The sequence below is a fragment of the Heptranchias perlo genome, chromosome 13, assembly GCF_035084215.1.
Source record: "Heptranchias perlo isolate sHepPer1 chromosome 13, sHepPer1.hap1, whole genome shotgun sequence".
NCBI classification, from domain to species: domain Eukaryota; kingdom Metazoa; phylum Chordata; class Chondrichthyes; order Hexanchiformes; family Hexanchidae; genus Heptranchias; species Heptranchias perlo.
Genome location: NC_090337.1, coordinates 42,311,861 through 42,383,949, shown reverse-complemented (window position 1 = coordinate 42,383,949; position 72,089 = coordinate 42,311,861). Strand labels below are relative to the sequence as shown.

The following is a 72,089-nucleotide window of genomic DNA, read 5'->3' as shown; positions in this document are numbered from 1 at the left end:
TAACCCCCTAAGTGTGTAAAAGGCTTAGAGGGTACAAAATTCTTAACGTGCATCCAGGAGAGCTTTTTGAGCCAGCATGTAGAAAGTCCTACAAGAGAGGGGGCGGTACTGGACCTAATTCTAGGGAATGTGACCGGCCAAGTGGAAGAAGTGCTAGTAGGTGAGCACTTTGGTGACAGTGACCATAATTCAGTGAGATTTAAGGTGGTCATGGAAAAGGACAGGGAGGGGCCGGAAATAAAGGTTCTAAATTGGGGGAAGGCCGATTTTAATTGGATAAGGCAGGATCTGGCCAAAATGGACTGGGATCAGCTGCTTGTAGGAAAATCCGCATCGGAGCAATGGGAGTCTTTCAGAAGGGAGATTGAGACCATACAATGGCAACATGTTCCCGTAAAGGTCAAGGGTGGTTCCAAGAACTCCAGGGAACCTTGGATGTCAGGGGATATACGAGAATGGATTAGGAAAAAAAGGAGGGCTTTTGGCAGATACAAAAGACTAAGGACGGAGGAAGCCCTAGAGGAGTACAAAAAGTACAGGGGGATACTTAAAAAAGAAATTAGGAGATCAAGGAGGGGCCATGAAATAACACTGGCGAGCAAAATAAAGGAAAATCCTAAGATGTTTTATAAGTATATTAAGGGTAAGAGGATGACTAGGGAAAAAATAGGGCCCATTAGGGACAAAAATGGCAATCTGTGTGTGGAGCCGGCAGATGTAGGAGGGGTTCTAAATGAATTTTTTGCATCTGTTTTCACTATGGAGAAGGACGATGTAGACAGAGAAATATGGCAGGGGGACTGTGATATACTCGAACATATTAACATCGAGCGGGAGGAGGTATTGGCGGTTTTAGCAGGCCTAAAAATGGATAAATCCCCAGGCCCGGACGAAATGTATCCCAGGCTACTGTGTGAGGCAAAGGAGGAGATTGCGGGGGCTCTAACACATATATTCAGAACCTCTCTGGCCACAGGGGATGTGCCAGAGGACTGGAGAACCGCTAATGTAATACCATTATTCAAGAAGGGGAGTAGGGAAAAACCGGGGAACTACAGGCCAGTGAGCCTAACATCAGTGGTAGGAAAATTATTCTCCACTTGGAGAAGCAAGGATTAATCAGGGATAGTCAACATGGCTTTGTCAAGGGAAGATCATGTCTGACTAATTTGATTGAATTTTTTGAGGGGGTGACTAGGCGTGTGGATGAGGGTAACGCAGTGGATGTGGTATACATGGATTTCAGTAAGGCCTTCGATAAAGTCCCCCACAGGAGACTGGTCAAGAAGGTACGAGCCCATGGAATCCAGGGTGCCTTGGCACTTTGGATACAAAACTGGCTTAGTGGCAGAAGGCAGAGGGTGATGGTCGAAGGTTGTTTTTGTGACTGGAAGCCTGTGGCCAGTGGGGTACCACAGGGATCGGTGCTGGGTCCCTTGCTGTTTGTGGTCCACATTAATGACTTGGATATGAATGTAAAAGGTATGATCAGTAAGTTCGCTGATGATACAAAAATTGGTAGGGTGGTAAATAGCGAGGAGGATGGCCTCAGTCTGCATGACGATATAGATGGGTTGGTCAGATGGGCGGAACAGTGGCAAATGGAATTTAACCCGGAAAAGTGCGAGGTGATGTACTTTGGAGGGACTAACAAGGCAAGGGAATACACAATGAATGGGAGGACCCTAGGCAAGACAGAGGGTCAGAGGGATCTTGGTGTGCAAGTTCACAGATCCCTGAAGGCGGCGGAACAGGTAGATAAGGTGGTAAAGAAGGCATATGGGATACTTGCCTTTATTAGCCGAGGCATAGAATATAAGAGCAAGGAGGTTATGATGGAGCTGTATAAAACACTGGTTAGGCCACAGCTGGAGTACTGTGTGCAGTTCTGGTCGCCACACGACAGGAAGGATGTGATCGCTTTGGAGAGGGTGCAGAGGAGATTCGCCAGGATGTTACCAGGGCTGAAGCGCTTCAGCTATGAGGAGAGACTGGGAAGATTGGGTTTGTTTTCCTTGGAGCAGAGGAGGCTGAGGGGGGACATGATTGAGGTGTACAAAATTATGAGGGGCACAGATAGGATGGATACTAAGGAGCTTTTTCCCTTCGTTGAGGGTTCTATAACAAGGGGACATAGATTCAAGGTAAAAGGCGGGAGGTTTAGAGGGGATTTGAGAAAGAACTTTTTCACCCAGAGGGTGGTTGGAGTCTCGAACTCACTGCCTGAAAGGGTTGTGGAGGCAGGAACCCTCACAACATTCAAGAAGCATTTGGATGAGCACTTGAAATGCCATAGCATACAAGGCTACGGACCAAATGCTGGAATATGGGATTAGAGTAGACAGGGCTTGATGCCCGCCGCGGACACGATGGGCCGAAGGGCCTCTATCCGTGCTGTATAACTCTATGACTCTATGACTCTAAAACGGGTGCTGGAATCGCAGTACATCATTAACCTGCACCCGTTGGTTGCGATGCAGGCAGCACGTAACATTCATGCTGCCAGCTGTTTTAAATGATTGCTGCATGCAGCCAGTGCTACCTGCGCTGTTGATTGGCTCCGCACATCAGCAGGGAGCCCTGATATCGCGAGTGGCTTGCGCTTCTTAAAGGCAGCCTGCCCCTCTCAAAGAATTGGTGGAAATCAATTGTGAAGTCAATCTGTGCTGCAATATATTGAAGAATGGCTGGGCCTGCGAGAGACTGTGCACCAAGGTTCTCTGATGATGCACTAGAGGCCTTGGTGGAAGAGGTGGAGAGAAGGAGGGACATCCTATATCCACAGGAGGGGCAAGAGGCCTTCCAGACATTTGCTCAAGAGGTAGTGGGAGGAAGTAGCAGAGGAGGTTAATGCCAGGAGCATAGCACCAGGAACATGGATGCAGTGCAGGAAGAAGTTCAATGAATTAACACGAGTTGCCAAGCTGAGTGAGTTCAAGTTTCAAGACGCATATCATACTAACTGCACTACTAGTGTCATCCACTGCTCAATGCACTATACCCCCATCACCCACCTACCAACAAACTCTTTCAATCAGTACTCAACCATTCAAATCATATGCTTTATCTCATCCTCACACATTACCACTGTTGCAAGCCACACACCCACAACTAACAGGTCACACACACTGGCAGCTATTCAACCATGACAGCCACATCACTCAAACATCTTGCAGGACACTCACGGACACACTTCCCTCTTTCTTGCAAGAGAAGTTGGCGCATGACAGGAGGCAGCAAGAAACAACTGGAGGAGGACAAGTGCGCCTACATATCTTAACTCTCATGGAGGAGACAGTGTGGGACATCGCTAAGGCCATGGCCACTGGCGGTGCTGGAGGTATCGATGATGAGGGTCTCTGCATACCTCATCCTCCTTCTCTCTTCCCACTTCTCCCTCATCCCACAATCTTTTCTGACTCACGTGCTGCAGATGGTGTGAGCACACACTTCTTACTTTCTCCTCGCCCCTCACCACAACTCAACCTGTGTCCCTTTGTCATTTCAGTTACCCAAGAACTGGAACCTGCTCAGTCAGAGGAGGCAGAGGAAGAAGACAGTGATGATGAAGAGACACCATCATTCAACCTTACACTCGCAGCCACCAGATCAGATATTGACACTGCGCGTACTTTAGAGGCTAGGATAGAGGAGGGATCTACATGAGGTGAGACACTGGGCACAAGTGCACAGGAGCCAGGGCGGGGGGGGGAAACGGATATCGCAGGTGCCAGCTCGCCAGTGGGCGAGGTCGCACAATAGTTCTGCTGCAGAGGAGTGAGATGATGACTTCAATTGGCCAGGCTACAGAAGTAGGCTGATGGGCGTACACAGCCAAATGCTCAGGGCACTGGAAAGCCTGCCAGAAAGCCTGCGCACAATGTTAAGGAGCATGGAGGAGTCCAGCTCCATTTTGGCACAGGGCTCTGCGCAGAGCTTGGAGCCCATCATTTCCCACATGGAACGTGTGGTCACCTCCATCAGCACACCTGTGGAACCCACTGTGATACAGCATCTGATGACCGATGTCACAGCTTCCATTGCAGCACAAACGTCTTTCATCAAAGCTCAGACTGCTGCTTTGGAAGCTCAGACTGCTGCTATCTGGGTACCACTGTTGAAAGGGGCTTCCATGGCACCACAGCAGTCCAGCAATCTGTTTTCCAACAGATCACCAGGATTGATGAGGCCAGACTGCTGCAGCCCAGGCCGAGATGGTGCAGTCTGAAGCAGGGCCTTCTCAGCCCAGAGTTGCTCGAGGTCATCCTCCAAGGCCATCTACAGTCTCCTCAATTGAAGGTCAGCAGCCTTCCACCTCCCATGCTCCAGCCACTGGGGATGCACCTCGTAGGAGCACTAGGAAAGGTAAAGGCACATGAACGACAGGCACTAAGGAAATGCTCAAGGGGGAATAGCATCAGTTTGTTTACATAATTTCATGTATTAATTTATGAATGTGCATTTGAATTTGCATTTGTTGTTGGTTTTTATTTCTGCGATGAGCTGAGGGAGGAAGCAATGTGCAATCATAAGGAGGATGATTTGATGGTCATGTGAGAGAGGAAAGGTAAGGAGTGTGAGACTGTTGGTGAATAGGGAGGTATTGTTGAGGTTACTGGTATCTTTTGTTAATTATCTGATCACTCACAGCCCTGGCAGAAAGGGCCTGTCTACCTCTGCCTCTTCCTCCACTTCCTCTTCTGCTTCTTCTTCCTCCTCATCCTCTGTCTCTTCCTCTACCTTTTCCTTTGCTCAGGTTCTTGCCTGATTTGGGGTGGCAAGGGCTGGTGCCTCATAATGGCCAGGTTGTGCAGCATGCAGCATAATGAGAAATCTTGATACCCGCTTCAGCTGAGTACTGCAGGGCTCCTCCAGAGCGGTCCAGGCAGCGGAAGCTTTTCTTGAAATTGCCTATGGTGTGCTCTATGATGTTCCTTGTGGCAGTCTGGCTCTCGTTGTAGGCCTGCTGCGCACATGTGCGTGCGTTTCTGACCAGTCATGAGCCATTTCATGAGGGGTAACCCTTGTCGCCCAGTAGCCAGCCTTTGACTTGCCGTGCTGGTTGAAATACAAGTGGAACAGAGGACTGCTGCAGGATGAAGGAATCATGACTGCTGCCAGGATAGCGGGCATTGACCTGCATGATGCGCTGCCTGTGGTCACACACACTAGCTGCACATTGAGGGAGTGGAATCCCTTTCTGTTAATAAATATGGCCGAGTTCAGATGAGCAGCACGCATGGCAACATTTGTCTCTGGCAAGAGGAAACGATATGAATCTTTTTCCCATTCCATACAGAGCCTCACTAATCTCCCTTATACTGCAGTGCACTGCAAACTGTGAGATGTTGCATATATCTTCAGCAGCAGCCTGAAAGGAGGCAGAGCCATAAAAATTAAGAGCTATGCTCACCTTGTCAGCCATAGGCAATGCTGTCCTTTCCCTGCTTTGAGGCTGTAGTTGTGTCTGAAGCAGTTGACAAATTTCAATCTGACCGGATGCATTGGTCGTCACTGGAGTTGAGGTAAGAGAATTGCTCCCTAAAGACCCTTATGCGATATGGCCTCCTGCTGAGTGCCCTGCTCCTCCTCCCTCTTCTGGTGGCTGGTCCTGCACTGCATGGCCTCTCTTCATTCTCCCAGTAATGTTCAATTCCCAGAGGAAGCCTTACCAGGCCGCCCATGTCTGGAAGCAACTTTTCTCAGCGCTATATTTTAAATGACACAAAGAGTACTTCAAAACCAGCCAGACCACTCTATATAGAATATTGCAACTTTAGCCAAGTATCGGAAACTTCCAAAAACATGTACAGTTGCATCAGTAGCCAGAAGAAATAATCCAGCAACTAACCTGTAATACTTCATGATCCCTTTAAATAGCACTGGTCCTTCATGCTGTTTATGTCCTTTTCAGCTGTGCGAGGTTAAGACAGGGCGTTGGCTGGATGCGGCATTCCAAAATTTCATCGGTTGCTTCAAATCAGTGTTGTATGCTGATCCGCATCATCATCTTCCTACTCTACATGCTGCCGACGGTCCTTAGGTGCGCGCACGCAAACCCCTTTACCAAGATGGCGTCCTGCAGACTTTCCGTTGGAAGTGTGCATGTACATCTCGGACGTCATTTTCGGGACTCAGGTGAACGCGAAGCGCCTACAAAATGGGTGCTTAATGGCCCAATTTCACCCCCATACAAATTAATAGATTGGGCAGATCAATGTCAGATAAAAATTAATTTGGAGAAATATGTGGTGATATATTTTTTGGGAGGATAAATAAGGAGAGTTATGTTACAGTGTTGAATAGCTTTCTGATTGTGGCCTTTGAGTACAGAGTACTCGCACCATAATGGTACAGTAACATTAGAGGAGTCAAAACAGAAAATGCTGGAAACACTGAACAGGTCAAGCAGCATCTGCGCTGAGTGTAACAGTTAACATTTCAGGTCGACGAGTGCCTGCTCCCTCTCTGCCTCGTAGGTTTTACCTCTAAAAGGACTCTATGTTTAGGAAAAGTGCTTGTATTTACTAGTGTGGTAACTACTATATCACTGCATTAACAGATGTTGAGTACATTAAGTTGAAGCAACAGTCAGTGTTTCATTTAATTTAAATGAAGTTAACAAACATTACGACCCTTTTTTAATGAGTGTTTAACTGCTCGTTAGCTTTTGCATAAATTAATTTGGCATTTCGGCTAACATAATTGAATAGGTTTTACACAAACTCCTGCTGTTGCTCTGTAGTACTGTAGAGTTTATTGTGAACTTTTATACTTTTTACTACTTAAAGCGGCACAGGTTGCAAGGAAAAAAGTTTCAATCCTTTATTTGATTGTGGAGGGAAAAGTTACAAAAATCATGCCACATTGTTACTACAATGTTGCATTTTTATGCTGGTTATGTTATTGTATTGTGTGCTTTCTTACAAACACTTTTTACTGGATGTAAACTTGTTAAAATGGGTAATGCATTAGATCTTAAAAAGCACCTTATTATTCGCTTGGATCAGTATGTATACCTTAAATAATACATTCTTTTCCAAATTTATTTCTACTTTTCATTGTATTTTATTACTGTTTTGATAATATTTGTTTATAGAGGTGTGTATGGACAAACACAGATGTGGTATTGCGTAAAGTGCTAGTCAGCTTTTGGCTTGCGATCAAAGTGCAGTTTGGTTTGGCTGTGTAGATAAGCACAGGGCTATGATTTTGGTGTTTTAGCTAAGTCATTCTCTGTCCTTTGACCTACATAAAACAGGCGCGCAGTGGGTGGGTGCGCACTGCATGCATCTGTTAGCATTGTTTCATGCAGCACGTAATATTCATGCTGCCTGCTGATTAGCATGAGTCAGACATGGAGTCAGCGCTACCCGTGCTATTCATTGGCTGCACACCTATTTGGGGGGCATAGCATTATATCCATCTGCCATTATTCTGCCGACTTATGTATCTTGCCCAACTTTTCTTTCTCTTCTAATTCCCAATTTGGTGTCATTTTCAAATTTGACCACTTTGCATTGAGTTTCTGTAGCCAGTTCATTTATACAAATTGGAAACAGTAGTGGTCCCAGCACCATGCCCCAAGATACCCCATTCAGTACTTCCCTCCCCTAGACATAACTCCTCTAATGGATACTCATTGCTTCCTGCCCTTCAGCCAGTGACTTATCCATTCCCGGGGTTTACCCTGAATCCCCACAATTTTGAGTTTAATTAATAATCTTTCATATTGAACTTTATCAAAAGCCTTTTGAAAATCAAGGTGAAGAAATAAGTTGCATTTATATAGCACCTCTCGGATGTCCCAAAGTGTTTCACAGCCAATGAAGAATTTTGAAATGTAGTCACTGATGTAATGTAGGGAAACATAGCAGCCAATTTGCACACAGCAAGGTCCCACAAACAGTATTGAGATAAATGACCAGATAATGTGTTTTAGTGTGTTGGTTGAGAGATAAATATTGATCAGGACACCAGGAGAACTCCCCTGCTCTTCTTTGAATATTGTCATGGGATCTTTTATATCCTGGAGTGGGGCGTAAACCCACAACCTTCTAATTCAGAGGCAAAAGTGCAACCGCTGTACCAGGATACACCATATCATAGAGCTTACCATTGTCCAATTGGGTTATCATTGTCACAAAGAAGAAAAGAAGGTTGGTTAGGCAGGATCTTCCCCATCTGAACCCATGCTAACTGCTGTTATCTAGTTATTGATGTATGGATGATCCTCAAGTTTAATCCTGATAATCAATTCCACTATTTTACATGGAATGGAAGTAAGATTAATGGACCTGTAGTTGTCTGTGTCTGTTTTGCCACCCATTTTGAATATGTGTATCATATATAAGCCTGTTTCTAATCTACTGGTATCTCCCCAGTGTCCACTGATGCTCTCATATTGATTGTCAGTGGCTCACAAATCTTCTCCCTCATCTCTCTCAGCACTCTGGGATAAATACTATCTATCTCTGGGGATTTATTTGTTTTGAGCCAATTTAGCCTGGGTAGGGCTTCTATCTCATTTATAACAACATCATTGATTTTAACTGAAGGACATTTGAGGCAAGTTTAGTTGCTGAAACACTTTCATCCATTTAGGCCACTGGGATAAATTGGTGCTGCTTTTTATCTGATACAGAGGAAATTCTTGAAATGTCCTTAAGACTTTAATGTTTTATGTTGTCTGAAATGTTGTATCACTAGAGGTAATAAACAACATATTGTCATTGCACTTCTCTGTTTAGAAACCCTGTAACACAATTTGTCTGGCCAGACACCTTTATTGGTGATAAAGACCCATTAATACTGTAACTGACAAAGTCTATTTTTATTTGCTTGCTGCAAGAAGCAACAAGAATAATTGTATCCGAAGTATCATTCACAGTTCTTGTAGCTGGGGCATGATGCATTAATCAAAAAGCTCTCCATTAAAAGTTTAGTTTGCTCTATGGACTGTCAGCAATGATTTTGGTATTACTAGGCCTAGTCATTGCACTAGACCACAATTTTTATGAAGTAATAAAGGCAAGAAATCAAAGTCAGTAAGAAAGAAATAAAGCTAAAAAAGTATAATAAGTAGAAAAGGTTTTGTTTAGTGTGTTCTTAAAGAATGACTGAGAAAAGTTTCAAAATTCACTCTCAGTATCTTAGGTGGAACTGTCATTTCTGTGGTAACATTACCAGCTGGTGGAAAGGTTATTTTGTTGTTAATGCAACTTTTGGCACAATTCCTGCAAACTTACATTTTGTGCAATTAACTACGTGTGTGATGCACACACATTGTGAGTTATGAGCAAAACCAATTGTTAAGTGAAGACGTGACTAAAATAAAGTAACCAACAATTTTGCATCTAGAATAACAGAGCTGGATATGTGGACTGTAAATCACAAGTGATCAATTTTTTTTTCCCCCTCAAAATCGGTTAAAAAGTATTTTAAAAGAAATGTCCTTTGACTATAGTCTGGGTGATATGCTCCTGTAACTACTTTAAATGTAGCTGCATAGGCTGCTGGGTCATCAATATATACAGGTATGATTTTGCAGGCATAATCCTGTACACGGCTGCATAAAGAAAATCATCTATGCAATGCCAATGAAGGCTTTTTACTGTTACTTATCGCCAGAGAAGCAGCTGGTGGTCACTCAACAAAGATTTTATGACACAGCAGGTTTTGCAAGGTTATTTAGTGGTGTTCACTGTACACCTGTCAAGTTATGTGTACCTGTCAGAAAGACTTTGCTTACATGAATAGGGAAAGATCCAATTCCATCAATGTTCAGATAGGTTATCAGCTCAGAATATCATCATTTGTGTATGTGTCAGTTACCCAGGTACAAAACAATGTCCACCCATTCTGCCTAGAATTTTTCAGACTATAGGGGTAATTTTACAGAATCATACTCCCAGTGCAGTGGGACTAAATACAAGAATTCAAGTGCATGCTTCTCACAATTTTTCATCCATGATGAATGTAAAATCATGGGGAGCACATGCTCAAATTCCTGATATGTACTCCTGCTGGGTGAAGCTCTACACTGGGAGTGTGATTTCATAAAATTACCTATTATCGGTACAGCTACTGATAGAGCATGAATTATGTTTTAAAGACAATGAAGCACGTGAATTTGGATGGTTAGTTATTGAAAGAACAATTGGAATTCTTAAAATAAGCTTCTATTGTCTGGACAGACTAAAAGGAACTCTTTATTATGCCCCTAAATGTTCATGGGAATCATTCACTGATGAGTTTGAATGTACACTGTGGATCTGCCACAGAAACTGTGGAGGGTGCTGAGGTATAACAGTCTACCCATCCAAGCAATAAAATTGCAGTAGCCAGGAAAGTAAGGCCAAACCTTGTGCAAGCACATTTTTGTAAAAGCATTTGCATAAATCTATGAGAAAAATCATGCCTGCTGGTATCTTCCCTCATGGGAGCCATTACTGAAAAAAAAACTACACCCTATCAACCAATGCTGCTACAAATCTCATAGCCACTACATCCTGCCACAGATTCCAGGCCTTAAAAAAAAAAGTTCTGTTTTTCTCCCCTGTTGTATAAGGAGGCTTCTCCCATGTCCCTGTAGTTCAATGCAAACCTCCTCGCTGACATCATTACTAAAGATAATTATTGAAAGGACATAATGCTTTAAAAACATGAAAATACATAAATGTTCTTTTATTGATGAGGAGGTAAATACAGGTGGTTATCCTACTTTTACAGATAGTCTTAACAGTTGCATATAGGATGATCCTGCTGCCTAGGCATTGAGGGAATAAAGAACAAGCAGTAGCTTGTAGTAAGTTGCAAAACTGAAAATGCCCTAGGAGTTTATATTAGATCAAAGCACAAAAGTTAAACTGAACTGGTTTACAGTCATCCAAACTCCTATTACATAACAAAAGAAATAGGAACAGGAGTAGGCCAAATGGCCCCTCAAGCCTGCTGTGCCATTCATTAAGATCATGGTTGATCTTCGACCTCAACTCCACTTACCTGCCCGATCCCCATATCCCTTGGTTCCCATAGAGTCCAAAAATCTATCAATCTCAGCCTTGAATATACTCGACAACTGAGCATCCACAGCCCTCTGGGGTAGAGAATTCCAATATTCACGACCCCAAGTGAAGAAATTCCTCCTCATCTCAGTCCTAAATGTATGACCCCTTATCTTGAGACTATGTCCCCTCGTTCTAGACTCTCCAACCAGGGGATACATCCTCTCAGCATCTTCCTTGTCAAGCCCTCTTAGAATCTTATATGTTTCAATGAAATCACCTCTCATTCTTCTGAACTCCAGACTGTCTAGGCCCTTTCTACTCAATCTTTCCTCATAGGACAACCCTCTCATCCCAGGAATCAATCTTGTGAACCTTAGTTGCACTGCCTCTAAGGCAAGTATATCCTTCCTTAGGTATGGAGACCAAAACTGCACACAGTACTCTAGATGTGGTCTCACCAAAGCCTGCACAGTTGCAGCAAGACTTCCTTACTCTTGTACTCCAACCCCCTTGCAATAAAAGCCAACATACCATTTGCCTTCCTAATTGCTTGCTGTACTGCATGTTAACTTTCTGTGTTTTGTGTACTAGGACACCCAAATCCCTCTGAATACCAACATTTAAAAGAAATTCATTTTTTTCTATTTTTCCTACCAAAGTGAATAACCTCACATGTCCCACATTATACTCCATCTGCCCACTCACTTAACCTGTCGATATCCCTTTGCAGATTCTTTGCATCCTCCTCACAGCTTACTTTTCTACCTAGCTTTATATCATCAGCAAACTTGGATATATTAAACTCAGTCCCTTCATCTAAGTCATTAACATAGATTGTAAATAGCTGAGGCCCAAGCACCAATCCCTGCGGCACCCCACTAGTTATAACCTGCCAATCCGAAAATGACCCGTTTATTCCTACTCTCTGCTTTCTGTCCGTTAACCAATTCTCAATCCATACTAATATATTACCCCCCCCAACCCCATGAGCCCTTATCTTGTGTAACAAACTCTTACGTGGCACCTTATCAAATGCCTTTTGAAAATCCAAATATACTACATCTTGTGATTCCCCCTTATCTACCCTGCTAGTTACACCCTCAAAAAACTCTAATAGATTTGTCAAACACGATTTCCCTTTCATAAAACTGTGTTGAATCTGCCTAATCATGTTAAGATTTTCTAAGTGACCTGTTACTATGTCCTTAATAATAGATTCTAGCATTTTCCCTACTACTGATGTCAGGCTAACTGGCCTCTAGTTCCTTGTTTTCTCTTTCCCTCCTTTCTTGAATAGCGGGGTTACATTTGTTATCTTCCAATCCACAGGAACCATTCTAGAATCTAGGGAATTCTGGAAGATCAAAACCAATGCATCCACTATATCTGCAGCCACCTCTTTTAAAATCCTAGGATGTAGGCCATCAGGTCCAGGATATTTGTTGGCTTTTAGTCCCATTAATTTTTCTAAAACTTTTTCTTTACTAATCTTAATTACCTTAAATTCCTCCCTCTGATTAGACCCTTAGTTCCCCACTATTTCCAGTATGTTTTTTGTGTCTTCTACTGTGAAGACAAATATAAAATATTTGTTTAATGTCTCTGCCATTTCCTTATTCCCCATTATAATTTCTCCTGTCTCTGCCTCTAAGGGGCCCACATTTACTTTCGCTAATCTCTTCCTTTTTATATACTTGTTGAAGCTCTTACAATCTGTTCATATATTTCTTGCTAGTTTACTCTCATATTCAATATTCTCCCTCTTTATCAAGTTCTTGGTCATCCTTTGCTGATTTCTAAAACTTTCCCAATCCTCAGGCTTACTATTCTTTTTGGCAACATTGTAAGCCTCTTCTTTTAATCTAATACTATCCTTAACTTCTCGAGTTAGCGACGGTCGGATCACTTTTCCTGTGGAGTTTTTATTTCTCAAGGGTATGTATATTCGTTGGGAATTATGCATTATTTCTTTAAGTGTTTGCCATTGCTTATCTATCATTATATCTTTTAATCTAATTTCCCAATCTACCTTAGTCAACTCGCCCTTCATAATTGCCCTTGTTTAAATTTAAGACCCTAGTTTCGGACTTAACTATATCACCCTCAAACTCAATATGAAGTTCTATCATGTTATGATCACTCTTCCCCAGAGGATCCTTTATCATAAGATTACTAATTAATCCTGTCTCATTACACAATACTAGATCTGAAATAGCCTGTTCTCTAGTTGGTTCCTTGACATATTGTTCTAGAAAACTGTCTCAGATGTATTCCAGGAACTCGTCCTCCAAACTACTTTTGCCAATTTGGTTTGCCCAGTCTATATGAAGATTAAAGTCCCCCATGATCATTGCATAACCTTTGTTACATGCTCCTCGAATTTCCTGATTTATACTTTGTACAACACTATAACTACTGTTAGGGGACCTGTAAACTACTCCCACCAGTGTTTTCTACTCCTTGTTATTTCTGATCTCCACCCATACCGATTCTACATCCTGATTTTTTGAGCTAAGATCCTTTCTCACTACTGTCTTTATCTCGTCCTTTATTAACTGGGCTACCCCCACCCCCCTCCTTTTCTGTTATAAGTATACATAAGCTTTGAACTCACTTGTTAACATTACTTTTATCTTTGGTATTATTTACAGTCTGCTCTTGTTTATCATTTCAGGATTACCACCTCTACCTGCAGCCAATGTATCCAGCATGTTTTTCTGAGTGCCTAAGTATCACAGGGGTAATGTTCACTTTTAGCGGTGGCAGTAAACCAGCGGTAGCGGATCAGCCGCTCGTTACAAATCCCACCCGAAATGGGGCAGGGTGTATAATGGGCAGCTGATCTGCTATTGCCAGTTTTCCATCCCCACTAAAAGTGAAAATCGGCAACCACCTGACAAAAGGCTTGGGGATAGAATTTCCACAGGGGTTCTCCCGATCACGCACAGTAACTTTGGCGGCAGATCTATGGATCCCAGAGACATAGCGTAAATGGTGTATATGCTATTTGCTCGGAGTTTCCCTGGATATTCTGCTGAAGCTAGGGCAGACGATCAGGAGAACCCCCACGAAAATTGATGGCATTGGTGTTTTACAATTTTAGAGGCTAGAACAAGAGCATAACGACATTAAACTAATAGGAAGGGAGGATTTGCGCCAAGATGTAATACAAAGATGTAGCATTCTTGCTTCTGAGTCAAAAGGTTGTGGTTTCAAGCCCACTTCAGGACTGGAGTATGCAATTTAGGCTGACACTTCTGCACAGTACTGAGGGAGTGCTGCATTGTTGAAATTGTTGTCTTTTGGATGAGATGTTAAATCGAGGCCCGATCCATCTGTTATGGTGGAAATAAAAGATCTCATGGCAGTATTTGAAGAAGAGCAATGATGTTGGCCAGGACATCGGGAGAACATTTATACTTCAGCCAACACCACCAAAACAGATTATTTGGTCATTTATCTCATTGCTGTTTGTGGTACCCCGCTATGCACAAATTGATTGTTGTATTTGCCTACATAACAACAGTGACTACAATTCAAAAGTAATACATTCACTATAAAGCACTTTGGGACCCCATGAGTATGTAAAAGGTGCTTTGAAAATGCAAGTTCTTTCTTTCGTTCTTTCTCTCCTGTATTTTATTCAGGGCAAGTGATTTGGCGTAGTGTAACATCATATGACAAATCCCACCGATTTCAACACTTGTTATGCAATTTGAAAGAAAAGTAAGGTGGACTTGGTTTTATGTAGTACCTTATAACAGTCTCAGAAATGTGAGAGTGCTCCCAGCTGAACCAAGAACTTATTCCTCAAGTACTGCAATTTTGCATAAAAAGTCATAGAGGCAGGGAAAGTGCTAGTTCCTGAGTAATCACAAATTACTTACCCTGAATATAAAATGTTAATATGCAGCTTGTATAATTATTTGATCATATTTATATAGTTCATAATTATAGGTTAATAATCTCTAAATGACTTTGTTCCACTTTTAGATGATTTGTCAGACAGTTATAAAGTTATTAAAGTTACATTATTCTGTGTTTTTCAATATTATCTCTTTTAATGGGCACATCATCAAATCTGCTAACCGTTTTGTTTTGTTAAGTGAGCCAAACTTTGGAATGATAACAGTAAGCAGATTACCTCAATAAAACTAAATTTTCAGGTTACACGATTTGTACAAATTCATGGAACAATTTTAAACAGAGCAATATTTTTTTTACACGCTATAATTTTTAAATGCAGTACCAGGTAAAAAGTTCAAAATTAAATAATGAGAAAAAAAATCTTCATTACTATGGTAATATAACTTGCTCTATATAACATAATCCATTTTGCTCTCCTTTGGTATGGATTTCCAAGTAATTAAAATTATTAACAGCACAATTATGTGAATTTTTGCCATAACGGAACCAGGGTACTTTAGTACTCCCTAGATATTTGTCTGGCCTGTATGCTAGTTTGTCATTTTGATAAGGAAAAAATTAAATTTACGCACTCCGAAAGTCAAATAATTGTCAGTTAGATGTTGAGTGAAGTCAATGATGCTGAGAGCATCAAAACTAATCCTGAAAAAAAATGTGCTCAGAATGCAGAGCTAACCCCATAAATTCAAATATTCATTTACCTTATGGCTATGTTTAATCTCACTGCAACAGGGGCATCCTGATAAATAGCACTATATAAATGCATGAGACATGCCTCAGCAAAGCAGCTAACAAACTGTATGGATCACTGGCTTTTAATTTCTTCTGCTGCTCACAACTATAGCAGTAAAATGTTATTTTTTGGATTAGTTACATCTCAGCAATAATTCTGAGTACTTCTCTTAATTAGTGTTCAAATTTGAGTGTGTTAAAAAATCCATATATTCATACACAGAACTGACAGGGAAAGAACAATTCACAGCTGCACTTCAAGCCTCAAAACAAAATACGAAATACATAAAACACTGTCTCAGGGACTATCACCAAATGATGTTAACCCCAAAACAATACATTGCACAGCCGAACCGATAACCTCAATGTGCCAATGTGTTGTCTTATAAGTAAAATGTCAAAAACTTCTCTCTCTATGAAAACATTCTCTTCATAGCATGAATAAGTTTTTCAAGCTCCCCTCTAAGCCACAAAAAGTTGCTTGTGCTAAAATCATAACAGCCAACTGTCAGTGTTTTAAGCTGACAATCAGCATTTCAACAGAAAATCTGCTATTTTTTTTACTTAGATTGGATATTGTCAATCAATTAGATCAGTCCAAGGGCAGAATTGGTGGCTGTCAACCAATCAGATCAACCACTTATTCTAAATAGATTAACACTTCCGTTAAAATAACAGGAAGAGGAATGTCATACGAATATGTTTAAGAGTTCACTATTATTGCCAGCTGTAATTTCTAGCCTTATGTGTTTTAAGGTTTTAAAAACATATGTGAAATGTGTAGCAAGTTGATCAATGTCTGAAAGAAGAAAAGACAGATTAATGGTTGGGTACAACCTTTTATCAGTGTTCAGTTTTAAAGTGTTGTTTCAAGGATATTGACTCACTCTTGTCTCACTTGAAGCTACTCAAAAATAAAAGTTTTTTGTTTTAAATATTTAAACCAGCATATTCTCAATCCAGGTATACCCCTGTCGTCCATTAGGCTGCCATGGCATCTGGGATCAGGACAGTTGGATAGTGAGCCAGTTTTGCCTTGTGAATGTGGAATGCACTGCCAGTTGGGATTATTGTAGGGCAATATTGCAAAAGGTTTCAGTTCACAAATTAACATGATGTACGTTGGACTAGAATCCCAAGGGAGAGTTGCACTGAAGTCCCTAAAACTATTTTTAATTTCATATTTAAAATATCTCCTTTTAAGGAGGAACTATTTTTGGTTTGAAAGACAATATGACCACATGCTCCAAAATGGCAGAAAATGCACCAAATAAAGTGTCAAAAATTAAAATGTTTTAGGTAGGGCCTCATATCCCAGATCCTCCCATGACCGTAAATCTCACTGCAATATTTGCCCTGCAATAATTTCTGAATCCACTGTTACTGCAAAGTGCACTTTTGTGTGTTTCATCTTTCCCCCCCTAATGGAATGCTGGGGGGAAAATGCTGCAGTCTATATTCTTGGCTGTTTTTTTTTAACTGGCAGCTTTATTGGGGCTACATCAGTTATTGGCCAGCTTTTGCTAGTTTTCTAAGTTGGCATGTATATGAAACTGGAATTATTGTTTCCTTTGTAAGCACATTGGCTTGTAGCTCAGGTTAACCTAACTCCAGTGATCATGTTGGTACAGCACATGATGAGTCTGCCTCTAGGTAGGGATTCCATTCACCCTATGTGAAGGAGGTGCTGTCTTTCAGATGAGATGTTAAACCGAGGCCTTGTCTGCCCTCTCAGGTGGACGTAAAAGATCCCATGTCACTATTTCGAAGAAGAGCAGGGGAGTTCTCCCCAATGTGCTGGACAATATTTATCCCTCAACCAACATCACTAAAGAAACAGATTATCTGATTGGTATGACATTATTGTTTGTGGGACCTTGCTGTGCGCAAATTGGCTGCCGCATTTCCTACATTACAACAGTAACTACACTTCAAAAGTACTTCATTGGCTGTGAAGTGCTTTGGGACGCCCTGAGGTTGTGAAAGGGGCCAAATGAATGAACGTCTTTTTTTTCTATGTAGGTATTTTTGGTATATCATTATCTTATGATTCCATTCTCGTATTACACTTTTATTGTTATAGTTATTAGCAATTAAGTACTAATCTCGCACACTTTGTACGGCATAATGACTAATCTCATAGTTGTAAAAAGAAGTTAAAAAAATAAAATTTGTGGTACAGTGAGTCATTTGTTTCTGTATTTACGCTGTGGGAACTAAATACTTTTCACAGTTTGGATGATGCCATATTCCATAATCAAATAGAATCCTCCCGTCATTGGAAACTATGTAACGTAAATCTGGAAAAGTCAAACTTTATTAGTGCCAAAGGGTTAATCAAATTGGCCAGCCAAAAAGCTGGGATAAGAAAACTGGCTTAGAAACCCAGCACTCAGTACCTACTTAAAGTGTTCCAATGTGATATAAACAATATAAAAGGAAGATGGTGTGTTCCGCACTAGGGGAGTTTCCATAATCCTACCCCAATGTTGAATAGTTTCTGACTACTTTGCCGAAATTAAAGTATAGTCAGGAAAAAAAGGAAAATATTTATAAATATATTTGTATGACATAAATATTGTCAAAGTCAGCACAAGCAACCTTTCAGCCAACGTTCCAGACTCTTCCATCACCATCCCTGGGTATGTCCTTTCCCACCGGCAGGACAGACCGACCAGAGGTGGCAGTACAGTGATATACAGTCAGGAGGGAGTGGCCCTGGGAGTCCTCAACATTGACTCTGGACCCCATGAAATCTCGTGACATCAGGTCAAACATGGGCAAGGAAACCTCCTGCTGATTACCACCTACTGCCCTCTCTCAGCTGATGAATCAGTCCTCCTCCATGTTGAACACCACTTGGAGGAAGCACTGAGGGTAGCAAGGGCACAGAATGTACTCTGGGTGGGGGACTTCAATGTCCATCACCAAGAGTGGCTCGGTAGCACCACTACTGGCTGAGTCCTGAAGGACGTAACTGCCAGACTGGGCCTGCGGCAGTTAGTGAGCGAACCAACATGAGGGAAAAACTTACTTGACTTCGTCCTCACCAATCTACCTGTCGCAAATGCATCTGTCCATGACAGTATTGGTAGGAGTGACCACCGCACAGTCCTCGTGGAGACGAAGTCCCGTCTTGGCACTGAGGATACCATCCAACGTGTTGTGTGGCACTACCACCATGCTAAATGGGATAGATTTAGAACAGATCTAGCAGCTCAAAACTGGGCATCCATGAGGCGCTGTAGGCCATCAGCAGCAGTAGAATTGTATTCCAGCACAATCTGTAATCTCATGGCCCGGCATATTCCTCACTCTACCATTACCAACAAGCCAGGGGATCAACCCTGGTTCAATGAGGAGTGCAGAAGAGCAAGCCAGGAGCAGCACCAGGCGTACCTAAAAATGAGGTGCCAGCCTGGTGAAGCTACAACTCAGGACTACATGCATGCTAGACAGCGGAAGCAACATGCTATAGACAGATCTAAGCGATTCCACAACCAACGGATCAGATCAAAGCTCTGCAGTCCTGCCACATCCAGTCGTGAATGGTGGTGGACAATTAAACAACTAACGGGAGGAGGAGGCTCTGTAAACATCCCCATCTTCAACGATGGCAGAGTCCAGCACGTGAGTGCAAAAGACAAGGCTGAAGCGTTTGCAACCATCTTCAGCCTGAAGTGCCGAGTGGATGATCCATCTCGGCCGCCTCCCGATATCCCCACCATCACAGAAGCCAGTCTTCAGTCAATTTGATTCACTCCACATGATATCAAAAAACGGCTGAGTGCACTGGATACAGCAAAGGCTATGGGCCCTGACAACATCCCAGCTGTAGTGCTGAAAACATGTGCTCCAGAACTAGCTGCGTATCTAGCCAAGCTGTTCCAGTACAGCTACAACACTGGCATCTACCCGACAATGTGGAAAATTGCCCAGGTATGTCCTGTCCACAAAAAGCAGGACAAATCCAATCCAGCCAATTACCGCCCCTTCAGTCTACTCTCAATCATCATCAAGGTGATGGAAGGTGTCATCGAAAGTGCCATCAAGCGGCACTTACTCACCAATAACCTGCTCACTGATGCTCAGTTTGGGTTCTGCCAGGACCACTCGGCTCCAGACCTCATTACAGCCTTGGTCCAAACATGGACAAAAGAGCTGAATTCCAGAGGTGAGGTGAGAGTGACTGCCCTTGACATCAAGGCAGCATTTGACCAAGTGTGGCACCAAGGAGCCCTAGTAAAATTGAAATCAATGGGAATCAGGGAGAAAACTCTCCAGTGGCTGGAGTCATACCTAGCACAAAGGAAGATGGTAGTGGTTGTTGGAGGCCAATCATCTCAGCTCCAGGACATTGCTGCAGGAGTTCCGCAGGGCAGTGTCCTAGGCCCAACCATCTTCAGCTGCTTCATGAATGACCTTCCCTCCATCATAAGGTCAGAAATGGGGGATGTTCGCTGATGATTGCACAGTGTTCAGTTCCATTCGCAACCCCTCAAATAATGAAGCAGTCCGAGTCTGCATGCAGCAAGATCTGGACAACATCCAGGCTTGGGCTTATAAGTGGCAAGTAACATTCACACCAGACAAGTGCCAGGCAATGACCATCTCCAATAAGAGAGAGTCTAACCACCTCCCCTTGACATTCAACGGCATTACCATCACCGAATCCCCCACCATCAACATCCTGGGGATCGCCATTGACCAGAAACTTAACTGGACCAGCCATATAAATACTGTGGCTACAAGAGCAGGTCAGAGGCTGGGTATTCTGCGGCGAGTGACTCACCTCCTGACTCCCCAAAGCCTTTCCACCATCTACAAGGCACAAGTCAGGAGTGTGATGGAATACTCTCCACTTGCCTGGATGAGTGCAGCTCCAACAACACTCAAGAAGCTCGACACCATCCAGGACAAAGCAGCCCGCTTGATTGGAACCCCGTCCACCACCCTAAACATTCATTCCCTTCACCACCGGCGCTCAGTGGCTGCAGTGTGTACCATCCACAGGATGCACTGCAGCAACTCGCCAAGGCTTCTTCGACAGCACCTCCCAAACCCGCGACCTCTACCACCTAGAAGGACAAGAGCAGCAGGCACATGGGAACAACACCACCTGCACGTTCCCCTCCAAATCACACACCATTCCGACTTGGAAATATATCGCCGTTCCTTCATTGTCGCGGGGTCAAAATCCTGGAACTCCCTTCCTAACAGCACTGTGAGAGAAATTTCACCACACGGACTGCAGCGGTTCAAGAAGGCAGCTCACCACCACCTTCTCAAGGGCAATTAGGGATGGGCAATAAATGCTGGCCTTGGCAGCGAAGCCCACATCCCATGAACGAATAAAAAAAAACAGGAGGTTTAGATTCATGCAAAGGAAAAAAAATGCCACCAGACACCAGGGGTTAAATAAATCAAAAATTGATAACATTCCTTCACAGTTTATATTGCAACTGGCAGGTTAACTGCACAAATTTCACTTCAGATTGGATTAGGCAGAAAAATTATCCAATTCTGGCTTATAAATGAATATCTGCCTAATCTTCAAAAATTGCCTAAGCAATTGGACGATTACGACACATAGTAAGATGAATCGCTCAGGCAAGTTACTTAGAAAATCACAAAATATTAAGAGATATCAGACATGCTAAGCCACCTACTGTCCTTCCATATTCATTACTCTGGTATTCACACTAAAGCAATGAAACTAAAGGTGAAAGGTAATCTGAGACAAATTATAAACTTCAAAAATGAATGCCACAATGAAGTAAAGGTCGCTGATCTTTAATTTTGTACACTTGTGAAAAGATTTTTAATTTTTTTTGCTGCTCCAAATTTGATATTCAAATTTGATAGGACCAATTCAGAGGTAGTGTCGTCTACTCTGGAAGATCACCAGAAAAACATTCTTCCTTTGCCACCTGCTACGTCCTTTCATTCTGTTAACTGCATCCATTCTGTTCCATTCAAGCAATTTCTGTCTTAGTCCTGTAAATTAATAAGACATGTCTGTGAAGAGGCAGTTTGTTCTTTTATGTTCTCAGAATGGGTGGCTAGAATTACTCTGCTGAAAAGCAGGATCATCAACAGGGTAGCTCAAATCAGCCAAATCATGCAGGGTTAAGAACTAAACTGGTTTAAGGCACCAGGCCTCTGTGTAAACATAGCATAATATAGCTAAACAAACACAAAAGGTACACAAAGGTGCAAAGGTATGGTACCTACTACCTGGAGACACAATCAACAAATACATGGAATACAAAGCCATATTAGGAATGTGCTTACATTGTGCTCTTTCCTGTAACGGATACCCAGAATCTGTATAGCCTGATATTGTTGTGTGAACACCATTGTCAGGGGTGAATTTTTTTTGCATTAGTAAAACTCTGGCTTTAAGATTTCACAAACTAAATTGATACAATACTAAGTTTATGCTAGTAGTGTGACTAGGACTCAGAACCATAATTTTTGCAGAGACCTCATGTGAAAGAGAGCCAAATCTTCAAAAAGACTTGCTTGAAGTCTTTTTCATTACAGCTAATTACACTAGGCTCCTGATTGACAGGTACAGAGTGACTAGCAGCAATCTTTGCCATCATTTGATGACATACACTCTGAAAATTGGAAGCATAATAGAAGCTAACCAAGGGCTTTGTGAATATCCAGTGAGTGAACATTAAACTGACCCCCAATGTCAAACAGATTAGCATGTCTCTCAAGCAAAACACATAGGGGGTGATCTTAAATCCCAAGAATGGGTGGGTTGGGGGTAGGTGGGAGTCGAAAACAGTTGTTTTTTGGGTCGCGACCGCAACCCGGCTTTATTTCCGGGTTTAACGTTGGCGTGGAAAAGTACAGGCTTCTCACTGGGAATGCCAAGTCCAAAGATTTTGCGGTTGCGACTCAAGAAAAAACTATTTTCAACTCCCACCCTCCCCCAACCCACCCGTTCTTGGTGTTTAAAATCACCCCCATAGAGTCTGGGATTTTGTTTGACAAAAGTTCCTTTTAAGAATTTTTTTTAAACTAGCCATTGGGTTAATGTCAATGTTCAGTTTGTTTCCACTAGGAAGATTGGTCTTCAGCATTGCTTCATTTTAAATTATTGGTGAGGCATTAGGATTCCATATTATTGAAGTGATTGTTTCAGGTTGATGACCTTTCATTAGAATAGGAAAGGTCATCGACCTGAAAAGTTACTATGTTTCTCTCTTCACAGATGCTGAGTATTTCTAGCATTTTCTGTTTTTAGTTCAGATTTCCAGCATCCATAGTATTTTGTTTTTGCTAAAGTGATTATTTGTTTGCTTTTGGCTGTTAGTAGACAAGCATTTTAATTGTCTGTATTACTCCTCGATTTCAGACAGGGTAATCATATAGAACTCCTTCAATGCAGTCGGAGATGAGAAGGCAGACTAACTCATCTATATGCAGGGATCCACGGTTACTTCAAGTTCAAGCTAAGGATTGGCTAAGCAACCCTCCAGGGGGTAGATCTTGACTTTGTGCAATAGTGTAAAACGAGTAATAGCGAGTTCACAGCCCGTTTTATGTCAATGGAAGTCTTTTTTGGGCCAGACTGGGTGTCAGTGCTGACTCCAAATTGGGATAGCTAAGTTGTTCACTTAATGGGCTATAGCAGCATTAGCTGATTATGGAATGGCAGCCTGCTGGCTGCTGTCAGATTCGAAAATGTCATTTCCATACCGTTCACCTGAGGAAGGAGGAAGCCTCCGAAAGCTTGTGGAATTTAAAATAAATTTGTTGGACTATAACTTGGTGTTGTAAAATTGTTTACAATTGTCAACCCCAGTCCATCACCGGCATCTCCACATCATGGCTGTCAGAAACAGCAGTGAAATGGCTTTCAGCCCTGTGGTGCAGTCCTATTTTACCAACTTACCTTTCCAGAGGTCCGAGGAGATTGCTGACTGCCTATTTACAGATCCTCTGATCTGAAGGGCCAGGCCCACAACTGCTAACGGCCAGTTTTCTTGGCCTCTATCTTTTCTGGTGGACACCAGGCAGAATCCCAGGAAAATGATGCAGGAAGCGCTATGATGCCCACGTGCTCTACATAAAATTTAAATATTCCTGTCTGTTTCAGATGAAGCGTCCCGCCCATGCCAGGGATGGCTCAGGAAGTGTGTGTCTGGCACAAAAGCCGTTAGAGATCCGGTGTTGCATGTCTCCACACACTAATGCCTCAGAAACGGGTGAACACGAGGCCTAAGAAAAAGGAAAATCTCTGAAATTCTTCAGTCAAATTGACCCTAATATGTAATGTGCGACTGCAAAAATTGCTGTATTTAATAATTTAGCAGAGAGAGATTTGTTTGCCACATTATGTGGAGTAATTGTATCAGCAGAGTCAATCCCTGAGGCAGTGTCCAGAATAATTATTGCTACTCTGTGCCATGTGGATTGACTTATAATCACTTTCCAAGTGGCAAGCGCTCAATCGTGGGCAACCTGTAAGACAGTGACAGGTTTTTTAGGACTGAGATTACTTATCATCAATGATTAGAAATGCCAATGTCTGCCACTCTTTTGATGGTTCAGCAAACCGATGACCTCTGCCGGAGGAACATGTTTGTGGGCTTTAGGAAGGAAAGGATTAGGCTCCAATGTTACGCACCCCATGGGAAAAGTTGTCAGACACCCATTGTCAGTGCCTCACACATGAATAGTGGCCTTGTCAACAAGGTACTAGAGGACAGCTGACACCCTGTAATACCTTCAGGAGAAGAAAGGAAGGGCAAAAAATGGAATAAGAAATATAGATGTTAATCATAGAAGTGTCACAATGTTTGCATTTATGAAGATGGCAATATCTGCATTAATAACAGCTTAATTATTGTAAAATAATTAAAAATGAGTAGCTTAGAAATAAAGATACTGATACCACTGGCCTATTATACTGTTTCCCCTTCATTCCTCATAGTAGCTTTACTTTCTGATACATTCATACATTTATGAGGCCCAATTTTAACTTGGAGCGGGAAATGGGCGGGCAGGGGCAGGGATAGCAGCAATCCTCATGATGTTGCCAGCATGAGGCCTGGATGATTTTAACTCCCAGGCCTCATTTGAATAAGATTGATGAGCTGCCCACCTGATCGTATTGGGAAATGGAGAGCCCGTCAATTTTCGCTGCACAATTTCCGGCGAGCCGCCCGAGACCTATTTAAAGTGGGAACGCAATTCTTAGTGCAAGGTTGCATTCCCTGATACCAGATGTCTTTGCAACAATGTGGGCAGAATTCTGTTGGTAGTAATAAGTTGGAGGGCTGCCCCTAGGTCATCTGATGCCTCTCCTGGTTAAGGAGGTCAGGGTAAAGAGGGAGATGTTGTTCTTTAGCACCCACAAGAGCATACACAGGGTGACTATCTAGCAGGCCTGGACAGAGATGGCTGAGAGGGTCACTGCCAACAGCATCACTTCCTGGACCTGGGTTCAATGTAGAAAGAGGTTCAATGACATCCCAAGAGCAGCAAGGGTGAGTCCAGCTCTTCATCTCCCTCAACGCCTGACAACATTCGTTTCATCCCCTCCCCCAGCACTTTCAACAATTCTCTTCCCTCCATCGCATCTTCAACAACAACAACAATAACTTGCATTCATATAGTGCCTTTACCATAGTAAAATGTTCCAAGGTGCTTCACAGGACCATTATCAAACAAAATTTGACACTGAGCCATATAAGGAGATGATAAGACAGGTGACCAAAAGCTTGGTCAAAGATGTAGGTTTTAAGGAGCGTCTTAAAGGAGGAGAGAGAAGTAGAGAGGTGGCAAGGTTTAGGGAGGGAACTCCAAAGCTTAGGGCCAGAAGACACAGCCGCCAATGGTGGAGTGATTAAATTCAGGGCTGCACAAGAGGCAAGAATTGGAGGAGCACAGAGATCTCAGAGGGTTGTAGGGCTGGATGAGGTTACAGAGACAAGGAGGGGCGAGGCCATGGATGGATTTGAAAACAAGGATGAGAATTTTAAAATTGAGGCGTTCCTGGACCGGGAGCCAATGTAGGTCAGTGAGCACAGGGGTGATGGGTGAACAGGACTTGGTATGAGTTTTGGATGAGCCCAAGTTTATGGAGAGTGAAGGATGGGAGGCTGTATAGGAGAGCATTGGAATAGTCGAGTCTAGAGGTAACAAAGGCATGGATGAGGGTTTCAGCATGAGATGAGCTGAGGCAGGGGTGGAGACAGGTGATATTATGGAGGTGGAAGTAGGCGGTCTTGGTGATGGAGCGGATATGTGGTCGGAAGCTCACCTCAGGATCAAATAGGATGCCCAGGTTGAGTCCTACAACAAACAATCACAAGGGCACACTGCAACGCCTCTCTTTCTCATTCCAAACACACTCACCTCTTCCTTTGCTGTCTTTATAACACACACTAACAGCATTCCTTTCTCACATCTTAGCACTTGCACAACCAACAACTCCTCCCAGCACTCCTTCCTCACTTCACACTCCACGTACTTGGCTTTCCATTCATCACCTCTCAATCCTGATTCAATTTTGCTTCTTCCCCAGCTCTCAATGGATGCACTATATGCACAAGCCTACAGATCTCCACTTTCCTTTTCAATTACGAATTCAAAATAGCTAAGATCAGCAAAACTACAGAACAAAGAAAAATAGGTTCCTCAGCAATCAGTACAAGGAGATCGGTCCGAAAGATGAAAGATTTCCAAGAATACCTTCATTTATTAGGAAGAAAAAAAATCACCACAAAAGATAACAGGAGATGATAAATATAACTAAATATGAGAGCACACTGGTTTGGCTGAATTTTTAGGGTAAGAGCATAACTTTAATGAGGTGCATCTGTAATTTTCCTTAAAGAGAGCTTAGAGGAGAATGAGGTTGCCATCAAGGGTGTTTGGAGTCAGACAGAGCTCAAGTTCAATAGGAATGGGAACAATAGGGCTCAATACTGCCACAGCATCAATTCTTTTACCATCATGAATTATGGTTTTAATATGTTTTATCAGGAAAAGTTTATCCTTTAAGATAGTCAGAGGAATAAAAGAATAAATTTGATCATCCAGATTTTAAGATTTAAGTGTTTTTCCTTCATATGAAGTGCAGGTTGTGAAAAAGAAACTGCACACGAGTCCTTTGTGGTTGCTCACAGTGGCTTGGGGAATGCACCATTTTATAATGACAGGACAATCATACTGCCAAATTCACAATATATTTTTATATTCATATTTTTATAATATAAAATAACTTTTTTGTAGGAACATAACAATCAGTATTACAGTCCAAAATCTAAACTGAAACAATCATAAAATTGCAAAAGCAGTGCTAAAATGTGCCCAGCAAATAACAAGAAGTGAGATTTTTCAACCGATAGAATCACACATGCGTGGCAGCTCACCAGAGTTTGAAGGTGAAAACTATCAATTAAAATTCAAGGTTTACACCAGATTATCAGAGGAATGGAAAGCAATAAAAAGTGTATTTAGAACGTAAAAAAAAGTCTCTTTAAAGAATTCACATGGACATGCACAAAAGCTCTTCGGGTTGTGCCCGTTCTTGCACATGTGCAATTGGTCTGATTTCAAACAAAAGTAAAGGTCAACAGCTCTGGAGAAACTGGTACTTCTTTTAATTAGTTCAACTAATGTAAAATTCTGTCATGGTAACAAGCATTAATATTTGAGATAAATGTACAGTGATTCTGAAGTGCATTAAATGAGTATAATTTAACATAATGATAATTAGAATTTCCAGTGGATGGCTGTTTTCATGATCATGGATCAGTCTGCTGAACTTATGGAACAAAAAGTGATTGATTGCTATATTTATACAATTTAAGGCTAGATTATCCTCTTTAAAAAAAAAACCGACAGGAAACATGTCTGCTTTTCATTATAATTTACGACCCACTAATGAAATCACGTGATCTTGTGATATTTTGAAATCTGCAATTGCAGAGAATAATTTTGTTGGTGGAATGGAAAATATTTCAGCTAACTACAATACACCCATGATAAACAATCATGCTAATTTATCTTCCATGCCAACTACTTCGTGGACCTAGGAGGTCTGGAAGAAGTTGTATAACCTCGAGAAGGATACAAATTAAATCATGGTTATCATTGAGTAGCATGGCAGTAGATATTGGGATATAATGAAAAATATGTTGTTGAAGATGTATGTAAAAAACACAATACTTGTACAGAGAAAAGTTAGCAAAGATGTATTGAGTAAGGTAGTAGAAGTGAAAATAACAATGTTATGCAAATTGCATCAGTCTTGCCATTATGGGGAAAAAAATGAACTGCAGGAAGAAATTTTCATGGACCTATCACCATTGGAAACTCAGCTTGGAGTTGAACAGGACGCTGGGATTGTGACCAGTCTGATTTAGCCTGAGACAGTGGCCAGGGAAAGGGATGAAGTTGAGGCAAGGGTATGATGTTTGTGCCATGGGTTGAAGATAATGGCTGTGGTCTTCCCAATGTTAGCCGGAGGAAATTATGGCTCCTCCAAGACTAGATGTCGGACAAGCAGTCTGATAGCACAGAGACAGTGATGAGGTTAAGAGAGGCGGTGGAGAAACTGTGCAGGGTATCATCAGCTGACCCCATTTTTTATTGATGATGTCACCATAGGGGCAATATTTAGATAAGGAAGAGGAAGGAACCAAGAATGGATTGTTGAGGGACTCCAGAAATGACGGTGTCAAAGTGGAAAGAGAAGCCATTTCTAGAGATACTCTGGCTACTACCGAATAAATAAGAGTGGCACCAAGAGATAGCAGTCCCATCAAGCTGGACAATAGAGGAGAGGCACTGGAGGAGGATGATGCAGTTTATGGTAAAAGCTGCAGAGAGATCATGGAGAGATAACACAGTGGTCACAGCCACAGAGAATGTTGTTCGTGACTTTGGCTAGGGCTCTTTCAGTGCTGGGGCAGGGAAAGAAACCTGATCAGAGGGGTTTAAACATGGCCATGGATCAGTGAGACAACATCACTTTCAAGGACTTTGGAGAAGAAAGGAAGGTTGGATATGAGAAAGTAATTACCGAGAACAGAGGGATCAAGGGCAAGTTTTTTGAGGGAGGGGTTGATGACAATAGCAGATTTTGAAAGGAAGGTGAGCCAGGAAGGGAAGTTGGGTGGTCAGGGGTTTAATGGAAATGGGATTGAGGGAGCAGGAGGTCGGTCTAATGGCTGAGATGAGCTTGGAGAGGGCATGGGGCACAATGGGAGATAAATCAGAAAGTCAGGGGTTCAGGACTAGGGAGATTGTAGTGGGCCTTCCAATGGAGGCTGTCTTCCAATGGAGGCTGTTAGAATAGGGATAACATTGATAACTGAAAAAGTGAGGCACAGAAAGAAACATGGATAGGAGAGAGACAGATGCAGACTTGAAGACAAATTGAAAGAGCTATTGAAAAAACAAGAAATAAGAGACAAACGGAGTGAAACAGATGGAGCTTCAGGGTGAACTGGAAATTTGCAAAGGAAATAAATCTAACTAAATTGTCATAGAAAGTAAACAGCATAAGTGAATTGTTTCATGTGACTTCAGTGTATGAACTCCAAGTGAAATTTAAAATTCTGATGCAATTTGATACTTCCAAGTTGTAGTATCCTGAAAAAAAATTGTGATATTTTGTTGCTTTTTGCCTCTCTGAAACTTGCTATTGCCATATTGTACTGTTTTGTTCAACCATATTGCCACAATTCTAGCTAAAATGTCTAAATGTGGGGGGTTCTCCCGATATCCTGCTGTAACTCCAGCTGAAGATCAGTGGAAATCCACGACAAACAGTATAGCCATTTACACTATTTGTGCTGATCTTCCACTGAGGTTATGGGGGGAGATGAGGAGAACTTGCACGGAAATGCTACCCCAGTGCATCTACATGCCTTATGGATGCTCCAAGGTAGCAGCTGGATGTAAGGGGGAAGTGCTTTTGTTTTTCTTAAGAGCATCCAAAAGACCTAGGGGTAGAAATTGGGCGCAAGGTAATTTAGCAGAGAGGCCAGTGCTCAATTTGGGCATGCATTGGTCCCACTGCTAAATTCATGGGGCCCATTTATTAGGTGTTCCGGGCAGGCCCTGAGAATCCAGGCTTTCCCATGGGATGGGAGTTGGGTCTGTACTTGTGATAGGCACAGACCCAGTGCTGTGAAATTAATTAAGTGGGTCTGAAGGGGCCCAGCAGCAAGCTGAAGAGAACCCCAGAAGGTTAAGTTTCAAATTTGGTTTTGCTTACCCAGCAGATCTTTGGGCCTGGGGCCTTCTGGATGTTGCCCTCTAGCAGCAGCCAGAAATCTGAAAGGCCTGTAGCTGTCCTCAAATTTCCTCCCCTTTTGACAGTGTTAGGCCCTGCCAGGGGGAGAACCTATGCAGTAGAGGATTCTGACCCATATTACTGGGCTGAAACAGGAAATACTGGCAGTCCTGAGCCTGAACAGGTGCAACGCACTTCAGCTGCCCCTCACCTGTCCAGTGTCATAGCAGAGGGAGGCCAGGAAAATCAGGCCTAGATAGATTAGGTATGATCTTACAGATAAGGAATAAATCTATATAAAGTACTGTAAATCCTGACAAGTAGACGCATTGGCCTGGAATTTCTATAGGGGCCTCGCCCGACCTCTTGCCATAACTTTGGTGAAAACACCGTAGAAATGGTGCAAGCGCTGCATTAGGGTTAGGCCTAATGCTGGCCTCCATTTCTGCTGATCTTCCACCAAAGTTAAGTTATAGCAGGAGATCGGGAGAACTCCTCATAGAAATTCTACCCCAAGGACAACACCATTCATTATAGTCTGATTTCACTATAAATGGGTTTTACTATATATTAAACAGCTAAAAATGGTATGACCTTGCAGATAAAGAATAAATCTATAAAAAGTACTTTTTTCCCAAAATTTCATCAACAAAGAAAACCAAATTTGCTCACCTGGAAATTCCATGGGGATTCTTCCGCTCTGATTTTACGGCCGGAGATCACAAAGATCCCTGTGGAAATTCCAGGCAGTTATGTTTAAGTACTTTTTTACTTCTTAACTCATTACTACAGAGAGTCTTTAAACAGAAAAATGTAAGTTTAAAAATGTTTTGATAACATTTTTCATCAAATTCAATACTGAATGGCTTAATCTTGGGGATCCAACCACATGTGTCATATTTATAACAGGGTGAATATGAGGAGCATAAAAAGTGAATTTACAATCTTGCCATTTGGCATCCTGAGAGAGGAGCATATGTGTGTGTGAAGTGTGAAGGTGTAAGTGATATATGTAGCATAGCAGGATGTACTTGCACATTTCTTTACTCAGCCTGTACAAACAGACCACAAAGAATTGGTGCCAAAAAGGGAAGCAGGAGCCTAACACCAAAGACACAAAAAACATTACCAAAAAGTAAACCTTCCTCACCCCCAGACACAAGAGTCTGTAAGTACACCAAGATGTCAACTTGTGTTTTAATTGCCTTGGACAAAAAATTCTCCAATGTGCAGACTGGGGTTTAAGTGGCAGGGGAATGCAAAAGTAAAAACCGCTCCAATGCAGTAGTTCAAACATAAATATAAAGAATAAATACAAAGAATAAATACCAACACTTCTAGCAGGTAAAAAAGGGTAAAGCCCACCTGACAAATGTAATAAGATAGAAATCATGCAGTAATGTGGTAAAGTTATAACTGTTCAATGTCAAGCAAGCAGGCAGGCTTGGAGTTGGGATCATTCCGTCCCTGCTGGTCTGAAGGGGAGGGGGAGAAGATAGCAATCAAATGATGGTGATTCTGTCCATCTGACCCTTGGAATCAGTATAACAGAGCCCTTGGGAAGGATAACGTTTCTTATGATTGGGTATATCTCCTTCAAGTCAATGGAAGGCCAGTCCAAAATGTTAGTGGCTGTTACCCACGTCCTTAGGTTATAGACTGGTTTAATGCATGCTGACATCTCTGAAGCCGAACTCAAAACTGAAATCTAAATTGGCCTGATTATTTATCTGTAGTCTCTATAACAGAGCAATAAATCTATCTTGCCTAATTCTGAAAGTGAGCAAGAGACTCAGCCTCTCCAAGAGAATAACTGAAGGGGAAGGAGATGAAGATAATTGATGGAAACCAAAGGAATGGAGATGAGACTCGGACAGGTTTGAAATGGTTTGTAGGAGAAAATACCAACTACTCACAGATTTAAATCAATTTTGAATATAAGCAGAAAGGCAAGACAGGTTGAAGGGATACCATAGTGATGGTTTAGACACTGGAGTTAGAGAAGTTAAAGTAAGCCCTTAAGGCCCTGAAAATCCACAGCATTCCCGCTATAATTCTGGTGGGAGTTCACTGGAACCTGAGCTACGTCCCGGATATTCCAGGTCCTGGCCTTGCATTGATGATTCTCACATGGCATGTGGGGGTGGAGCCTCTGCCTGCCCCGACAAGACCATTGATATAAGGGAGACAGGGCCAGGGGTGAGGACTCCCTGTCAGGTGTTCCTGCCCTTCAATCAGGGCCTGGTGTAGCACAGCACCAGTACACCTGGTCTGACCAGGTATACATGTCTGAAAAGGGTGGAAGCAGGGCCCATTTGGGGGTCCATGCTGAGGTGTCAATACCCTTAATGTTTTTTTAAAGTGATCCCCTGACACAAATGGCTGCTTGGGCCATAATCTGTAGCTTTCTTGGGGGGGAAACTGGCACCGAAACCCTTCACCCTCCTGTCCGGCCTACTTTCCCTCCGGTTTCTAGGTTGTTCAGTAGTGGGGTGGGTGGGAGTGGGGTGGGGGTGTGGGAGGGGGCACAGAGGTATCCTCAAACTGCCAAAGGCCTGCTCAGGCAGGCCCTGCCCCCTCCCCGCACAGCCCTATGAATTTTGGCAGGTTTAGCAACCAAGATCTGTGGTGTGCACATCCCAGCATTTATAGTGGGATACAATCCCCACTGGATTTCTGGAGCCTAAGGGGGTAAATTTCCTTGCCGTTTTCAGCACATTAGTGCTGTGACAACACCAGAAATTTTCTTAGAATTGGCTAAAAGCTGTTTCAACAACAACAACTTGCATTTATATAGCGCCTTTAGCGTAGTAATACGTTCTATGGCATGTCACAGGAGTGTTATCAAACAAAATTTCACACCAAGCCACATGAGGTATTAGGACAGATGACCAAAAGCTTGTTCAAAGAGATAGGTTTTGAGGAGTGTCTCAAAGGAGGATGGAGAGGCAGGGAGGTTTAGAGAGGGAATGCCGGAGCTTAAGGCCTAGGCAGCTGAAGGCAAGGCCGCCAATTGTGGAGCGATTAAAATCAGGGATGAGCAAGAGGCCTGAATTGGAGGAGCGCAGAGATCTCGGAGGGTCGTAGAGCTGGAAGAGGTTACAGAGATAGGGAGGGGTGAAGCCATGGAGGGATTTGAAAACAAGGTTGAGAATTTTAAAATCACCATTAAACACTTTTCTTACAAGGTGTATTAGGTTGAGAGGAAGCTCTTTGCCATCCACTTTAGGGAAACACGTATTACGTTGACAATTTTTTTGAAGCTTGCAGACTTCTCCCTCATCTGCTCAATGTTAGACACTCTCTGCTACCCGCTGCCACAAAGTCTGGGCAGCACTTCAATGCCAAATAAGGCAATCTTCCTTTCACCCACTTTATGAAGGAGCAACTGCAGAGCTACATCACTGAATTAATGAGGTTCTTTACAGCTTCTGCAAAATTGCTCTGCAATGCTTTCCTGCTCTATCATCTTGCTGCAGAGAGAGAGAAAAAAACCTCATTAAAAGTTACTGCTGCCTCTTCACCTGCAGGGCCCCCTTCATGGTGGAAAGTCCAATCCAGCCAAGGGCTCACTCTGCATATCTAATTAGGACTTATCCTGAACATGTTTTTTTATAGTTGCCCTTCCCATTTCAGGCCAGATAGCTGAGCACCAGTCTTGGAGCCCCAGCACTGGGATCAGAAAATCTACCATATCTTTTAGAAAATGTGTAAAAATGTAATGGTGCACCACCATTTTTTTCTTGTTTATTATATGATAATGGCTGTGGTTAATTTCCAATGCTGTGCAATAAGATTTGATTAGGGGCTTTGCTTCAGTTGCCTTATGTTTAGGGATTCCGGTTTTCCGATTTAAACAATAAAACCCCAGTTATAGCAAAATTTAGAATTTGGTATTTATGTTGCAAATCCCAATAAAGTGCCAAAAATTTCAAGAAAAACTAATATTTTCTCATCGGGAGCTATATGTAACAAAAAGGACCAAAATATTCTCACTAGGCACTTTCCATAAGACTATCAGTCTGATTTAAGAAATCCCACCTGCACAACTGCACCAGGAAGCTCATAAGTAACTGGTTCATCACTCTTGTATTTCCTTTAATGTGTCCCACTTTTCATGATTTAAGCTAATTCTGACTTTTTCTAAATTCTGAATATGGTGAAACCAAAAAAAACTCTATAAAAATAAAAGGCTGAAATTTAGGATGCCTGCTTATAGCAGTGATAATGTTCTGAGTGCTTTAAGTGAAGGTGAGTTTATCTGGAAAAAAAAACAGGGCTCAAGGTAGCAGGATTGGCTGGGGAGAGGAGCCTATTTTTTAGTTTTGCTTTCTCCTGTCAGTGGTATTAGCAATAATCCAACAATTGGAACCTGAACTTGATTCACCAAAACTTTATTTTTAAATCACAGAGAGTTAGATTTCCATCTCAACTAACTCAGCCTAAATCTTCAAAAGATGACTTTAAAATCAATAGCCAGACATAGAAAGTGAAAGTATTCATCCATTCCTGAGCCGGGCTCTAACTCACATCTCTTTAGTTTAGGATAATTATTAGGACTGATTGCAGTCTATTGCACTTTATTTATTCTGCCTAGTTGCCATGGACAATAAACATACCATATTTACAGTTCTAACTGATGCTTTTTAAAATGATTTTATGGTGAGGGAACAGCCCAGAAGACTAATAACCTAGAAAGGTATGTCAAGTTATAATATGCTTTACACTGTTTACTCACTTATTTTACAGATGCTTCATTTGTAGGCACTATTGACACAGGTAAAGAAAATCCATAAAGATCAAATTAGAAATGCACAAACTTGTAACCACGTACCTTGAGGTATTGACCTGGGTACGCCTGATTTCAAAGGAAGTATGGAAAACCTTTGACAGTCAACAATGCATTCCACTTCAAAAAGGACTTTGTGTCCTTGTACTCCAATGATACTTTGTTGCTAAGTCTCAAGATTTCTGAGAGCTGTGCAAGATTCTGAAATGTGGGAAGGATATTGAGTTGTGTTATTGTTCCTTCTAGGATTGGAACTTTTATAGTGACACAATAAAATACATTCATTCATACATTGTTACAAGAATTAAATAAACAATCAAATACCTAAAAAGTATACAAACATATAAATTTATAAATAATATTGTTGGTGATTATGTGTAACTGGAACTGAAGATGTCCCCTTTTTTGCAGTGTCTATAGGAGGTCAATGGAAGCCATCTGTGTCTGGAACAAGCTGCCAGAGGCAGTAGTAGAGGCGGGTACAATTTTGTCTTTTAAAAAGCATTTGGACAGTTACATGGGTATAGAGGGATATGGGCCAAGTGCAGGCAATTGGGACTAGTGGTATAAACTGGGCGACATGGACATGTTGGGCCGAAGGGCCTGTTTCCATGTTGTAAACGTCTATGATTCTATGATTCTATCCAACAGAGGCCCATGATATAAAGAAAACACACCATGTGATTTTTAAAATCTTTTTTCATCTCTTTTTAAAACAGTTGCAAATATTCAAATATTGGCATTGGATCTTTTTGTTTTTGATATGCTAAGATGCTGCTGGAGTAAAACCTAATTTTAGAACTTGAGAAGAATGAAGGGTACAGGACTGAAGATCAATGGAAGAGTTAGCTTAAGGGATCTGTACACAGAGAAGGCTGTTGAAGTGAGGAATCTGCAAAAGAGCTTGAAGGAGTGAGTATTGGGACTTAAAATAAAACTGCTTCTATGAGAAAGGTGCAACTGAATTTGCAAAAGATTTATACTACACACAAAATTGATCTTGATAATACCACAGCAAATGAAACAACTCCATTAGCAGACTGTCAATAGAACAATTACATCTGCTTGGAGCATATTTTGATGAACATAGAGATTTACAAACCAAACTCTTTTTAAGTTTAAGATCATAAATGTATTTGCTCTACAACTTTAAATAAGAACAATAACAACAACTAAACAAAATCCTACTCCAGGTTTACCAGGATCTTATACCATGCATGAATAATATGTTGTCCATATATATTAGGAAAAAAAATCCAGCACCATACAAATGAAAATCTTCATCAGTTAAGAATGAAGATACCAAACTATTAATATAAACTGTAAAATCAGTTACTTATTAATAAGCTTAAACTAAAATGAGGACCAGAATGACAACTAAATAGTGTCCAGCAGCAACACCTTCCAGGTTTATCTCTGTTCAGAAATGAGGCTGAGAGTCAAAAGTTTTGAATAAGCTAATTGGAATACAGGGCACAACATACGTTGGGATTAGATTCCATTTTGTACTGCATTGCTAATGTACTTAGAACAGGTACAATATTTTTTAATTGTATATTTGATATCAATTGTATTAACATCATGGGATACCTTGCTCCAGATTTTACCTATTGCAGGCTGATAATGTATAGTATCTATCATTATTAATACTAAAAGCTTCTGCAGCTATTCTTGAAGAAAATAAACTTTTACATACAACAGCTGTCAGACATGCTTCAGAAATGTCCTTTGAGGAAAATGAAAATGTTTAAAGGTTCTGGGCATGCATTTTTTGATAGTTTTTGTTTTGCTTCAGCCGCTCAGCACTAATCACCGGCATCAATTAAATCATCCAACAGCTGGTCTTCATATTGTAACCATATAAAATAGCCCAAGAGGCACAAGGAAACTGTCACCTCCTGACAATTAAGAATTGTATTTTGATCTGTTGCTGGCAGCAGTTGCTGCACACAGAAGACTGAGGAGGAACTAATATCCTTTGCTATGTTGGACCTATTATAATTTCCTGGCTCAAAGTAATCATCCAAATGTAGATTTATACAATAAATGATCTACATACTGACTCACAGGGGAATTTGGGGTCACTGTCAATAGTAAACTGTTTCTTGCAGCAGTGAAGCTGGTACTTGCCCTCAGCTGCTGGCTTTTTTCAATTTGCTACTAGAAATTTATCTGACAATAGTCAGTTCTCCATGTGCCAGAATGTACTGATGCCTTGGTCAATAATATCTTTCATACAATCCTGAAGCATTGTTGTTTTTGAAGAGTTTGTGTAATATGTCAGATTGAAACCTCACTGCTGATGATCGAGGGCTGACCTAGATAGGTTAGAGAATACAAGCTCCAAGTCCAGCTAGGAGAAACTCTGGGCTGAGCTGTGTTATGAAAATCCAGATGATGAAGTGTTCCAATGTGATACAAAGTTATCATGATCGGTGTGTTAGCATATGCACCTGGATCTTTATTTACTTCATTTTCTTTACTCTTTCAATTCTCCCTATGTAAGAAGTCTCAGACAGATCTTAGCCCACCAAGGTTACAGGTAGAAGGCAACATTTATTCCAATAACATCTGGCTGATGATTTTGCTTTCTAAATTCAGAGGGCACTGTAGAGAAAAATTGAGGCTTATCAATCCAATACAAATGCAAGCCAGAGAGCCTTTCGCATGCTCATAACCCAGTTTAGTTGTCTTGATGGATCAAATCATGTGTTAAAGTGTAGTCTTCAAGAAATTTGCTGCATCTTATACCCTCTCCACATTCCAAGATTTATTTTTTCCTCTTTTGTGCTCTAATATCATTTAAAAATTAAGGATATTTCAGCAGAAGATATAAAATGAAAGCCCGCATACACGACAAATTCATTAAAAATAAAAGGTAAATCAGAATTGATTAGGTGTATGATGAGAAGTAGCGATTAGGTGATGCTAAGCTTGGATTTTAAAAAAAGTATGAATCAAGAAAAGCCTGAATGGAATTTCACAAACCCAGATTTCCACTCCCATATCCCAGCCCCAATCATATGGGTGGTGGGTAGTGGTGGGAGTGGGGTCGTGGGTGGGGGAGTGGTGGGGAGGCGCTTGACTCAACTCCCTAGAATATTAAGCTTACAATATCATCAATGATCACAAAATCATAATTACAATCAGGCACAATATTTATCATAAGCATAATTGATATCTCATTTCTGTAAGAAACAAAATAATGTATCACAATAATTTTAGCTATGTAACTTAAATTTAAAAAAGTATCACTCAGATTTTAATAAATCCTCATTAGAAGCTAACTGCCTGACTGTCATTGACCATGTCCTTGATACTCTGCAGTACTAAATCTGTTAAATAATGGCATATATACTAAAATCTACTTGATAAATGTGATGATTTCCATAGTCACCGAATAACTTAATGTTTAGCTAGCACTTTTAGTGAGACATCTTTTGGAAGTGCAGGGTTTGAACAGCTCTCAAACTCTGATGTCAGTAAATAAATTATATTTACCTATTGTCAAAATTTGTGAAATGATTTTATTTAAGATTTACCATTCTTGAAAATTAGTTATCTAAACTGGATGAAATAAATGCCAATCTATAGCCAACTACTAGGAGTGACTGTTCCTCTGATTTTCCTTTATTCCCTGTGGGAAAGCACTAAGCCACCAACAGGGAATGTGTTCGTGGAGAATCACAGTCATGAACTCACATTTTATTGCCCTATCATACATAATGTTGGGGTCCCTCCATTCTACACCACCTCTGAAATCATCTTTTTGAAATGATAGGCAGGAAAAGTAGCAAGGACAAAGAAGAAAAACACCATCACCTCCAAATTCCCCTCCTAGTCAATACATCATCCCAACTTGGATATATATCGCTGTTCCTTCATTGTCCCCTGGTCAAAAGCTTGCAACTCCCTACATAACAGCACTGTAGGAGTATCTTCGCCACAAGGACTGAAGAAGGCCCACCACCACCTTCTCAAGGGCAACTAGGGATGAGCAATAAATGCTGGCCTTGCCAGTGACGCCCATATCCTGAGAATTAATAACTTTTAAAAACCTACAATACGGTCCTTTGAATGCTTACTATTCCTGGTCTTTCTGTGGCAAAGCACAAAATGCAGCTGTAATTTTAGCTGAAACTCTTAGCATACTGGCATCATTACAAGCCTTCACTCAGAAGAATTTTTTGTTAACAAAATCTAGCTGTAGGGGACATGTACATATACTCACATCCACAATAGCTTGCAGTATGGGTTTTGGCTGTACCTTTATGTGCTCCTGAGCCTTCCAACATTTCAACACTGTTTCTCTGCTTCCAACAAAGGGGGACATATAACAGAGACCTCGAGTGCATTTGAAGAGGTCATACTGGAATTTATTGCCATTGAAAGAGCAGGGGAGGTTGGAGTCCAAGACAATCTCCAAAACTCAGGGTTACTATTAATCCTGTACATTTCTCTGCTCATGCATGCATTACTGCAAGGCATACACCTAGTCACACGATATTGCCAAGTAAGTAATATTTAAAGGGTGCACTGAAGCTAGAATTTTTACATGTTTCTGTGGAAATCCCACAAAAACCAGAAGCTCTCAGTGCTGCAGATGAAGTCAGCCCTGCACGCCATCCTGCGTCACTCACTTCACCTCTTGAAAGCACCAGCACAGGTACATCCACCTCAGGTTTCAGATAGTGAGTTCCAGGAGGGAGCACCAGATGAAGTACTGAATATGAGTCAGGATTAGGAAATGGAGGTGGCACTGGAGGAGCATGAACCTGCTAGCATACTTCTTCACCTGTCGAGCCCAGCGATTGGGACCTCTTAGGGCCAGCAAAAAGAAGAATGCTGTTATCTCGGCACCATATTTTATGCAGTCATTGAGAGTGTGCAAAGCACCCTGCAAGATCTGGCAGTGAGTGTGGAGTTCATGAGCCACATATATGCAGTTGTTCATGACCACTTAACAGAACTGCAGTCCACCATGGAGCTCATGAAACCTCAGAGCCACCTGTATGGGAGCTCCCAAGGACAGAGATCCTAAACCCAGTCAAAGTATCTCTCATGAATGCTCAGACTACTGCCACTGAGGCCTTGGGTTCCACTTGTCTGCATTCCACAAAATGGGAGATCAGATGTAGAGATCCATTGGGCAGGGACTTACTGCTTTCATCACTGTCCAGAGGTCTGCTTCCATGCAAATCAAGGACGTGTTGACTAAGGCAGCATTTGACCAAGTGTGGCATCAAGGAGCCCTAGTAAAATTGAAGTCAATGGGAATCAGGGGGAAAACTCCCCAGTGGCTGGAGTCATACCTAGCACAAAGGAAGATGGTAGTGGTTGTTGGAGGCCAATCATCTCAACGCCAGGACATTGCTGCAGGAGTTCCTCAGGGCAGTGTCCTAGGCCCAACCATCTGCAGCTGCTTCGTCAATGACCTTCCCTCCATCATAAGGTCAGAAATGGGGATGTTCGCTGATGATTGTACACTGTCCAGTTCCATTCGCAACCCCTCAGATAATGAAGCAGTCCGTGCCCGCATGCAGCAAGACCTGGACAACATCCAGGCTTGGGCTGATAAGTGGCAAGTAACATTCACACCAGACAAGTGCCAGGCAATGACCATCTCCAACAAGAGAGAGTCTAACCACCTCCTCTTGACATTCAACAGCATTACTATCACCGAATCCCCTACCATCAACATCCTGGGTTTCACCATTGACCAGAAACTTAACTGGACCAGCCACATAAATACTGTGACTACAAGAGCAGTTCAAAGGCAGGATATTCTGCGGCAAGTGACTCACCTCCTGACTCCCCAAAGCCTTTCCAACATCTACAAGGCACAAGTCAGGAGTGTGATGGAATACTCTCCACTTGCCTGGATGAGTGCAGCTCCAACAACACTCAAGAAGCTCGACACCATCCAGGACAAAGCAGCCTGCTTGATTGGCACCCCATCCAACACCCTAAACATTCACTCCCTTCACCACCAGCGCACTGTGGCTGCAGTGTGTACCATCTACAGGATGCACTGCAGCAACTCGCCAAGGCTTCTTCGACAGCACCTCCCAAACCTGCGACCTCTACCACCTAGAAGGATAAAGGCAGCAGGCACATGGGAACAACACCACCTGCATGTTCCCCTCCAGGTCACACACCATCCCGACTTGGAAATATATTGCCGTTCCTTCATTGTCGCTCGGTCAAAATCCTGGAGCTCCCTTCCTAACAGCACTGTGGGAGAACCTTCATCACATGCACTGCAGTGGTTCAAGAAGGCGGCTCACCATCACCTTCTCAAGGGCAATTAGGGATGGGCAATAAATGCTGGCCTCGCCAGCGACGCCCACATCCCATGAATGAATTTTTAAAAAGTGCACAGCAGGAGGGACATGGCTGGAGTAGATATGGATAAGGGTGTTCACTCTCAGGTGAACACCATGTCTGATCCATCTAGCCATCCCCAAATAACCAAAAATGTGCCAGAAAGTGGACATGACCAGCCAGCCACTACAATATTGGATGTGGCAATGTAAGTTGCAGGGCCATAACATGACACACCACAAGAAGGGACAGGGCCACCTCAATACAAAAGGCTCCTACTGATACCCAGCAGCCAGCTACCGCACTTACACCTGCCATTGCAGGAGTGCACCTCCAGCCCCGCAAGGAAAACTTGGGCCCCCTGCCTCTGGGCTTCCCATTCGATCGGGTCCCCAGTGGCGGCCTCCTGCTGCCTGAAATGCCACCCCCACCCATTGGCCACATATTTCTTCCTGTAGGGTTCAGGTGGGAGACTGACTCCAAGCGTGCAGCTGAGGCTCAGGACTTAACATTTCCCAGGCCTATTGTTGCCGAGGGCTGGATAGGTTCCCGTCTGATGCAGTCCTCCGCTCATCATTAAAGTCAACCCCATTCACTCTCCAGATTATTTGAGACACCTAACAGGACTAGCTTTTTGCTGAAGAAACCTTTCTTCATTTGTCTTAATATGTTCCAACTTAACCAGGCAAGGCTATTTTCCTGGTTTTTTTTCCTTTGACCTTTTACACAGCTGACAATAAGCATGACCTGAATTTGATGATTGGTGGCTTCACTGCTTCATACCCACATTCCTACTTATGAAAGCTACAGGGTGTAGCTTACCACAAGTAATACGATACATGTTTAACAATCGTACGATGTGGTTGTGTTGCGTTAAAGAGAATAAAAGTACACTATTAAGTACTCGTTGGAAGGTAGATCACTTAGTGTCATGTTCAAACATGCCTTTGGTTGAAGCATAATCCATTTTATGTAAACACTCATTGGCTTATTTCTACTATGAATTATATGGCATCTGCAAGAAGAACTGTTCTGATCGTTATGTGTAGCAACATTGTAATGCATTCACGATTGTAAATCTCATCAAAAACAATGGGGTAGATATTGGTGCCAGATATCATCAAGACGGCAGGATGTCCGGCAGGTCTGGCACCTATTAAAACAAGGTGCCCTTTTACTCTCCTGAAATTGTTGCTGAAATTTTGTGAACTGCAAGATGTCATAGTCATGAGCTCCTAGATTTGCAGTAGAGATCCTTTTGGAAAAGGTGGACAACAGGTTGCTCCTCTTTCCCTTGGATGGCATATGAGTGGTAAGACAGACTTTGCAGTAGGCCTTTTAAAGACTTGGGGGTCAATTGCATTACAAACCTCCTATCAGTTACTCTCCCACAGATCAGTGGGAGTGATGAGCCGCAGTCCATGGGAATGGCAGTGGCGCGATGGGAGTGGTACATGTTGCCCTCTTTCAGGATGACAGCACGATGGTCTCTTCGCCACCCCCTCAACCAATGGCTGCCATTGTACCAGAAAGCCAGTTGGGCCAGACTGACGCCACGGCAATTGAAATGCAGCAGTCTGCAGTTGGACCCTCGCAGAACACAAGAACATAAGAAATAGGAGCAGGAGTAGGCCACACAGCCCCTCGAGCCTGCTCTGCCATTCAACAAGATCATGGCTGATCTTCGACCTCAACTCCACTTTCCAGCCTGATCCCCATATCCCTTGATTCCTTTAGAGCCCAAAAATCTTTCGATCTCAGTCTTGCATATACTCAGCATTGAGGTAGAGAATTCCAAATATTCACGACCCTCTGAGTGAAGAAATTCCTCCTCATCTCAGTCCTAAATGTGCGACCCCTTATCCTGAAACTATATCCCCTAATTCTAGACTCTCCAGCCAGGGGAAACATCCTTTTTTTTAATTCGTTCACGGGATGTGGGCGTCACTGGCAAGGCCAGCATTTATTGCCCATCCCTAATTGCCCTCGAGAAGGTGTTGGTGAGCCGCCTTCTTGAACCGCTGCAGTCCGTGTGGTGACGGTTCTCCCACAGTGCTGTTAGGAAGGGAGTTCCAGGATTTTGACCCAGCCACAATGAAGGAATGGCGATATATTTCCAAGTCGGGATGGTGTGTGACTTGGAGGGGAACGTGCAGGTGGTGTTGTTCCCATGTGCCTGCTGCTCTTGTCCCAGGTGGTAGAGGTCGCAGGTTTGGGAGGTGCTGTCGAAGAAGCCTTGGCGAGTTGCTGCAGTGCATCCTGTGGATGGTACACACTGCAGCCACAGTGCGCCGGTGGTGAAGGGAGTGAATGTTTAGGGTGGTGGATGGGGTGCCAATCAAGCGGGCTGCTTTATCTTGGATGGTGTCGAGCTTCTTGAGTGTTGTTGGAGCTGCACTCATCCAAGCAAGTGGAGAGTATTCCATCACACTCCTGACTTGTGCCTTGTAAATGGTGGAAAGGCTTTGGGGAGTCAAGAGGTGAGTCACTCGCCGCAGAATACCCAGCCTCTGACCTGCTCTCGTAGCCACAGTATTTATATGGCTGGTCCAGTTAAGTTTCTGGTCAATGGTAACCCCCAGGATGTTGATGGTAGGGGATTCGGCGATGGTAATGCCATTGAATGTCAAGGGGAGGTGGTTAGACTCTCTCTTGTTGGAGATGATGTGGAGATGCCGGTGATGGACTGGGGTTGACAATTGTAAACAATTTTACAACACTAAGTTATAGTCCAACAATTTTATTTGAAATTCACAAGCTTTCGGAGGCTTCCTCCTTCCTCAGGTGAATGTTGTGGAAATGAAATCCTCGAACCCTTCGCATTTATAAATCACAGAACAATACCTGGTGTTTACAGATAGTCTTTCCAACTGCCCGTTGCCAAGGCAATCACAGTGTGCAGACAGAGAGGTGTTACCTAAAAGGCCACCGAATATACAAACAACCAAAAAAAAAACAGAGAGAGGCAGAAACATAGAAAAGACAGCAAATGACCCGTTATATTAAAAACAGATAACATTTGTTCGCTGGTGGGGTTACGTGTAGCGTGACATGAACCCAAGATCCCGGTTGAGGCCGTCCTCATGGGTGCGGAACTTGGCTATCAATTTCTGCTCGACGATGTTGCGTTGTCGTGTGTCTCGAAGGCCGCCTTGGAGTATGCTTACCCGAAGGTCGGTGGCTGCATGTCCTTGACTGCTGAAGTGTTCCCCGACTGGGAGGGAACCCTCCTGTCTGGCGATTGTTGCGCGGTGTCCGTTCATCTGTTGTCGCAGCGTCTGCATGGTCTCGCCAATGTACCATGCTCTGGGGTATCCTTTCCTGCAACGTATGAGGTAGACAACGTTGGCCGAGTCACAGGAGTATGAACCATGCACCTGGTGGGTGGTGTCCTCTCGTGTGATGGTGGTATCTGTGTCGATGATCTGGCATGTCTTGCAGAGGTTACCGTGGCAGGGTTGTGTGGTGTCGTGGACGCTGTTCTCCTGAAAGCTGGGTAATTTGCTGCGAACGATGGTCTGTTTGAGGTTGGGTGGCTGTTTAAAGGCGAGTAATGGAGGTGTGGGGATGGCCATAGCGAGGTGTTCGTCGTCATCAATGACATGTTGAAGGCTGCGGAGAACATGGCGTAGTTTCTCCGCTCCGGGGAAGTACTGGACGACGAAGGGTACTCTGTTGGTTGCGTCCCGTGTTAGTCTTCTGAGGAGGTCTATGCGATTTTTCGCTGTGGCCCGTCGGAACTGTCGATTGATGAGTCGAGCGTCATATCCTGTTCTTGCTAGGGCGTCTTTCAGCGTCTGTAGGTGTCCATCGTGTTCCTCCTCGTCTGAGCAGACCCTGTGTATTCGCAGGGCCTGTCCATATGGGATGGCCTCTTTGACGTGGTTAGGGTGGAAGCTGGAAAAATGGAGCATCGTGAGGTTGTCCGTGGGCTTGCGGTAGAGTGAGGTGCTGAGGTGCCCGTCTTTGATGAAGATTCGTGTGTCCAAGAAAGAAACTGATTCTGAGGAGTAGTCCATGGTGAGCTTGATGGTGGGATGGAACTTGTTGATGTTATCGTGTAGTCTCTTTAGTGATTCCTCACCGTGGGTCCATAGAAAGAAAATGTCGTCGATGTATCTGGTGTATAGTGTTGGTTGGAGGTCCTGTGCAGTGAAGAAGTCCCGCTCGAACTTGTGCATGAAAATGTTGGCGTATTGGGGTGCGAATTTGGTCCCCATGGCTGTTCCGTGTGTTTGGGTAAAGAACTGGTTGTCGAAGGTGAAGACATTGTGATCCAGGATGAAGCGGATGAGTTGTAGGATGGCGTCTGGAGATTGGCTGTTGTTGGTGTTGAGTATTGATGCTGTCGCAGCGATGCCGTCATCGTGGGGATACTGGTGTAGAGTGCCGAGACGTCCATCGTGGTGAGAAGTGTTCCTGGTTCAACTGGTCCTTGGCTACTGAGTTTTTGTAGGAAGTCTGTAGTGTCGCGACAGAAGCTGGGGGTTCCCTGTACGATGGGTTTCAGGATGCCCTCGATGTATCCAGAGAGGTTCTCACACATGGTTCCGTTGCCTGATACGATAGGATGTCCGGGTGTGTTGGCTTTGTGTATCTTTGGGAGGCAGTAGAAGTCTCCCACGCGGGGAGTACGTGGGATGAGAGTGCGTAGGATGCTTTGAAGGTCTGGACCGAAGGTCTTGATCAGTTTGTTGAGCTGGTGGGTGTGTTCTTTGGTCGGATCTGCGGGTAACTGTCTGTAGTGTTCCTGGTTGTCCAGTTGTCGGTATGCTTCTTTGCAATAGTCCGTTCTGTTCTGTATGACGATGGCTCCTCCTTTGTCCGCTGGTTTGATGACGATGTTGCGGTTGGTCTTGAGAGCGTCGATGGCGTTGCGTTGTGCTCGGGTGACATTCTGGACTGTCTTCTGAGTGCGGCTGATGAATCTGGCATTGACGCATTTCCTGACAGCTTGAGCATACATGTCAAGCTGAGGAGCGGAGCGGAGAAACTACGCCATGTTCTCCGCAGCCTTCAACATGTCATCAATGACGACGAACACCTCGCTATGGCCATCTCCACACCTCCACTACTCGCCTTTAAACAGCCACCCAACCTCAAACAGACCATCGTTCGCAGCAAATTACCCAGCTTTCAGGAGAACAGTGTCTACGACACCACACAACCCTGCCACGGTAACCTCTGCAAGACATGCCAGATCATCGACACAGATACCACCATCACACGAGAGGACACCACCCACCAGGTGCATGGTTCATACTCCTGTGACTCGGCCAACGTTGTCTACCTCATACGTTGCAGGAAAGGATGCCCCAGAGCATGGTACATTGGCGAGACCATGCAGACGCTGCGACAACGGATGAACGGACACCGCGCAACAATCGCCAGACAGGAGGGTTCCCTCCCAGTCGGGGAACACTTCAGCAGTCAAGGACATTCAGCCACCGACCTTCGGGTAAGCGTACTCCAAGGTGGCCTTCGAGACACATGACAACGCAAAATCGTCGAGCAGAAATTGATCGCCAAGTTCCGCACCCATGAGGACGGCCTCAACCGGGATCTTGGATTCATGTCATGCTACACGTAACCCCACCAGCGAACAAAAGTTCCCTGTTTTTGATATAACGGGTCATTTGCTGTCTTTCTCTTACTTCCGGATGTTTCTATGTTTCTGCCTCTCTCTCTCTCTCTCTGTTTTTTTTTGGTTGTTTGTATATTCGGTGGCCCTGTAGGTAACACCTGTCTGTCTGCACACTGTGATTGCCTTGGCAACAGGCAGTTGGAAAGACTGTCTGTAATCACCAGGTATTGTTCTGTGATTTATAAATGCGAAGGGTTCGAGGATTTCATTTCCACATTCACCTGACACCACCCACCAGGTGCATGGTAGGAAGCCTCCGAAAGCTTGTGAATTTCAAATAAAATTGTTGGACTATAACTTGGTGTTGTAAAATTGTTTACAATTGTCAACCCCAGTCCATTACTGGCATCTCCACATCTTAACTTCTCTAGTTAGCGACGGTCAGATCACTTTTCCTGTGGAGTTTTTTATTTCTCAAAGATATGTATTTTTGCTCGGAATTATGAATTATTTCTTTAGACGATCTCCATTGCTTATCTACCGTTATATCTTTTAATCTAATTTCCCAATCTACCTTAGGCAACTCATCCTTCATACCTACACAATTGCCTTTGTATAAATTTAAGACCCTAGTTTCAGACTTAATGACATCACTCTCAAACTCAAGATGAAATTCTATCATGTTATGATCACTCTTCCCCAGCTGATCCTTTATTATAAGATTACTAATTAATCCTGTCTCATTACACAATACTAGATCTAAAATCGCCTGTTCCCTAGTTGGTTCCTCGACATATTATTCTACAAAACTGTCCCAGATGCATTCCATGACCTCATCCACCAAATGACTTTTGCCAATTTGGTTTGCCCAGTCTACATGAAGATTAACGTCCCACGTGATTATCAGGCCTGAGTTCCTTGAGTTTGCCAACCAAATGCATCTTAGGGGCCCTCAACTGAGTGTCAGCAGACAAGTGGATTCCAAGGCCTGAGATATAAAGAAAATAGTCTTTCTCCCTAAGCAGCCATCCTCTGCCTTGCTGAACTGGGTCAAGGAGTGAGGGGATGTAAGTCTACCACAATATGAAGGTGTCATGACAGCAGCCAGGAAAGCGAGCACAGACCTGCATGGTGTGTTGGTAGTGATCATTCGCCAGCTGAACACTAATGGGAATTGAAGCCTTTTCTGATTGGGCAGGTGGCTAGCTTATTGGGAGTTGGCCTGATGGCTGCTGGCATCCATAGGGAATGTTATAAATTGGTTGACTTTGGCAAAGAAGGCATCAGTGACCTGCTTGTTTTATGCAGGTATGGACTACAGTCTGACTAATGTGACTGATATCACATACTGCAGCCTGGAAAGTGGCCAAGACGAAAAAAATTGAAGGCCGTACTTACTTTCAGTGCCACAGACAATGCATGACCAGCTGTGTGGGTTGCAGCTCTTGCTATAAAAGGCTGTACAGATCTCTGACAGCTTCTCTGGAGAGGCACGGCCTCCTGCTGCATTGCTCCTCAGAAAATGGCATTTTTCAAGTTTTGATTACACAAATTCTAGAACCACATCCTTCTCTAAATTCACAAAGGTTTATTGTGACTTATGCGCTTATATTCATACTTGCTTTGGACAACACTTGCAAAGTCATGGGCCAATTTTCATGTACCGATGCAAGTCAGTTTTAAATGATTGTTGAAGAACTGATGCGAATCTCACCAGAATAGTAATGTGTTACTAGCTCTGTCTGGAGTCAGTACGTTGCATGATTGTGCACAGCAGTGGTGGGAGTGGAAAGTTGCATGTAGGTGAAATTTAATAGGATGCAGACAATTGAAATGGGGGGCATAAATTCTTACAGCTTTTGGTTTCCAAAAAGGTACCTCAACTCATTGGCAGCCTTTACCAAGGGATGTAAGGAGAAAGGATGAAGATGAGAAGGGAAACCAAACCAAACCCAATGTGCAGGCATGAGTCTGCAGACAAGTGACAGAGGGGGGAAGATAGTGGTCCATGTCATACCTGTTTTTTGGGCCTGAGTGTATGTCAAAAATCATACTTCTAAACCATACATATAAACTGGCCTCCTTCTGTGCTGTACAATTCTATGTATGCATTGAGTTGAAAGAAGAACTGGCCACCTGTACCCAGGCACAAACTGAGACCATTTTACCGTCTGCTTATTGTTGCATTCACAGCTACAAATAAGGAAGAACTAATCTAAACTTATCAAACTATGGTGAAATGAGAAAGCTGATATTTTAAACAAACTTTATTGAAAATCCATAATGTATAACTATCAATTTTCCTGAACAATACAGCAAGGAAAAAAGTTAATCTTAATTTACAATGCATTTATCTGGACAACAGGCACACTGCTTTTGCAAGAAATAGTCCACTGGTTCTGATTTGGATAATTATTACCAGCATAAGGAGAATAGTACGATACTTTAAGCAGACCATAGATGCATACAGGGTTTTCATATGACAAGCTGCCTCATCTTTTATTGGCAAAGTATCCATTTACGGTGTCCTTGCCCAATAACATCATCGGCATTTAACTTGAGTATAGTGTCATAGAGTATAATTCTATGTCATAGAGTACAAAATTTGAAAAAAGACATTTTAAAATGATTCTATGTTTCTTTATAATCAGTCTTGCATCGAGTCAATTCAATTGCAGAAAAATGGCTCCCTTCATGCAAATATATGTATATTCAAATGTTTTTTCTTTGCAACTAGCTAGAATCATAAAAGAGCAACCCCTGAATTTTAACACCAAGCAACAACATTGCTATGGCACCCTGATGTCACCTATTACATTATGTTATGGCCTGATATGTTTGAACTGTCACATAAATTGCCATTTGTTTGTCCTTCACAATTTGTTCAGTTTGAGACAGTCAGATTTAAAGCCACGAGTCACTTACACAAATATGTCTTAGTAAATTAAATCTTTTTCTTTATAAAAAAACTAAAATGAAACTGTAGCATTACAATAAAACATCTACATAAAACACAGAAGGTAGTCGATGTGAGCAATTTGACAGTATTGAGTTTAGACAAATACTAGATTTGATGAGTAAATATTTGACACCAGTGGCAATTGTTCCCAGTGGCTGTTATAATATTATAGCTAGTTTCACACTGAAGTGACATTTCTGTGTTAGCCTGTGACTGTGGATTTCTAACTTTAACTACCGTATGCTTTTAAAAAAAATATATAGAACAATGCCATTTACTGCATTATTTGGATCACAAAATGATTGATGTGCAAAAGACATAAGCCTACAGCCATGAAGTAAGTTCAAAATCCATCCCAGAGTTGTCAGCAGATTCACAGGATTCTTCTTTTTTAAAAAAAAGTCTTGATATTTAAAATCATTATGGGTCAAGTCATAATGGCAACTGTGCTTTCTGGCTGGCCCCCTCCTAAGCCAGAAAAGAACTCCAGTGCTAGACGAATATGAATTGGAATGAAGACATATGCTGTATATAGAACCATAGCCACGATGGTGAGCAAAACAGAATTTAAAATGGTCTGTTCCCAGGGTTCCAGCACATAACTGCATGTAACAAGCAGGTACTGGTAATACAGCCAGGAGAGCGTTTCCTTCACACCTTTGACGTCCATATCTCTCACTCTGTTCGTGTGCAGAGGAAAGTTAACCTAAATAGAGAGAGAATTCAATTAGGATAAGTCACAAATAAATGCAATATTTGTTCACTGCTGCTTTACTTGGGTAGAAAAACTTTTCAGTGTCACATCAAACTTCATAAAAATGAACTAGGGAAAATGTAGACTGTTTAGACAAAGCATTTCTAAGAGCAATCCAAATAGATTGAAGTATTTTGCTGGTTTAAAAAAAATACCAAACATACCACACCCATTTCCTACAGGTGTAGTACTCAACATTTCCAATGTGGAATCCTAGTTAATAGCCAGAATCATCCGGCGAAATAGGATAGAAGCTGGTGGATTAAAAGTAGGGAATCTTTATTCTCCTGTGTGTAAAGTAAAATATTTTCCTAAATTATAAACCAATGAGTTTGGTATCAGACATTTCCCTAACTATATGTACTTGTAGAGTTTATATGCAATATGTCAACAGACTTATTGCATCAACACATGGTCCTTGTGTCATAACTAAAATGGACAACTGTACCAACATGTAAACCAATGTTCCACAAAAATACTAAATTTTAACTTCTAACTTTATGAATTGTCTGATACTCAGAAGAATTGCAAATAATTTCAGGCTACAGAAAATGAATGCTTTTAAGATCGTATGACAGTACTCAGTGTAAAAATACTTTAAAAAATATATTTGTAACATTGTAAGGACTGTAGTACAATAAATAAGCAAAGAATGTTTTTGACTGTGCAATTTTGCTTTTACTGTTTAGTTATAAAGCCATTATAGGTTTTCTGAAATAAAAGCAGAAAAAGCTCAGCAAGCGAGGCAGCATCTGTAGAAAAAGAAACAGTTAACGTTTCAGGTCAAAGACCTTTTGTCAGAACTGGAAGATGTTAAAGTTTTTAAGCAAGTACAGAGCCAGGGAAAGGGTGGGGAGGGGGGGGGGGGGGAGGAGATCTGTGATAGGGTAGAGGGCAAGAGTGACTAACTGACAAAACGGATGATGGTGCAAGGCAAGGATGGTGGTAATGGGACAAATTAAGAAACAAAAGATCGGTCTAGAGGAGCTGTAAATGGCAACAACAGAACCATTACCAGCACTTGCTGTCTGAAAAAAATAGCAGCAGTGGTTATGATCTGAAGTTATTGAATTCGATGTTGAGTCAGGAAGGTTGTAAAGTGCCCAAATGAAAGATGAGGTGCTGTTTCTCGAGCTTCCGTTGAGCTTCATTGGAACAGTGTCTGAGGCCGAGGTCAGAGTGGGAACGGGACAGGGAATTAAAATTATAAGGGAACGGCAGGTCAGGGCCATGCTTGCGGACAGAGTGGAGGTGTTCAGCAAAGCGATCACCCAATCTGCATTTGGTCTCCCCAATGTAGAGGAGACCACATTGTGAGCGGCAAATACAGTATACTAAATTGAAAGTCCAGGTGAAACAGCGATTTACTTGTAAGGAATGTTAGGGGCCCTGGACGGTGGGAAGGGAGGTGGTGAAGGTGCAGGTGTTGCATCTCCTACGCTCGCACAGGACGGGGCTGTGGGGAGGAGGGCAGGTGTTGGGGGTGATGGAAGAGTGGACCAGGGTGTCGCGGAGAGAGCTGTTCTTTCGGAATGCTGAAAGGGGAGGGGAAGATGTGTTTGGTGGTGGGATCGCGCTGGAGTTGGCGGAAATGGCGGAGGATTATACGCTAATATGGAGGCTGGTGAGGTGGAAGGTGAGGACAAGAGGACCCTATCATAGTTAGAAACATAGAAAATAGGAGCAAGAGTAGACCATTCGGCCCTTCGGGCCTGCTCCGCCATTCAAAATGATCATGGCTGATCATCTAACTCAGTACCCTGTTCTTGCTTTTTCCCCATATCCCTTGATCCCTTTAGCATTAATATATCTATCTCCTTCTCGAATACATCTAATGACTTGGCCTCCACTGCCTTCTGTGGTAGGGAATTCCACAGGATCACCACCTTCTGAGTGAAGAAATTTCTCTTCATCTCGGTTCTAAATGGCATACCCCGTATCTTGAGACGGTGACCCCTGGTTCTGGACTCCCCAGCCATCGGGAGCATCCTCCCTGCATTGAGTCTGTCTAGTCCTGTTAGAATTTTATATGTTTCAATGAGATCATCTCTCATTCTTCTAAACTCTAGTGAATATAGGCCTAGTCCACCCAATCTCTCCTCATACGTCAGTCCTGCCATCCCAGGAATCAGTCTGGTAAACCTTTGTTTCACTCCCTCCATGGCAAGGACATCCTTCCTCAGATAAGGAGACCAAAACTGCACACAATACTCCAGATGTGGTCTCACCAAGGCCCTGTATAACTTCAGTAAGACATCCCTGCTCCTGTACTCAAATTCTCTTACAATGAAGGCCAACATACCATTCGCCTTCCTAACTGCTTGCTGCACCTGAATGCTCGCTTCCAGCGACTGGTGTACAAGGACACCCAGGTCTCGTTGCACCTCCCCTTTTCCCAATCTATCACCAGTCAGATAATAATCTGCCTTTCTGTTTTTACAACCAAAGTGGATAACCTCACATTTATCCACCTTATACTGCATCTGCCATGTTCTTGCCCACTCACCCAACTTGTCTAAATCACACTGGAGCCTCTTTGCATCTTCCTCACAGTTCACATTCCACCCCAGTTTTGTGTCATCTGCAAACTTGGAAATGTTATATTTAGTTCCCTCATCCAAATCATTGATATATATTGTGAATTGCTGGGGCCCAAGCACTGATCCCTGCGGTACCCCACTAGTCACTGCCTGCCACCCGGAAAAAGACCTGTTTATTCCTACTCTGTTTCCTGTCTGTCAACCAATTCTCAATCCATGCCAATATATTCCCCCCAATCCCATGTGCTTTAATTTTGCACACTAACCTCATGTGGGACCTTATCAAAAGCCTTCTGAAAATCCAAATACACCAGATCCACTGGTTCTCCCCTATCGATTCTACTAGTTACATCCTCAAAAAACTCCAGTAGATTTGATAAGCATGATTTCCCTTTCATAAACCCATGCTGACTTTGTCCAATCCCGTTAATGCCCTCCAAGTGTTCTGTTAACACATCTTTTATAATAGACTCTAGCATTTTCCCCACTACTGATGTTAGGCTAACTGGTCTGTAATTCCCTGTTTTTTCTCTCCCTCCTTTTTTAAATAGTGGGGTTACATTTGCCACCCTCCAATCTGTAGGAACTGTTCCAGAGTCTATAGAATTTTGGAAGAAGTCTATAGAATTTTGATTCTGGGAGGGAAGGGAAGAGGAGAAGGCAGAAGTTCGGGAAATTAGGACGGACACGGTCGAGGGCCCTGTCAACTACAGTGGAGGGGAATCCTCGGTTGAGGAAAAAGGAAGACTTATTGGAAGCACTGGTGTGGAAGGTGGCATCATCAGAACAAATGTGACGGAGACAGAGAAACTGGGAGAAGGGAATAGAGTCCTTACAGGAAGCGGGGTGGGAGGAAGTGTAATCAAGGTAGTTGTGGGAGTCAGTGGGCTTATAATAGATATTGGTTGACAGCCTATCCCCAGAAACAGAGATAGAGAAGTCGAGGAAGGGAAGAGTCGGAGATGGACCATGTGAAGGCGAGGGAAGGGTAGAAATTGGAAGCAAAGTTGATGAAATTTTCCAGTTCGGGGCCAGAGCAGGAAGGAGCACCGATATAATCATCAATGTACTGGAAAAAGAGGTGAGGGCTGGGACCTGAGTAGGGCTGGAACAAGGAATGTTCTACGTATCCCACAAAAAGGCAGGCATAGCTGGGACCTATACGGGTTCCCATAGTGACACCTTTCATTTGGAGGAAGCGAGTGGAGTCAAAGGAGAAGTTGTTCAACGTAAGAACAAGTTCAGCCAGGCGGAGGAGTGCGGTGGTGGTGGATGGGGACTGGTTCGGCCTCCGTTCGAGGAAGAAGCAACTGGCCCTTAGGCCATCCTGGTGGGGGTTGGAGGTGTAGAGGGACTGGAAGTCCATGGTGAAAAGGAGATGGTTAGGGCCAGGGAACCGGAAACTGTTAAAGTGGTGGAGGGTGTCAGCAGAGTTGCGGAGATCAGAAAAGACTGGACAAGGGGAGAAAAAAAGAGTTGAGATAGGAGAAATAAGTTCCTTGGGGCAAGAACAGCTGTGTTTTGAGATTGCAACATGTTCAATCTCCACATATGGAGATAGTTCATTGCAGAGCTCACAAGTGCAAAGCACCTATGGCCATCAGGAAAACAGTCCCCATTAGAGGAAATCATGCTACTTAAATGAATTGTGTCACTGATTCTTGGATGGATTGTCATCTATTATGAAAGGTAGCTGGAATGATATTGCGTCTTTACGATTGCAATTTTGCCTTGTTCCAGCTGACCTGAAGACCAAGGGTAGACGTCTCTTGGTCAATGATTTGTTCTGCTTCAGTAAGTGTCCACAGTTTCAATGAAGGTGGGATGTCATAGGAAAAGTCCAGATCGGTGTACGTGGTCATTGTCTAGTCTAATCCCACATCCACTTTTTTCTGTTGTTGACTGCATCATGAAGTCAACAACACCAAGAAAGAGTAAGGTTAGGGCTAGAACACAGCTCAAATTCGAAAGGCTCAGAAAGCTTTTTGTCAATATGGACTTGGCTGCTTTTGTGGGCATAAAGCTCTCTGATTAATTATATAATTTTGGTAGAGATATCAAGGGATTGTAACAGGAGCCATAGGTATTCTCTATTCAGTGAGTCAAAAGCTTTTTTCAAATTGATGTAGACAACATATAGTGGCTCAATGTCTTTGTGTCGTTTGGCAGCCACCTGCCATATTGTACATATCTGTTCAACGGTTGAGCTAATCTCTGAAGCTAGCCTATTGCTTGAGGCTTTTGTCCCCGAGGGTTCTTGATGTGAGCAAGCATCAGCCAAACAAATACTTTAGCTACTGTTGACAGTAGAGTAATAGCCCTGTATTTACTGCAGTCTGTTTTGGATCCTTCGCTTTTGTAAAGATACAAAAGGATGCCCTTGGCGCCACTGGTGGGGAATTAGTTTCATCAATCCATATTTGAGTCGATAGCTGGGGCAGGGAATTGATCACAATAATCACAACGGGGGGTGGGGGGTGGCGCTTACTAGATATCATGTCAATTCTTACATTTTTGGCTTGATCGATGAGCTCCTGAGGTGAAACTCTAGGTGTGGATGTGAGCAGCTCATGGAGCTAAGATGACGGAAAAAAACAGCCATCAAGAGAGACAAAGACACCTACCTGACACAACTATCAGAAGAGGCAGAAACAGCAGCACAGCACGACAACCCCCAAAATAAAGATGCAATAACGTAGAGACTGCAGGGAAAAAAAGTCACCCAGCCCTCAAGTGGCCCCATAGCAGCTGCCAATGGAGACCTGCTGACCGATTGTAATGACCAACTAGAACCATTGACCAACTAGAACAATTGACAATGAAAGGGTGGAAAAAATGATACTGGAGGTTAATTGCAGAAGGCATCAGTAAGCAAAGTAAGGTATTATAATAGCAGTAGGTTATTTTAAAGAAGGAAGTAAACAACTTTTAAAAATGAGAACTTTGTTAAAACAATTATATAAAATTCTCAAAACAAAAAATTCACTGGACCTAACCAGGTGAATTGCATTTTATTGGGGGTAATTATATTTACATTTAGAAATTTCTGATCACTCTATTTTTACATAATTATTAAAGCAAGGAACTAATGCAGTTCAAAAGAAATGACACAAACTATGCTTGTAGTATTACTTTTAAAATTCTTAACCACTTCAAAGTAGCCTACATCAGATGAACATATATCTGACCCAAGTAGAATTGTGATGTACCAAGCTACTTCTTTATCAGTCCTACTATGTAGAATGTGATTCAAGTAGAGCATGAAAGTAAATTAAATCTTGATTGAATAAAAATATCTTGTTTTAAATGCTTATAGAATCATAGAATGTTACAATATCGAGACAGACCATTTGGCCAATTAAGGCGGCTCTGGTGTTTTTCTTCTTTTGAAGCAACTATCTAATTCCTTTTTAAAATAATTTATGGACACTTTCAGCAATTTATGGCAGAGCATTCCACATTCTAACCATTCTCTATGTAAAGAAATTTCATCTAACTGCCTCTGATTCTTTTAGTGATCTTAAATTTATACCAAATTGTTGCCAACCAGTGGAAACAGTCCATCACATTACCTTATCATAACTCTTCATAAACTTAAAGGCCTCCATCAGTTGATCTCCTAATTTTCTCAGCTCAAGTGAAAAAGGCCACAACTTCTCAGCAATAACTTCCATTTATACAGCATCTTGAACATAGGAAAATGTCCCCAGGTGTTTCATAGGAGTGTAATCAGACAAAAAAAAAAATCGACAGCCAGCCAAAGGAGGAAATATTAGGAGAGGTGACTAAAACCTCAAAGAGGCAGGTGTCAAGATGGATCTTAAAAGGAGGAGTGAGATGTGGAGAGGCAGAGAGCTTTAGGGAGGGAATTAGAAATGAGCTTAGAACCGAGACAGCTGTAGGCACAGCCACCAGTGGTGGGGAAAAGGGACTGGGGAATGAGTAGGAGCAACAATGAGTTGTTGGAGGGTTTGGCAGACTGGAGGAGGTTAGAGAGATAGGGAGGAGGTGAGGCAGATTTTGAGGCATTAGTGGGCCAGGATCCAATGTAGGTCAGCGAGCACAAGGATGAACAGGATTTGGTGCAGGTTATATGGGCAGCAGAGTTTTGGATGAGCTCAAATTTATGGATGGGAGGCCAGCCAGGAAAGCATTGGAATAGTTGAGACTGGAGGTAACAAAAGCATGGATGAGGGTTTCAGCAGGAGGTGTGCTGAGGCAGAGGCAGAGACAGGTGATGTTACAGAGGTGGAAGTAGGCGGTCTTTGTGATGGAGAGGATTTGGGTAGGAAGCTGAGCTCAGGGTCAAATAGGATGCGGAGGTTGTGAACAGTCTGGTTCAACCTTAGACAGTGGAGGGGGGGGGGGGGGGGGTTGGAATTGGTGGTGAGGGAACAGAGTTTGTGGCGAGGGAACGAAGTTTGTGGCAGGGGCCCTTGGGGGACTCCAGAGGTAATGATGAAGAGGTGGGAAGAGAAGCCACAGCAGGAGATTCACTAGCTACGACTAGATAGGCAAGAGTGGGACCAGATGAGGGCAGTTACACTCAGCTCAACAACGGGGGAAAGAGGCATTGGAGGAAGATGGCATTGTCGACAGTGTCAAAGGCTGCAGAGGGGTCAAGAAAGATGAGGAGAGATAGTCCACCACACAGAGGATGTCATTTGTGACTTTGATTCAGGCCATTTCAGTGCTGTGGCAGGGACAGCAATCTGATTGGAAAGGTTCAAACATGGAGTTGCAGGAAAGATAGGCACAGATTTGGCATGCAGCAACACATTGAAGGAGTTTAGAGAGGAAATGGAGGTTGGAGATGGGGCAGTTGTTTGAAGGGCAGAGGGGTCAAGAGTGTTTTTTTTGAGGAAGGGGCAATGATGGCAGATTTCAAAGGGAGCGGAACAGTACCCAAAGAGAGGGAACTGCTTACAACGTCAGCTAGCACGGGGGCTGAAAGGGAAGTTGGGTGGTCAACAGTTCAGTGGGAATAAAGTCGAGAGCGCAGGAGGTGGGTCTCCTGGACAAGCTGAACTGATAGAGGGCGTGAGGGGAGATAGGAGAGAAATTAGAGAAAGATGTGGTTTCAGGACTATGGTTGGTGGGGGGGGGGGGGGAAGCTTGGCTTGGAGGGCAAAGGTAACGGAAGGATGCGGCAGAGGCAGATGAACCTGATTGTCACTAAGATTGAAACTAAGAAGTCCATGAGCTCCTCACACTTGTTGGAGGCGAGGGTGGAGGGGTTTAAGGAGACAGTTGGTAGTGAAGAAAAGAAGCCAGGGTTTATCTTTGCATTCCAGGATGATCCTGCAGTAGTGGGCAATTTTGGTATTGGAGGGCAGAGCCTGAGTGCTTGATATTGTCCAGCAAAATCTGGCACCATATATGGTCAAGTCTGTGCCCCTTGGCGCATCTCTCTTCATAGATAAAAACATGAGGGAGAAAGGTATAGAAGGATATGCTGATAGGGTTAGATGAAGTGAGGTGGGAGGAGGCTCACGGAGCATAAACACCAGCATAGACCAGTTGGGCTGAGTATAACTATGTAATAACTTTAACCCCTCATCCGTGGTAACATTATAGTGAATCTACACTGCACCATTCCCATTTCTTTTATATCTTTCCCATAACGGGGTGCCTTAAACTGTACACAACATACCAATTGCAACCTAACTAATGTCTTGTACAAGTTCAACATTGCACCTTGCTTTTGTACTCTGTGCCTCTAGATCAAAATCCAAGGACTTTTAGTTTGCCATTTCTTATGCTGCCAGCTTTAATGACCTGTGCATCTGGACATCAAGGTCCCTCTGCTTCTCCACTCCATTTAAAATCTTACCTTTATTCTTACTTCCAAACTGTATTACTTCACATTTTTCTACATTGAACCGTATCTGCCACTTAACTGCTTATCCTGAGAGCTTATCCATGTCCTCTTGCAGTCCTTCAAATCCTTGTCACAATTTACCATAACTCTCAATTTGTCATTAGTAGCAAATTTTTATATTTTTCCTCTCAGTTACCAAGTTCAGATCATTTACAGATATAGTAAATAAGAGTGGTCCCAACACAGACTCCTGTAGAACCCCACTCACATCTTTTCAGTCTGAGAAACTTAACCCTCTAACCATTTCTCTATTCATGCAGTCATATTCCCCTTAATTCCATGTACCAAACACCACAGCTGGATTTCACCTACAAACGGCAACACCTTTTAGAGATCGAATTGTTTGTGTAAAATCTGTTCTTGTTAAAAGGACACTGTAGGGCAGGGGTGTCAAACACAATCTACATGGTGGGCCTGATCGGACAACCTGGCACTTGGCGTGAGCCACATTCAGCAAAAGTTATTTAGACACATTGGGCCCGATATTTGGAGGGCGGCGGGTTGGCAGCGGGGGTGGACTGGGCGCGTGGGTAACGTGCCCAGTGAAATCGGGGTGCTCCGCACGCAATCGCAGCTTGATTGAAGGTACTTACCTTTGCTTCCGGGTTTCGCGCTCGAAAGCTGCGCGGGCAGACTGCGCATGCACAGCATAAGCTGTCAGCTGGATGAGCCCTATTTAAAGGGGCAGTCCTCCACTGATTGATGCAGCAGAAAATAGGAAAGATTACAGCATGGAGCAGCCCAGGGGGTAGGATGCTTCCAGGTTTAATGATGCCTCAATCCAGGTATTATTGGATGGGGTAAGGAGGAGGACAGAGATCTTCTCCCCGGCGGGTGGGAGGAAGTGGCCTGCCTCTGGCACCAAGGCCTGGCTCGAGGTGGCAGAGGAGGTCACCTGCACCACCAAAATATCGCGCACCTGCATACAGTGCAGGAGGCGCTTCAATCACCAAAGTAGGTCAGCCGAAGTGAGTACACTTACTCATTCCCCTACATTCCGTCTGCCACATCACCGCCCCCACCCCACATCTCCTTCTGCACAGCCAACACTACTCTATCACGTCACTCCTCACACCCACTCAAAGCTCATCCTCATCTTACCTGCACTTACTCACCTAGCCAGTACTCATCCCACCACTACCACTCAACCCAATCCTCATACAATCTCATGGTTCTATCTCATACTCACCCTCTCATGCATCTCATTCACGGTCAGCCTCACCCAACCTGCTGCTACCTGTGCTGCAGCCACAGGGCATGCATCACATATGTGCAGTAGGAAGCAAAAGGCAAACGTGTCGTGAGCATGAAGGGGATGCACAAGGGTGTTTGAGGGTTTGTCATGGTTTTTTACTTATATTTAATTTCTGATCAACTCAGATTACATATTATATTGGCACCACTACTGCCACGTCTTTGCGAATCTTGCCTGGTTTGTGCAATAATGCCCTTTCCTGAGGATCACCATGAAGACCCACAACTGATATCACCCATTGTGTCACTGCAGAGTGGGTGTAGGTGTATTTGCAGGGCTCTTTTGTGCAGACGACTGAGAGACGTCGGCAATGTCCCCAATGGCACCCTGGAAGGATACGAAGGAGAAGTTGTTGAGGGCAGTGGTGACTTTGACAGCGACAAGTAAGAAAATGTTGCTCGGGCCAGCCGGGAGCAGCTCGGCATGAAGGAGGCTGCAGATGTCCATGACTACATGTTGAGTGACTCTGAGCCTCCATGTGCACTGCTGCTCAGAGAGGTCCAGGAAGCTGAGCCTCAGTCTGTAGACCCTGTGGCGAGGGTAGTGCCTTCTGCGACGCATCTCTCTCTGCCGTTGCCCTCCCTCCTGCTGTGCAGGTGGATGTGTCACAGCACTGTGTTGTGGAGCTCCACGTGTCAGAGGTGGACGGCGTGGCCGGCGAGGCTGGTGATGCTGTTCATCCTCCGAGGAAGTCATGACTGCAGCTACGGTGGCCCCCATCCGGAAGATGTACGTTTGAGGGGGTCCGCAAGGTAGGTACATGTGTCTGCACACCGGGGTAAGTGTGCAAGTTGGTGAAGGCCAAACTTTGTCCAAAGTAACAGAGTGGCCTCCTGCAATGAGGGTCTCCCCCCCACCTGTCAAATGGACCTTTGCAGCTGCCACAGGCTGATGGCTGAAACACGTCGATTTCAACTGGGAGCGTTTCCCTCAGTACAGGAAACAGTCCCAGTTGACTTGAAAATCCCACCCTTCCTAAACTATCATGTTAATCAGGTCTGTAAATGAACTGAAGTACCTAAATAATTACCTTAAGTGGCATCCCGCCAGCTTTAATTGCCGGCGGGAGTCCCACATGCGGGGGCTGCGCGCGCATGTAAGCACGTCACTGGGGAACCCGGAAGTGGGCAGGTTGGAGCCGGGCTCCGGACCCGCCCCGGGAATTCCCGATTTTCGGAGTCCCCCCGCCACAAACGCACCCGCTCGGGGGTGCGAAAGTCGAGCCCATTGGAGTCGAAATTGGTATGTGCCTCGCCTGTTTTTATGGGCGTAAAACGGGTGCAATGTATACGATTTCTGGGTGCGAGATCCTGTAACCTAATCTGCACCGGTGACATGGCCGCTGCCATATTGGTCTTCACTGTTTTTAGGTGTGCCAGTGGATGCCTCAAATCAGCAATGGATCAATTTAAGTACACAAAGGGTTCCCTGTTTCAGGACACTCTGGAAAATATGTGAAAAACTAGGTGCAGCATGTGGCTTGTGAGCTCAGACTAGTTTGTCTAGTTCTACAGCAGCCTAAACAGCAGTCCTTAAAAGGAAATGGTAGGGCAAGTTTTTTTTAAAAACTTATCCTTCTGTGGAGCACGGAGGGGCAGGAGTGCTCCTCCTAGCTCCACAGAACTACTGTAGGTTGCTGCCCGCCCTCGGCCCTCCTGCATCTCACTCCTCCACGTATTGGAGCTTGTATTGCTCCCTAAGCATAGGTCTCCATCCCCTTGTTCCCCGATCGCCCGCTAGTGGAAACAGTCTTTCACTGTTTACCCACAATGGGGTCCCCAGGTTTCGCTCACCGCTTTTCTGCTGCTCCTACTCACCATGTTGTTGCTGCTCCTCCCGACTCTGCAGAAAATGCTGGTCGCCATGCTCACCCCATTCCTCTCTTCGCCCTCGCCCAAGCCCCAACCCCTGTTTCCCTCTCCCCGCCCCGACCGCTCCCCAGTCCCTATCTCCCGACCCCCCCATTCTCAGTCCCAATCTCCCCACTAGTCCCAGTCCTAATATCTCAACCCCCGCAGTCCTGATTTAAGTCTCCCGAGTCCCGATTACTTCAGGTGTGTATCGGCTCTCTGGTGGGGGGGGGGGTGGGGGAAGCATTACTGCGACATTAAGTTTAAAAGACTCAGTTCATGTCCCATTCCAGGACATATGGCAACCTTCAGCATAGCATGCATGGGCCGGATTAAATTGTATCGTGGATTAAGCTGTATCTGTATGTTTGACATCCCTGCTCTAGGGTAAGGCTTCATTGGAACAAAAAGTTATCGATATACGCTGGTATTTAAGAAATATGCAATTATCAGATCACTACCGTTACTTCAAGTGCAAGGACAGTCCTGGCCGTCAACGTTCATCCAGAAATAGGAGCTCGCTGTCAAAAGATGTTGAAGCCAAACAGAATAAAAACATTCCACCCCACTTCAGTGTATAATTAACATAACGTGCATAGAACTGATTTCAGGTCAATAATTTTAATCTCATGGTTCAAATAACTATTATAAGCTGCTGAAATTTTGTGCTCAATTTATAACATCAACTGAACCACACAGATTGTATTAATTCCTAATTTTCTGTTTTTGGATTAAACCCATGGGATTAAAGGGGCAGTGGCTGCGTGGATACGAAATTGGCTGCGAGACAGACAGCAGAGTATAGTAGTGAGCGGTTGTTTTTCAGACTGGAGGGAAGTATGCAATGGTGTCCCCCAGGGGTCGGTATTAGGACCACTGCTCTTTTTGGTATATATTAATGACCCGGACTCAGATATAGGGGGCATAATTTCAAAGTTTGTAGATGACATGAAACTCGGGAAAATTGCAAACAGTGAGGAGGATAGTAGCAGACTTCAAGAGGCTTTGGAGAGGGTGCAGAGGAGATTTACTAGAATGGTACCAGGGATGAGGGTTTTCAGTTATCTGGAGAGACTAGAGATGCTGGGATTGTTCTCCTTACAGCAGAGAAGGTTAAGGGGAGATTTAATAGGTGTCAAAATTATGAAGGATTTTGATAGAGTTGATAGGGAGAAATTGTTTCCGCTGGCAGGAGGATCATTAATCAGAGGACACAGATATAAAATAAATTGGCAAAAGAGCCAGGGTGGGGGGGCGGGGGGTGGAGAAAAAGGAGAATTTTTCTTTAAACTCTTTAAAGTTGTAATAATCTGGAATGCACTGCCTGAAAGGGTGGTGGAAGAAGATTCAGTGGGAACATTCAAAAGGGAATTGGATCTCTACTTAAAAAGAAAAAAATTGCAGGGCAATGGGGAAAGAGCAGGGTGCTGGGACTAGTTGGCAGCTCTTTCAGAAAGCCAGCACAGGCACAATGGGCTGAATTACTCCCTTCTGTGCTGTATGATTCCATGATAAATGTCTATTACAATGCTGCTTATAAAAACTTGTTAAATAAAAAGTAGCCCCTTTTTTCTGATTATCTGCTGGTTAACAATGTTGCTTTATATATTAAAAAGGTATTGTCTATTACTGGCTACCCAATTTGAACCATTTTCAGGCTGATTTCCATTTTCCATGCAAGTTGAAACTGTTAAGCATAAAATTTCAGCACCGACAGTGCTCCCATCCCATATTCCCCTGTTGCTCAGCTCTCTTATAAACTGTAATCAATGAATCATCTGATCACTTAAAAAATATGGTATCTCATTTAAAATACATTTGTGTGCCATTTTTAGCCTATTAAAAAAAAAGTTCAAACACTTTAGGCTAATTAACAACCTCTGGACTCAAACCACAAAGGAAAATAATATGCCATTAAACCTATTTCTGACCGATTTTATTTTAACCCCTCCAACACTAAAAAGTTTACCTGTCTGGATATTTCAAAGCGCTGGCCACTTTACTCATGTTTGTTGCATAAAAATGGGTCATGTCAATCTTTGCATTCTGGACCTTTGAAAATTTGCCCTGTGAAGTCAGTTTTCAGCCAATTAAAAGTTGTTCCCACAATGCTTCAGTTGCTCAGTCTGCAATCTCTGATTTGCTTCTTGGATTACTTTACAAGGTGTAAATGGGCACATTGTGATTACTAACAACCACATTCACAACGCATAGGTTTAACAATCTGAAATACATGTTACAAAAGCTACATTTGGATGGTAGTTTAAGGCTAGGAGTATACACACACACACACACACACACACACACACACACTTTGCTCCAGCGACCCTATACACTGTTAGACCTGAAGAAAAAAAAACATCCAACAAGGGCATGATTATTTCTTAATTTAAACAGCAAACTACGATTCCTGTGATTGCAGCAAACATACTGTGCTCACCATCACCATTCTGCGATGCTTTAAGTGGCTGTGGTGATCAAAGTGGCATTCCTTCAGCCATTGATTCAATTGGTGGGGGCGGGGGGGGGGTGGAGCTACAATAATTAGTTGCTCCACTTTGTCAGCGTGGGTCTCTGGAGCGGCACAAACGTCCCAGCAAATTATGGCGTGGTGTAAGCAATGGTATAAGTCACTCATGCCATAATTTGCTGAAATTTCTGCACCATAGTAATGGCGTACGCCACAGATGCGACATTAGTGTGGCGCAAGTTTTGGCCCATAAAAAAAAAGTTAGGAAGGATTATTATCTTAGCTTAGGACAGAAAAAAATGTTAAAGCAAAATTCAAAATAAAAATAGTTTAGAGAATGAGAAGACTGGAATATGGAAAGCAATGACAGGGTGAGTAGTATTAGTATTTAGAATGCCTAAATTTGCTTTAAGTGCTTATTTTAGTGTCTACGAGTAACAATAAAGTAAGAAAACTACAGATATTTGAATAGTTTTATTGCTGTAATATCAGAATTTCTTTCAACATTACATTGTGTGACATGAAGTGAGAACTGAACTTCCCTCCCAGTACTTACTGGCAATCTAAGGATTAACATAGAAATAGAATAAAATCAAGAATATCTGTAGGATAGAGTTTATATCCCACTTGTTTAACTATAACCCATTGCACCATCATCCTATTTGTCATTTAATCGCTTCTGCCCTCCACCTTATCACAGACCTTCCCTTTTTTTCTTTCCTCCCCACCCCGCCCCACCTTATCCCTGACTCGGTATGTGCTTATAAGCTGTCACTTCTTCCAGTTCTGATAAAAGGTCATCAACCTGAAAGGTTAATCCTGTTTCACTCTCCACAGATGCTGCCTGACCTACTGAGTGTTTCCAGCATTTTCTGTTTTTATTATCCATTTGTCATGGCCATTTATGAGTCACCACATCAGTCCATTCACGGGATACAAATTGTGTTACACAAGTCTTCGTAATGTATCCTCTACATTTACATAACCTTTTGCCTAGTCAGTTTAATAGGAGAGCAAACGTTAGAGAGGAATATTTACCAGATCAAAAAATGACTGAATAATGTGATGCAATGGTAGAAGATGGGTTTATTTACAATATACACCAGAAGGGAGGATTCATGTATACCCTAGTTGTTAGAAAATTCTGGAATTATTCAATATCTTGAGATTTGGTAATGAATCTGTTGACAAAACATTTGAGATTTGCATATGGACCAAGAATTTCCTAATATCAATCCAAGAAAAGTTGAGTAAAAATGCACCATTAAGTTCATGTAAATGGAGCCATTGTGAATTACTTTTGGCAGTGTCATCTTAATACACAAGAATGAGAGATTCACTAGAATACAAGTAAAATTAATGTGGGATAACCACCATAGTGGAAGCACTCTTGCCCCCAAGTCTGAAAGTTGTGGGTTCAAGTCCCACTCCAGAGACTTGAGCACATAATCCAGGCTGACACATCAGTGCAGTACTGAGGGAGTGCTGCACTGTTGGAGGTGTTGTCTTTTGGATGAGACATTAAACCAAGGTCCCGTCTGCCCTCTCAGGTGGATGTAAAAGATCACATGGCACTATTTTGCAGAAGAGCAGGGGAGTTCTTCCCAGTGTCCTGGCCAATATTTATCCCTCAATGAACATTAATAAGACGGACTATCTGGTCATATATCTCATTGCTGTTTGGTTTGTGGGACCTTGCTGTGCGCAAATTGGCTGCTGCGTTTCCTACATTACAACAGTGACTGCACATCAAAAGTACTTCATTGGCTGTAAAGCGCTTTAGTATGTCCTGAAGTCATGAAAGGTGTTATATGAATGCAATTCCTTCTTTCTTTCTAACTGTCCTGAGCTGTCATATGATGCCCGTAGCCATCTTTGATCATGCACCAATTACTTTCCTGTTCGCCCTCTCTAACCTACCATCCTACCTCCAGCACAAAAACTTTGTGCTTCTCAGCAAGCTGGAATTTGTGTCTTCCTTACAGACCTAGCTCACCCATTGTAGAGGTAAAAATGGAAAACCTGATATCTTTCCAATGCTATTCTGTGAAAACAACAAAGCAGTTTGTACAAAGCATATCAGTGTCCTGTCCTCCAAGAAGCATAAAGTACTGCAAACCCAGAGAGGCATGGGGGAATATTGGGTACAGAAGCTCAACACCAATGAATGAGCTCTGATACAGGCCAGTGGTGAACTAAACAGCCTGATACCATGGGAGCCAAAAAGCTCCTCTAATACACCATGGCAAAATATTATAAAGGGAACAAACCTTGAGAAGCTCCTAGCACACATCCTGTGACAAATGTAGAACAAGCCATCAATTCAAAATTCAGAATGCAGGCTAACTTCAGACCCACATGAGATCAACAAGGAATATGTATTTCCTTGCTTCTTTGAGCTCTTCAAAGTCTCAGGCCACCCATCAGGCAAATTCCCACCACCTTACCAACTTCCCTCTTCCCCCACCACCTTATCAACCACTCCTAAGAGGTCAAGGAGATCCAAGCAGTAATACAGTACCTACAGTCCCGGAAAGCAACTGCTACTCAGCTGAGTTCTACCAGACCTTGCTCTCTGAACTGACATCTCCTTTGTTGAAATTCTTGCAGCATGTTGAAGAAGCAGGTAGCCTCCCAGACAAGTTTAAAAAGGTAGTTATAATCATACTAATGTATTAAAAAGGCAAAGACCGCTCCTCCTGTTCATCATATGGACCTATATCCCTAAATCAGGACCTCAAAGAACTGGACCTAGTCATCCACTGAAGGCCTTGGCTGTGCCAGAGGTGAGTCATTGCAAAAAGTTGGAGGGAGGGGAGGCCACTACAAGGGCCTCTCCTTCCATTTGAAGACATTCCCACTGCTACCCTAGGCCTACTGCCGTGTTTTACCTGGCAGTCCTGGAGAGTGGTGGAAATAGGGCCGAATGGAAGGGAAATGGGCTGGGAACATTGCAGGCTTGGGGGGGAAAAACATTTTCTTTTGGTGGGTGGGGAAGAAGCAGCCAGCGGCAGTCCCAATTGGGGCAAGAGAGAAATTGAAGTCAAAGTGTCACTGCCCGATGTCAGCCCACTTTCTGCCACCATCTCACCCGATTTCCAGGATAGTGGAGGAAAATCCAAACCAAAATATCACTATGCTGATGATATTCTACTTGATGGAACTAACCCCTCCACCTCACGCTCCAACATCTTACAAAAGGAAAATTGGTGAGTTTGGCCAACTTTTTCAAAACCATGGGAATGGCCATCACATGCAGATCATACCTTGTTAAGTAAGTCAGAATCTGGTCACAAATACCCAGAGGTAACATTTTTTAAGTTTATTATTCAAAAGTTTAAAACATTAAATTCATCAGCTTACACAAAAAGCCTTCCCATCCTCTCCTCCACCCTGGCTAACTTGGGCAGATAGAACAACTGCCCATCTCTCTCCTGGGGACAGAAAGCAAAATAAAAATTAACATCCCGCTGCCTTCTCTACCTTTCCCAGATGCTGTCATTCGGGATTCCAGCCCAACAATTCAAGGCTTTGACAGAAACATCCAATAGTTATGAGCAGGCAAGAAACCACAAACATGCCTCAAGCTCCTCACACATGAAGGAGGGTTCAGTCTTTGCAAACTCAGTTTGGTAAGCTTTTGCAAACAGCTGACTGGTCTGGTGGCTTTTTTTAAACATTAAAAGCTCAAAAAGGAAATCCAGCAGACCATTCAAACATTTCAAATTTTAAGCTAGCTTTGCACCTATTGAAGTTATACTGCTGTAAGCGCAAAGTTGAAGCAGTGCAAGGCAGCTTACTCCAGATGGTTTCACACCTGATGCCATCCTGAACAGTTTGGCTTCAGTCTAAAGCATATCGCACATTTTTTGACTCTGTAGCCCAAACTACTTTGTAGCCAAACAATGTGCAGCAGAAATAGCACAAGTGAAATTTCCATTTAGAAACAAACACACACACACACACACACACACACACACACACACACAGTTCCCTATTTGTGTTTCATAAAGTATGTGGTGATTGGGGTGAGTGACTGTGCTTAAAACCACAAGAAATTAAAAGAATGTTTTTATTGCTTACCCAATGGCTAGTGTTAAGTGCAGGCTTTCCCAACAGAAACGTATTTAATCTCTAGTAGTCTAGTAAGGTGGCAGTAATAAAGCCTTCTGATGATGATTCTTTCACCCAGTCCTGATAGGCTACAGGAGAGGATAGTAGATGGTTGTGTTGGCAGTGCACCCATCTGGTTCACCATTTCCAAATCGTTCACCTGAGGAAGGAGGTAGCCTCTGAAAGCTTGTGAATTTAAAATAAAATTGCTGGACTATAACTTGGTGTTGTAAAATTGTTTACAATTAAAAATAGAAGTGACTCTTACTCAAGCCATACTACTTTAGCATAGGTTTTAAAATGATTGAACCCATGATGTGGGATAAGACCACTGCCATTCTGAGTTGGGTTTTGTGCTTTCAGCCTTTAGATGTCAGGTTCAGATTTGGCTTAGACACATTCTACAACTTCAAAGTTAAAACTGCTACTGAAGAAAGTTAAATCCTTACCACAATAAGTCAGTCAGTGAACCACTCGAGGTGGGGGTGGGGGGGGGGTTTCCAAAATTCAACAGATTTTTAGGATAATATTTCAAGTGTTTAAAATTACTGTATGGACAGTTTCAGCTGATATCCAGTGACTCTAACATTGACTGTCTCAGGAGCCACCTTTACAGAGGAACCCTCAAATAGTATAACCTTGCATGAACAATTGACTAACCTGATTGGAACAGGGAGGTTTGAATTTCTAACTTTAAGATCACAGTAGAGTAATGTGTGTAACTGCAATGATGCCAGCCACAAAACTCTGGAAGTTGTTTTCTCCTAAACCTGTAACAGAATCCCAAAAATAATGATTAAAAGAGCAGCGTTAGAATATGGTTAACAGCTTTAGAGTTTTCCACAATGAAGAATGTTACAATTAGGCTGATCATTTTATAGCTATCCTAAATGAAGCCAGAGATCTCTGGAATGATTCATTTTAATTTTTGATGCAGATATGCTCTGATGACAAAGGACAGAAGTGAACTTATGGAGAGTGTCATCTAACCAGCACAGAATTTTCTAGTATCTCAATTATAAAAGCAGACCAGGATCTACTATTTAACTCTACATCCTGCAGAACGGGATAGGTTTAAAAATAACATACCAGTGGTACTTCAAATAATGGTAAAAAATCTTCTAGTCATTATGTGCAGCAACATTAGAAATATGTTTGTGAAGACGTCCTCCACCTAGCAAAATTTCTAGCAAAATTAAATGGTACACATATTCTAGAAGAATTTACAGTTTTACAGAGGAAATCTTGACAGATTCCTTTATGATGGCACTACACAGCAATCTAAGGCACTCACCGCCACGTTTTACTGGTAATAGTCTCCCAAGTTGATTTTTTCTTCTTACATAACATTTACCAAACCTGAATATATGAACCTTTACGATTTTAAAACGTTTTTTGGGATAGTGCTATTCCACCCCTTTAGTGTTGCAATACTTTTGACAATACAACTGGAATTGCTCCATTGTAGTAACATGGCATCATTAATGTACAGCTCTTGCATAACAAAATAAAAAATAAACACTAACAAAGCGTGACGGTTATCTCCACGGCATAGGTTTCAAGTTTTATGCAGGCAGTGCAAAAAAGACACACTAAAAAAAGTTAATTCCCATTCCAATTCAACAATTATATCAATTTATTTTAATTACTCACCTACTGTGTAGTACTAAGAGCTTATGACAAAGGCCCAAAAGAATAGATAACAAAAGTAAGATACTGCAGATGCTCCATATAGACCCTAAACATAATTCACGCAAGACACAGATGATTGTGCATTATGGGCCAATTCACAGGTGGGATATAAATTGTGTCTCATGACTCTCTGCCCAAAATTCTTATTTTTAGTTGGAGTAATGTCAGGAGAAAAAACAGGTGGGCTATTCACCCATGTCTAGCTCTGCTCTAAGAATTCTTACTCCTTCAAAAAAAAGGAATACGTTAGCAAAATGGGAGGAAAAAGACAGTTTTTGTTCATTGTCAATTGTTAAAATCATTAATGAAGCATTTGGAGTTGGGGAACTGCAGGCAAGCTTATACCACTTATTAAGGGTATTAGATCAAGAAAGAGATGGGGGGGGGGGGGGGTAAATTACTGATCCCTCATAACAGTGCACAAGGTAGCTATTGGGAAAGCAAATAGGATTTTAGGTTGTAAAGCTAGGACCATTGAGTATTAAACCAAAAGCACTATACTTAGGACAAGTGACCAAAGGCTTGGCCTAATATCTCTATGTGGCTTGGTGTCAAATTTTGTTTGATAACGCTCCTGTGAAGCACCTTGGGATGTTTTACTATGTTAAAGGCACTATATAAATGAACGTTATTGTTGTATCCACACTTGAGAATACTGTGTCCAGTTTTGGTCTCCACACATGGTGAAGGATATCAAAGCCCTAGAAAAAAAGTGCAAAGTCAGGATGAAGAGAATGATTCCTAGTCTAAGGGCTCTTCGTTATGAGGATAGGTCATGTTTCTTTTACATATTATTTAACTACTATCCTTCACATACATGTTTTATATAACATTCATGGCTTACTATTATGCTTCTTTAATTTGTGCAACATCTTCCATTCTACCAGCCAGTGGTTGAGACAGTGCCAACTCTTTCAGAAATATATTGCACCATTTGGTGCCTCCTTGTATAGTTGGTAGCTGCCCTCCCCCACCAAAAATCTACTGTTTCTCTGTAACAAAGGTTACCAGCATATGCAAGGCTTAGTTGGTAAACCAGGATTTTCTCAAATGGGCATTGAACCATTTTACACAATTGTGAATTTCCCATCTAGATTACCAAATTTTGCCATTTACACCAGCCAAGTGGCTCATTAGCACAAAAGAATCATTACTGCAGGTACATTGTGACAGCTAGTTTGTCCATCATTGCACACTTTCCATGCAGATCACTATACTAAAAGAGCATGCATGTCTCCCTTTTAAAAAAAAATGTCCTTTATCCTATATCTTCAATTTCTGATTATGAGACTTATAAGCAACTTGTTTTTTTTTAAAAAGTCACATATATCCAAATCAACCTTCAATCACAACAATTTGTAAATCAAGTCAGTTAATCAGGGATCATTTCTGTTTCTGATCCTTCCTTCAGGGACCAGTTCACAATTTCCATCATTATTCATCTTGTTGTTACCTTTTGAGATACATTTCACTATAGATTCATAAATCAACTTCTTCACTTATACAGCCTGGATGTCCCAGCACCTACACAAATCACTATTTGCCTGAACATATCAGTACTTGCCTTCAGCACATTTGTTTATACCATCCAGCTTGGCTAGTCAGCATTCAGACAGATTGAAACACTACAGTATCAGGATTGGTTTATGTAATAATTTAAGCTACAGTAAATTTGAACAGTAACTAGAAAAAAATACATTAGTCCAATGCATACAGTAAGTTTTTGTTACAGGAATAGAAACTTTGAACCACATTTTGTACAGGAAACTAAAGACAGGCCCTGCCACATACTTAGATTGTGCTAGAAACATCTTGCATTAACCTACACTCCAGTTTCAACATAGATTTCAGTCAGAATGTCAGCAACAAGAATAAAGTCTCACCTTTCCACAATTTGGGATATTTAATACAACTGGTCGCTGTTTCTCAGTGGGGAGG

The 72,089-nt window shown here is 42.8% G+C and overlaps 1 protein-coding gene across 1 annotated transcript; it reads right to left on the bottom strand.

The window, feature by feature from the left end:
- Window positions 1-49,918: 49,918 nt before the first annotated feature.
- On the bottom strand, window positions 49,919-50,279 carry sptssb (serine palmitoyltransferase, small subunit B). Its single transcript, XM_067994670.1, has one exon. It carries the CDS (start codon window positions 50,264-50,266, stop codon window positions 50,024-50,026), a length of 243 nt encoding a protein of 80 aa, XP_067850771.1. The 5' UTR covers window positions 50,267-50,279; the 3' UTR covers window positions 49,919-50,023.
- Window positions 50,280-72,089: the final 21,810 nt, after the last annotated feature.

Excerpts from the sequence above, each read along its gene's own strand:
- sptssb (XM_067994670.1), bottom strand. The coding sequence starts at position 50,266 with ATGGACGTCAAAGGTGTGAAGGAAACGCTCTCCTGGCTGTATTACCAG.